Genomic DNA, 72,089 nt, shown 5'->3' on the forward strand with positions numbered 1-72,089 from the left:
GGCTTTTTTCCTGGTGGAGTGACCCAAACCTTCATTCCTGAGAGATCTGGGCCATTTGTAGTCCTGCCTGGATTGGGCTGTTTTAGTTTCCCATTGACTTTAATCACAGCGCATGGTAATACTAACAGACACCCTAATGGATCTCCTGTATTCCATGCATGCTCTTCCTGACCTCCGTTGTGTAGTAGTAGACTGATCTCATCTTGATAGCCCAGGTCAATCACCCCAGGAAACACTGTAACTCCCTTCTTTGCCTGTTGACTTAAAGGTAGGAGGAGCCCAAAGTGTCCAGGTGGCAATCTCATCTTCCAGTTTAAGGAAATCATTGCTGTGTCTCCTGGTGGCAATGTTCCTCCCTTTGAAACTAAGACCTCTAGGCCAGCAGAACGTAATGTTGTGGAAACAGGAAGGAAAAATTTTTCTAGTGGATCACTAGGGGTGATGGTGAGTGGTGCTACTTTCACTTCCACCCCTTGATTCCTGGACCCATGAATCCTGGCTATGGGAGGAAGAGTACCATATATTGGACACTGATTCAGCACATACACTGTCTTCTGGAGAACTTTGCTCCAGCCCTGCCAAGTATTGTCACCTAGTTGGCATTGTAATTGTAAATTCAAAAGGCGATTCAACTGTTCTATCAATCCAGCTGCTTCAGGATGATGGGGAACATGGTAAGACCAATGAATTCCATGAGCATGAGCTCACGGCCACACTTCCTTTTTTTTATTATTATTATACTTTAAGTTTTAGGGTACATGTGCACAACGTGCAGGTTTGTTACATATGTATACATGTGCCGTATTGGTGTTCTGCACCCATTAACTCGTCATTTAGCATTAGGTATATCTCCTGATGCTATCCCTCCCCCCTCCCCCAACCCCACAACCGGCCCCAGTGTGTGATGTTCCCCTTCCTGTGTCCATGTGTTCTCATTGTTCAATTCCCAGCTATGAGTGAGAACATGCGGTGTTTGGTTTTTTGTCCTTGAGCGATAGTTTGCTGAGAATGATGGTTTCCAGCTTCATCCATGTCCCTACAAAGGACATGAATTCCTCCTTTTTTTATGGCTGCATAGTCGTCCATGGTGTATATGTGCCACATTTTCTTAATCCAGTCTGTCATTGTTGGACATTGGGGTTGGTTCCAAGTCTTTGCTATTGTGAATAGTGCCGCAATAAACATACGTCTGCATGTGTCTTTATAGCAGCATGATTTATAATCCTTTGGGTATATACCCAGTAATGGGATGGCTGGGTCAAATGGTATTTCTAGTTCTAGATCCCTGAGGAATCCCCACACTGACTTCTATAATGGTTGAACTAGTTTACAGTCCCATCAACAGTGTAAAAGTGTTCCTATTTCTCCACATCTTCTCCAGCACCTATTGTTTCCTGACTTTTTAATGATCGCCATTCTAACAGGTGTGAGATGGTATCTCATTGTGGTTTTGATTTGCATTTCTCTGATGGCCAGTGATGATGAGCATTTTTTCATGTGTCTTTTGGCTGCATAAATGTCTTCTTTTGAGAAGGGTCTGTTCATATACTTTGCCCACTTTTTAATGGGGTTGTTTGTTTTATTCTTTTAAATTTGTTTGAGTTCATTGTAGATTTTGGATATTAGCCATTTGTCAGATGAGTAGGTTGCAAAAATTTTCTCCCGTTCTGTTGGTTGCCTCTTCACTCTGATGGTAGTTTCTTTTGCTGTGCAGAAGCTCTTTAGGTTAATTAGATCCCATTTGTCGATTTTGGCTTTTATTGCCATTGCTTTTGGTGTTTTAGACACGAAGTCCTTGCCCATGCCTATGTCCTGAATAGTATTGCCTAGTTGGACTTGCAAAGTTCTCATTTTACTGTGATTCTTCTATGAAAATAATGTAGGACTATTTAAAATTTTTCCTTAAACTTTCCACAAGTGTAAAGTAGGTAAAACACCACAAGCAATATTTGCTGAATTATTGCAATGTATTATATGTCTTTTACTTAATATGAGTTATACACTGAGAACTTTTTTTTCACAATAATTCTCCGAGATGAGGATAAAGTGGATGAAAAGTTGGAAGTAAAGATGTATTCACCCTACAAGACTTAATAGTGAGACTGTGCTTAACTCAAGATTGCACTGGCCAAGGGATTAAAGAGGCAGAGGAGAAACTGCTTCCAATGTTGTTTCCCAATAAATCGATAAAACTTGTCAGGTGTTTTCATCCAAGGAGAGAGTAACACTAACCTCTATCTTCATGTATACATTTTTTCCAGGCTTTTGGAGCTTGTCAATGATTCCTAAACTTGGCTTTATATTAGACTCACCCGGAGACCCATTAAAATCCCAATGTCACCAGGCATGGTGGCTCACGCCTGTAATTCAAGCTACATGAGAGGCTGAGGCAGAAGGATCCCTCAAGCCCAAGAATTTGAGGCTGCAGTGAGCTATGATCATGCCACTGTACACTAGCCCAGGTGACAGAGTGAGACCCTGTCCCCTTCTCCCCAAAAATCCTGATGTCCAGGTTATCAAATTAGAATTTTTGAAGGTATGATTGAGGCAGTGCTACTAAAAGCAATGACAAAAAGAAGCAAGCAAGCAAACCACTTGATTCTAACATGGAACAAAGGTTGAGAACCACCAGATAGAAAAAAAAAACAAATTCATTAATACTGATCCTCTATTACCTTTAAATAACCTAGACCTCAAGAGGTCCCAATATACAAAAGCTTTGGCTAGGACCTGAGAATCTATTATAATTAGCATTTTCATTAATCTTAATATCTCACTCATATCATGCACAAAATTCAATGTAAGATGGATCACAGACCTAAATATGAATGCTAAAGCTTCTAGAAGACTACTTTGAGGAACATCATAATGATCTTGGGTGAGATAAAGAATGATTTTTTTCTAGAGCACAAAATGTATTAAACATAAAATAAAAATTGTGTTAATGTTTTTACTATATTAAACTTATATTCATTTATTCAAAAAAAACCTCATTACATATATAAGGAACTCCTACCACAACAGAAAAAAATAACTTAAAAAGGGGGGCAAAATGATTGAATAAATTTTCTTCAAAGATATACGAATAGCCAAAAGGTATATGAAAAGATGTTCAACATCACTAATGATCAGAGAGATACAAATAAAAGCCAAAATATGATATCACTTACCACTCATTAGGAGAGCCATTATGAAACAAAACAAGACATAACAAGTGTTGGCAGTGATGTGGAGAAACTGGAACCCTTGTACGCTCTTGCTGGGGATGTAAATTGGTTCAGCCACTGTGAATTACAGTATGGAGTTTCCTCAAAAAATCTAAAAATGGAACTAATATATGATCCAGCAATCCTACTCTTGCGCATATGTCCAAAAGAATGGAAATCAGGATGTGGTAGAGTTACCTGCATACCCATGTTCTTTGCAGCATTACTCACAAAACAACAAAATTTGAAAACTTAAATGTCCGTCAGCACATAAATGAATAAAACAAATGTGGTGTATAAATACAATGGAATATTTTCAGCTTTAAGAAGGAAGGACATTCTGCCATCTGCAAGAACATGGATGAACCTGGAGGATATCATGCTAAGCGTGATCAGCCAGTCACAGAAGGATAAATTCTGCATGATTTCACATATATGAGCTTTCTAAAATAGTCAAACTCATAGAAATAGAGAATAGAATGGTTAGGTGAAGGAGGAAGAAGGGTTGCTGCTCAACAGGTATAAAGTTTCAGTTGTGTAAGTTGCATAAGTTCTAAAGATTTTCTGTGCAACATCATGCCTATACTTAACAGTACTATATTGTACATTGAAAACCTTACTAAGAGGATAGATCACAAGTTATGTTTTTACCTCAATGAAAAATGAATAGAAATGTCACAGTGAGATAACACATTTGAAATACACAGACCTGACAAAATATTTCTATGGAAAGTAAATAAATCCTACAAATTGTTATGCAGAAGATACATCACTCAATTAGAAGTGGGCAAAAGACTTCAACAGTCAGTTCATAAAAGAAGACAGCCAACTGGGGAATCAGGAAAAGAAAATGTGCTGAACATAGTTGATCATCAGAAAAAATGAAAATAAAAACCTCAATGAGATGTCATTACATATCCAAGAGAACTGGTAAAATTAAAATGGCTAAATACCTGGAGACCGATATGGGAGGACAGCTTGAGCCCAGGAGTTCAAGGCTGCAGTGAGCTATGATTGTGCCACTGCACTCTAGCCTGTGTGATAGAGCAAGACCCCATCTCTTAAGAAAAAAAATTGGGGACTGAATATAGCAAATGTTGAAGAGGTTATGAAACAAAGAAAATCTCATACATTCACGGTGGGAGAGTAAATTTACAGCTATATTTTAAAGAAGTTTGGCAATTCCTTATAAAGTTAAACTGCACACATACCCAATGACATCGTGATTCAATTTATAGGTATATACCAAAAATAAATGAGGGGGTGTATTCACACAATAGAGACCGATATAAAATTATTCATAGCAGGTTTTTTTGTAGGCAAAAACTGGATGTAACATCTATAAAGTGGAGAAGAGATAAACAAATTACGATATTGACTTACAGAGTAATAATACATAGCAATAAAAAATGAAATATTGACACATAAAACAGCATAGATAAATCTCCAAAACATCATATTGAGTAAAATAGGTCAGATACAAAAGCGTAAAATCTATATGACTCCAGACAAATTTGACCAGTGGTTGTTATCGACTGGAATAAAGCACCAGAACATTTTCTGTGGTAGTGAAACTGTTCTTTATCTTGATATGGCTGGTGTGAATATGAGTACAGAAATACATAAAGTTAAGGTATACATCTTAAATTTGTTCATTTTATGAAATATAAATTTAGTCTTGGTAATGCACCTCCAAAATTTTTTATTAAGGCTATAATTAATTTTATATTTTTATTTATAAAAATGAGTGATATATCACATTATATTTGAATATTTTTCTAATAGAAGACCTTGTGGCTTAAAATTAAGTATTCTGTTTAATACTTATCATAAATTTATAATTTAATAAGTGATTTATAACTGCACAATAACATTACAACAATTTTATGTTTAGGTAAAACTGTCTTTATTTTAAATTTAAGTAGTACAGCAACTTTACATGGCTTACCTAAACCACACAATTATTAAGTGATATAATTGGGACACTAATCCGGGGCTGTTTCTAAGTAATATGTTCATTTTTCTTTGACTTGATAACTTGAATACATCTTTTGAAAAAATTATTAATTTTTAAAATTTAATTAGTTAAGATACTCTCAATTTATTGAAGATTATGTGGTTCTTGTAACACTAGATGGGTTAAAGTCATACTTTTGACTTCTATTATTTATGTGACTTTATGTGATCTTGGCCACTCAGCCTTTTTTTGGTAAAAGGGGAATGATAATATCTCTCAAGAGTATTGCAAGATTCAAATGAAATTAAATGTGTTGAAAGCTTCTGTAAGAAATGTACAGAGTGCATAGAAGAATCTCAATTTTTATAAGTTTCTCAATTTTCTCTTTACATTTTCATTCTTATTGTCATCTGTCTCTCACTGATGCTGCTGCTTCTCATGTAGCCCCGTAAGTGCAGACTAATTCTCACCCTCAGCGCTCTAACCACCGCCTCTAGAAGTAGAACAAGTGTCCTCTTGCAGAATACTTTTACTTCCTTCTCCTCAAACCCCTCCAGCTTGGAATCTCATACCATTTGATTATATTGATCACTCTCCCAATTTTTAGTCACTTTCCCTCATTCTTTGAAGTCTTTACAACTGCCATTATTTTGATGTCTCATTTAAATTACTTATCTTCTTTGACATTTGACCTCGTCATTTCCAATGTACTTGCTATCTTCAGTATCTAGCTATTCAATCTCATGATCTCAGCTCAAACCACATTATTACTCCTAATTGCAAATTTTTACAATCTAACTTTTAAGTCTCCTGCCTTCTGAACATTAACTTCTATCTTTCTAGTTCATTCCATTTACAACTTCAAAAATTCTGTGACTCATCCTGGACCTACAATCTCATACAATATACAATAGAGTCTTTACACAATTCTCAATCCAATAATCTCCACACATCCGTTACTTCTCAGCAAACCTACATTCAAAACATTTAAATAATTTTTACTACTGCTGTTATCCACCCAGGCCAAGCCAACATCATGTCTCATCTGAATTTTTATCCCCCTTCCTGCTTCTGCATTAGCCCTCACCTTCAGTCTATTCTCAATACCCAAGCAAGAATATAACATAATATCATAGAGATCATGCCACTCTGCTCACTCACTTTTAAGGACTTCTAATTCCACTCTGAGTCATTATTGTACAGATTATACAGCCCTACTCATGCTCCCCACAAGGCACAACTCTTTGATCACAGCCCTGTTGCTCTTCCCCTTGTGCCTCTGTTCCAGGTTTACTATACCCGACACTTCCTGGTGCTCTTTGGGCAGGCTGGGAATTGTCTCTGTGTTAGCCCATTCGAGCAGCTACAACAAAATACCATAGACTAAGTAGCTTACAAATGACAGAAATTTATTTTTCACAGTTCTGGAAGCTAAGTCCCAGATCAAAGTGCTCACATATTCCATATATGATGAGGCCCTATTTCCTAGTTCATAGACCCATCTTCTTCATATGGTGGAGTCGTCATATGGTGGAAGGGACAAACCAACCCCCTCAGGCATCCTTTATAAAGGCACCAATCTCCTTCATGAAGGCTCTCTATTCATGACATAATCACCTTCCAAAGACCTTAACTTTTAATAGTATCTTACTGTGAATTACATTTCAACGTATGAATTGGAGGGGGGGTTGTCAACGTTCAGACCATAGCACTGTCACATTAGATGCTTTGTACATGGTTTCTCTGACTGAAAACACCTGTCTTCAAATTCCCCCCTGGATTGTTTCCTTACCTCCTGGATTAGTTCCTTCTCATGCCGCTAATAAAAACCTACCCTAGACTGGGTAATTTATAAAGGAAAGAAGTTTAATTGAGTCACAGTTCTGCGCAGCTGGTGAGACCTCAGGAAACTTACAACCATGGTGGAAGGGGAAGCAACACATCCTTCTTGACATGGTGGCAGCAGGGAGAAGTGCCAAGCAAAATGGGGGAAAACCCTGATAAAACCATCAGAGAACATGACAACTCACTCATATCACAAGAACAGCAGCGTGGGGGTAACTGCCCCCATGACTCAATTGTCTCCCACCAGGTTCCTCCCATGACACATGGGGATTACGGGAACTACAATTCAAGCTTTAGATTTAGTGGGGGACCCAGTCAAACCACATCACCTTCTTCAAGTCTTTCACTCAAATGCTACTGTCTCCGTCATGCCTTCCTTATTTCCCTACTTAAAATTATATCTCCTTCTCATGTTCTTTATTTGCTTTGTCTGCTTTACTTTCCTCCATAGCACTGAGCAACACTTAACATATTATATAGTTTAATTTTTTATGTTATTATATATCTCCTTCCAAGAGAACATAAGCTCCAAAAAGGCATATTTTTTTCTTTTCTTTTTTTCATTGCTATATCCACAGGGCCTACAACAGAATGTGGTACAAGGTAGGAGCTTAATTGAATGAATGAATGTTAGTCTTATTACACCTTTTAAGTTTACCTAATTTTCTAATTTTCTACATTTTCCACCTTCCTCCATCCTTTCCACCTTCCTACCTCCTTTGGGATGTGCATACAGAAAGCAGCAACATTAAGGTAAGAAAGTTTAACCTTTGGATTAATATTAAAACCTTGAGACAGTTTTGCTTCTCTGTTGCCTTTAGCAAAACCACATTCTTGCTGGTGTCGGTTATGACACACTGAGAAATCTTCAGAGACCTAAACTTTTTCCACAAGATGACTGGAGAAAAATAAATCACCAAATATGATAAAGATACTTGCATGTTTTGTAAGTGATTAATGACTGCTTTCTCATAACAGTAAAAACTATTTTGTTTTGTATGAGAGGATTTTTCACTCTAACTTTTAAAAAAATCATTACATACAAATATATCATATCAAACCCAAAACCCATTGCTAGTACAACTGGTTCCTGTCTTAATATTAAGTATGAGACAAAAGGCCTTTATCTTCCAGAAAGTTGTTCATAACATGCCAAATACGTGAACACCCAATAGTCAAAGGACATTATCTCTATGATGCAATTTTGAAAGTTGGTAAAATAATTTTTTATCAATTTCATCCTACAAGCACACAGTTTAAACCATTCTTTTAAAGTGGATTTTAGAAGATTGGAATAGGAAGTTTTAGAAGCTAGTCCCTCCACAAAAACTGCCATTATACTGCAAAAAATAAGAATTAACCTTTTTGTAACTCTGGATCCTAATCAGATAAATAACAACCATTAGTAGAGTGCTTGATGCTATTGGTCTTTAGTAAGAAAGTGGCTGCATGCACACACCAGATACCATCACTCATTCTTATTCACAAGAGTCAAAAAGTGAAAACAAACCTGTCTGTGTGGATAAACAAAATGTGGCATGTACATACAAGAGAAGATTATTTAGCCATAAAGAGGGAATGATGTTCGGATACATGTTTACAACATGGATAAACCTTGAAAACATTATGCTAAATAAAATAAGCCAAAGGACAAACAGTATATGATCCTACTTATATGAAAGATCATGAATAGTCAAATTCATGTAGAGGGAATGCAGATTGCATGTTTCCAGGGCATGGAGGCTGGGGCAAGGGGAATGGAGAATTAGTGCCTAGTGGTACAGAACTTCTGTTTGATGTGATACAAAAGTTATGAAAACAGTGTTAATTATACAACATTGTGAATGTATTCAATATCACTGAGTTTTAGAATTGAAAATGATTAAATGGTACCTTTTATGTTATGTATATTTACCACTGGGTAATAAAATTGTATTAATGTAGGTGAGGCAATTTTAACAGTTGTACCACTCTGGAGGAGGGTATTGATAATGAAGGAGGCCATGCATGTGGAGGCAGGACATATTACATATATAATATATATTTATAATATATATATAATTATATATATATTATATATACACATTATGTCAGGGTGTGTGTATATATATATTATATATATATATATATATATAAAAAAATACACCCTGCCTCCACATGCACGTAATATATATATAGTAATATATGGTATATTATCATATATAATATATATATAACTATATATATATGGTAAATCTTTATGTCTTCCTCTTAATTTTTCTGTGAAACCAAAACTGCCCTAAAAAATTCAAGTCCTACAAAAATGAAAGTGAGTTAAAGTACTTTTTCTGGAACAAATAAACTTAGCATAAATAGTTAAAATATTAAGAGTTGTAATTAAGGGAAATTTCAGCTCAATGTGACTTCAACAGTTTAAAAAATGTATTACTGCACATAAGACCATGGAGAGAGGAATTGGGAGACCCAGAATTGATTGGGTCAGAAATTGAAAATGATATTATCAGTGACCCAGGTTTGAATGTCTCTCTTCACAGCATTGACTTCACTAATGGATGTGACCTGGTTGGCAGCAGCAGCTTGGACAACATGCTTGTTTGCAGTGGGTGGTAGAGAGAGGCAGGTTTTGCTTTCCCAGAAACCCTGAAAAAGGTAATCAAACCTAAATTTCCTTAGCCTTCTTCTTCCATGAGCAAATCACTAGCAGATGATTGCTAGCAAGGTGTTACTATTACAATGAACCCCTAAGTGTCAGAGAAAGAGTTAGTTTGGGGTAATATCCTCTCCACCACAATCTTAGTTATTTAAGTCAATTTAACAATATATTGAAATATTTTTCTTAGAAGTTTGAAGTTCCATTAAACAGTAACAATTACAGAAATTATAGGTAGCCTTTAGTTCTACAAGTGACATCTCAAGAGGAAGATGATTCATCAATTTCAAACTTTCCTTGCAAGTAATACTGGATGAAAATTAACTTGGCAAACATAATTAATAATCATGGGTTATTAATTACTTCCGCAAGGTGGGTGTGCTGATTTTAAAAGGCTTGAATAAAACATAAATTTCCTTAATTTGATACTGTAAATGGAATAATTTGGTAACGTAAATGGTAATATTTAAGTGATTTTTGCGTCAGATCTTACAACTTAAAATATTTTTCTAAAATTAGTTTTTGTACCATCTCTCCAGCATGTTCCAGCCTATATCAGTCAGTCCAGGCTTCTATAACTAAATATTATGGACTGAATGGCTTACACAACAGACATTTCTCACAATTGTAGAAGCTGGAAAGTGCAAGATTAAGGTACTAGCAAATTTGTTTCCTGGTGAGGGTCCTCTTCCCAGCTTGCTGTATCCTCATATAGCAGATAGAGAGAGAAGGAGAGAGAGAGAGAGCACTGTATAGACTCTCTTCCTGTTCTTATAAGGACACTAATTCCATTGATGAGGGCCCTATGCTCATGACTTTGTCTAAACCTAATTAATTCTCAAAGGCCTCACTTTCCAATACTGTCCCATTGTGGGGTAGGGCTTTAACATACGAAATTTGAAGGAAAAGGAATATTCAGTCTAGAACAAAGCCCCATAAATTTCAAAAAGCTGTGGGACAGGAGGGAATGGGGATGGTATTCAATGGTACCACATCCAAGCAAGTCTTGTATGGTTAAAACAAATCAATATAATAACATGAAATTTTACACAGAAACCTATCTGATTATAAATTGTATGCTTACCATAATCAACACTGTTATACATTGTTTTAAAAATACTTAATAGTGTTCTTTGTTTAACCAAATAATAGAGGCATTAACTGGTTTCCCAGTGCTGCCAAAAGAAATTGCACAAAATTTGTGGCTTAAAATAGTAAATAAACAAACAAAAAATTCTCTCTCAATTATAGGCGGCCAGAAGACCAAAATCAAGGTGGAGGCAGAGCCATACTTCCTCTGACAGCTCTAGGGAAGAATCCTTTCTTGCCTCTTCTAGCTTCTGGTGGCTCCTGGCACTCCTTGGCTTGTGACAGCGTAACTCTAACCTTTGTCTCTATCTTCACATGACCTTACTTGTGTTTCTGTGTCCCAACTACCCATGACTCATTCTAAATTCAGGATGATCTCACCCTGAGATCTTTAACTTTATTATATCTGTGAAGCTCCTATTTCAAAATAAGGTGACATTTACAGGTACTGGAATGGGAGAGGGTCTAGGACACAGACACACCCTTATGAGGATAATACATGACCCATTACAAGGCACAAAATAATTGCCATAGGCAAACCACTAGTGAGAGCTCACTCCAGTTTGGAATATATTCATGTTTCTATGTAAGAGAAAAATTCGTCCTTGCTTCAGTTCATCTTGGCATCAGTACAAGGGTGGGATTCAGAGACATAAGTGTGGAATACCAGATCCCACCACACTTAAAAAGCTGGCATACTAAGTCGATAAACAATGTAGAGTGTGAAGTTGAGTTGAGAATGCTTATGCCATACAGTTTATGTATCTTATAATAGCCTTAATCACACTTCCAGTAATGTTCTCCACCATTGGATGCTAAAAAAATAAAATTAGTTAAAGAATTAGATAGTATAAAAAATATATATACCTCTTTGAGTGGAAAAATGCTGTCAGCACAGTTTGTTATTTTATTCCATTGTATAAAGACTCACTAGTGCCCTCTTCATAAATGTATTGAAGGTTTGGCTAAATTGTATCAAATTTGTGATTAAATACAAATGTGAATACCATAAAATATTACAAAGGACAATCTGTATACTATGCTATACCAATTTTACAATTTTACAATGACTTACAGATGCCATAAATATTTACTTTAAGGCAGTAAAATAAGTTATAAAATCATACTTAAGAACACCTAAATCCTTGAATAAGTTTAAAATGGTATTATCATTTACATATGAAGTCAGCTGACTATTAAAAGCTTATTTTTCAATAACAGAAATATATGCATTATCTAAAACACATATTCCAATATTTTCAAGAAACAAAATACTGAATTAAATCACCCAGAAAAAGAATCACATACAATCCCACAGCTCTAAAATACAGGAATCCATGATTCTTGAATGCAAACACAACCTACACAGCCTCTCTGTTTCCAAATACATTCACTGAACCTCCCACATCTCCCAGAATACAAAATACAGAAGCCACATAAACTCAAATACACACAGAACCACAAACTATTTTTATCAAATACATGTAACTCCACCTCACAAACTCTGAGAACACACGTATGAGTAGCAACACCAAATTCTGCGAGTATTACATTTCGCAACAGACACAGAGGACCACTAAGTCTTAATATACCCAAAACCCCTCATATACACACTCAAACTACCCATGAATACACACCCCACCCTCCCAGATAAAACTCATACAATACAAAAAAAAAAAAACACACACACAGAAACACCAATAATGCTGTAATATACGTACACAACTTCCATATACCCGTGGGCACACACACACTCACGCAAATATCCCCAATCCCTGAGTGTATAAATCCCCTGAAACACTATCCAATCAATATGCTGCATCTCCGGAATACAACCTCTTCACCTCATCCCCTAAACATGCCCAAACACATGTGCGAACATCCTAGCATTCTCCAAAGAAATACACTTTAAATACGAACAATCCCATATTCTATAAATAGACTTAGATAATTCATCTATCTGCTGATAAATATACACACAAACCAGTATACACACCCGAGATGCACGGAAATATCTCCAGCATATAATTTATAAATACCCATGAAAACACTTCCCAATCCCAAATTATCCCAATCTAGTATGAACCAGCTCCCACATTGCCAAGTACTAACCAATAACCATATCACATACCTCTAATACATATAAATTCAACTCTCTCACTCTCCTGTATAAAAAGAGAACCCCATCTCTCTATCAGACACACACATACTAAATTCCCAGAATATATAAGCCTAATAACCACTTACTGAAAAATACAAGCACATAGCTCCACAAAACATTCATCTAAACTGCCACGCCCTTGAACACACACACAAACTCAATACTCATGTAGTTCTCTACATGCCCTAAATATACCCGCGATTAACTAACATGCCACAAATATGCAAACATGCCACCTCATATCCCCAAATACACATAGAGTTCCACAATGCTGCCTGGCCCAGTTATGACCTTCTTTAATCTGCAATCTCCACACAGACACCACCAACCCACACATGTGAATATATATTAGATTCTCACCAATTAAATACATATCAAATTCCAAACTAAGAATTCATATAAACACATTTTCACACACACAAAACCACCCCCACAAATCTCACACCCTCCAAAATCCAAAATAAATCTTCCTGACATTCTCAAGTACACACTAACCCAACCACCCAAGATACACACGTGTGTGCAGCAAATTTTAGATACATGTGTAGCCTACAATTTACAAATAATATACCACTACTTTTTATTTGTAAATTCCACGTAAGTAAGTGATTCTCACAGAAGCTTTTCTTGACTTTGGCCACTCTTGCATCCACAATCAACTTGTGCTACCAAGTGAATAGACTACGACTAAAGGCCTGTTCTTCCACTTTGCAGCTGCTCATATCAGTGACAAATGAGCATATTAGAACATGCATGCTGGCTGATCATTCTGATCAAGTCAACAAGCTTCACAACTTACTCAGTGAGGTCGTCCGTGAGAACTTCACTGTTTTTTTTTTGTTTGTTTGTTATAGAAAACTGTTTAATGGTTTAGGAATGTGTACACTCTGGCTCTGCCAAGTTTCCATAAAGGCAACTTTTCCATGTTTTAAAAAATAGATTTGGTATAAAGATTTATATATTCATAAATAGGTGACATTAAAAATTACCAAATGCAAATGGAATACTTGCACTGACTGAAGCCCTGTTCGCCCCAAGTCCAGGCCCTGCAGGGGTCAGAGGGTCTCTGCTGGAGGAGGCCCAACTCCAGCAGCCTCTTAGGGAAGAGAAACTGAATTAAATGTGTATTAGGAACCCCTCCAGCTCCTTAAGCCAGCATCACACTGGCCTCACCCAGGCCTCAGCCCACCTCCCTCTGCTTCCCCCCCTCCCCCGCCACCTCCACCATTGCCCTCTTCCCTGCACTCTGGCCCCTGACCCCACCTGCTCCCACTCTTTGGCCATTTATCAACAAAGGAAGAGATGACACTGTTCTCCTTCCGCCCCAGAGCCCAGGCTGCCGGGAGAGCTTGGCCTGCCAAGGGGAGGAAACAAGCCGGCTTTGTTTTGTCTCACACACTTCCCCATCTTCTCTCCCAGCCCAGTTTTAAGGGCTGGAAGGGCAGTGGGGCCCCCTCCCGGTGGGATACAGCAGGGCAGGAGCCCCTGCAACCCCAGGTACAGGTCTTGAGCCCCTGGACACCGGCTTTTGTGCCTGAGAGGGGGTGGGAATGCTTCTCTGTAGGAAATGGCTTCAGTCCAGGATCCAGGGGTAGGGGAACCTCGACCATGGGGTGGGTTGCTCCTGCCAGAGGGTACTAGGGGTAAGGCCCCAGGGTGGAGCCGGTTCTGGGAGCTGTGTCCAGCTAGGCCATCTGTGACCCCAAATGGCATGAATAAAAGGGCAGGTTGGTAAGAGCCAGGGGAGGGCATGGGGCAGGGAGACCAGGTTGGCCCAGACAGGACAGAGGTGCTCCAGGGACGTGGTGCTGGAGTGAAGCCAGGTGGAGCTGTGGAGCCTTTGAAACATCCTGAGGGCCCAGGCCTGCCACGGGGTGACCTGGGCAGAGGAGAAGCCCAGAGGACAGCAAGGTGCCCAAATGAGAGGTCAGGGCTTCTGGGGTGGAGGGACGGGGTGGGGCACAGTGGCAGTGGGGGAAGGAATGTGGAGTCCCAGGTGAGCCTGCTTTTCCAGGCCAAGCCCTTGGAGTGAGGCTGCTCCTGCCTGGGGGGCAAGAAGTGGAAGTGGCTCACAGTCCAAGGTGACAAATGAACCCATCACCGGTCAGCTACCATCCCTGTGAAGGAGCCAGGGTGGAGGGCCCTGTCCATGTCCTCCCTCCCTCCCTAAGCCCTGAGGAAGGTAACAGCCCCACCTGTGAGGCCCCGGCCTGGAAGCAGAGTAGGAGAGCCGGGCTTCTCAGAGGTGGGCAGTGGTTAGTGGTGGGCAGTACTGGTAAGTATGCTTGGGTGGCTGGGACTTGCCCTGGAACTGGGGCTGAAATTCAAACAGGGAGGCCCAGGCCTTTGCTCCCAAGACCCTGTGCATGCTCCCTGTTCCCCCAAAACAGAGGGGCTCTGCAAGGACAGGCTTCATGGGACTTCTCTTCCAGAGTGGGCCTGCAGTGAAAGACCAGCTCAGCCCCTTCTGACCATGTGACCGAAGAAACATCAGCCCCAGCAGAAAGGTTGTGAGGCTGGAGGAAGTCACTGCCCACGGCACATCCAGTCCCAGCGGGGTCTGGGGGCACCCCTCAGTGCCAGGCACTGTCTGCCCTGCAAGCGGAGCCCAGGCACTGCAGTGGAGGCGCAGGGGCAGAGCCCAGACCCCACTCAGCTCCACTCACCCCTGCTACAAGCAAAGCTGCTGAGAAAGGGAGCCAGGCAGCCTTGCCTCTGGCGCCCCTCAATCTGATGCACCCAGACTCCCCTCAATGCAGGTGCCAGCCCCCCAGCTCCTGGCAGCCTTCCTCCCCTGCAGAACCAGGCTCAGCCATTCCACAGGTAGCCTCCCTGCCCAAAAGGAAGCCTGGCAGGTGAGATGCTGGCTGCACCACCAGCATCAAGCCCTGCTTGTCTCAGTCTCAGCAGAGAAACCCCTGTCCAGGCCCCAACCCTGCCTCTTGGGTCACCGTGGCACTGCTGTAAGGCCTGCTCTTGCCCTATGGCCAGGCCTGCCTGGAAAGTGCTTAGTGCAGAGGGCAGGGAGGCATGGGGGAGGCCTCTCACTGGCCCAGGGACTGCACTGAGGCATGCCTGGCCTGGCCCTGGGAGCTAGACCACAACCCGATGCAGCCCTGCTCGTGGGTCCAAGAGCTGCTTACTTCTGGGGGCACCCATGATGAGGGGTCTGCAAGGCAGAGCTGGGCTGACACAGACGGACTGGGATTGGCTAGGGAAGATCACCTGGCCCCTCCAGCCCTAGCCCTGGCTCTCTTGTCACTGTGATACCTCTGAACCACATGCCCAGAGGACAATGCTGCTTCCCACATCCCCCCACCCCACTTTTGCCTTCTAACCTTGGTGCTCAGCTCAGGGTGAGGCAGTTAAGGGTCCAGGGAATAAAATGGGCCAGGCCAAGGACCGCCAGGGCCTTTCCTTTTTTGTCTGGGAGATTCGATTCCATAAACTAGGCTGAGACCCACGCTCAGCTGGCAGGATTTCTGCTTGTGGGGTAAAGCTGGGTGCCTTGCAGTGCCCTCTCATCCTTGAGCCTCAAGGATGCAAGCTTCTACTTGGACCTTAAATGTCCACTTTCCCATCTCATTCCCCCACCCGCCAGACTTCTGAGTGCTGGCACTGAAGGATTAGCTAACTTTACAACCTGAGTGGCAAAACACTGGGCCCCAAGCCAGCAGACAGTCTCTACCTAGCTGTGGGCCGTGACCCCATGCTGTGCTGATGAAAATGAGAAGCTACACGGAAAGTCAGAAAACTCAGAGGTCCTGATAAGGCAGTGAGCCAGACCCCAGGGAGATGTCTGTGAGTGCTGCGGGGGCAGTGAAGGCAGGAAGCAGGTTCCCCACCTGGAAGGGGCTGGGGCTCCCCTGGAGCTGCGCTCAGGCACTGAGTCTGTGGGTCCCATGGCTCTAGCTCTGCTGCTCTGTGCAGAGCCCCAGGATGACCGGGAAGAACCCAGGGCACTGGGCACATCCCTGGAAAGCAGCAACCTGCTGCCACAGGTTAAGCAAACCCATGAGAAGAAACGGTCAGAGCCAGCAGGCATGGGACAGGGAGGACCGCTGGCCCCTCCTACTGTGGCCCACACCGGCGGGTTCAGGCCAGTCTTGGAATGTGAAGATTGTGGAGGGCCAGCTGCTGGCTGGCAGGGTGACCCACCAGGGTATCCTGCTTCCCCTTCCTCAAGGAGAACCTCCATCCCGCAGCCAGGCCACAGGATGCAGAGCTCCAGAGCTTCACCCGGCTGCTGTAGTCGCCGGTGCCCAGGAGGGCTGGCTCTGGAGGGCTGGGCTTGGCAGGCTGGGGACAGCAAGGAGGTGGGGAGACCCCAGTCTGCCAGCCCGGCCCCTGGTCAGCACCTGCAGCCCCACCCTTCTCCGATGTCCTTGCTGTTCAGCTGTATGTGGTCGGGGCTCTTCTCGCTGAACAGGGGGCTCCCGTGCCGCATGATGAGCTCCGTGGCCACCCTCAGGAAGGCCTCCTCCACCTTGCTCGAGTCCTTGGCAGACGTCTCAATGGCACACAGGATTTCATAGTGCTCAGCCAGGCTCTGTGCCTCAGCCAGGGAGACCTCCCGAAGCTCGCTGAGGTCTGACTTGTTCCTGATCAGCAGCTGCACAATGTTGGAGCCCGTGTACTTCCTCACATCCTCAATCCAGTGAGGCACCGACAAGAAGGAGCTCCTCTTGGTGATGTCGTAGGCAAGGATGGCCCCATTGGCACTGCGGTAATAGCTCTGGGTGATGGTGCGGAACCACTTCTGGCCGGCCGTGTCCCAGATCTGCAGCTTGACCCGCTTGCCCTGGATCTCCAGCATCTTCATGGTGAAGTCGACGCCGATGGTGCTTCCCTGGCCCTCCAAGAAGGCGCCGGTCTTGAAGCGCTGCACCATGCACGTCTTGCCCACGCTTGCGTCGCCCACCAGCACCAGCTTGAAGAGGAAATCGTACTGCTCGTCCGGGTCCCCTGGGCCTGGGCCCGGCCCTGCCATGGCCTAGAGGAAGCCGAATGGCCAACGCTCTGGACGCTGGGACCGACCTGAGCTGGTGCAAGCCGCGGCCGAGCTCCGCCCGCTCCAGCCCACGGGCCGCCTGGCTATGTGGAGCCACCGCAACACCTGAACCCCCAGCACTGCCGACCGCCTGCCTCGGCCTCGCCCCACCCCGGCTGGGTCCTGCCCCGGCCCGGCTCGGCCCCGCCCGGACACGGAGCCGCCAAGCCGGGCCCTCCGCAAAGCTCCAGCCGGCCCTCAACTTCACTGTTTTACTAGGACAGGAGCTACTTCTTTGCTGAACTGCATTGTGGTTTCAACTCCTGAGGTTTTCTTCAAGCATTTGCATTGTTCAGAATGTGAGAGGCACGGCCGAGACACATTTTGGGGTTCCCACTGCATTGCTACACCTCCCCCCTCACTTCAGGGCCAGATGAGCAAGGGAAAGGAGCGCGGCCTGGGCATCCCGCAGGGCCCCGCTAGGAAAGCTATGAACGCTCCTGCCTTGAGCGCAGCCACAGACCTGCTCTGGCCACAATGTGGGGTCGCCCGGCGGACACTGGTGACCAGTGGGAGCATGACCAGGAGGTGATTACCTTCTAATCACCCTTGGCTTTATTTTTAGGTAACACGAAGAAGGACACCATGAGAGCGAAGGCCGTTGGGTAACTGCCCTTTGCTCTCACGCTGCGCGTCTCCCTGCCATGAACCGCCGCAACCGGTGCTGGGAGTGGTTGAGGGCCGCCGCCGGTGCTGGAACCTCGCCGCCTCAAGGCTCGTGCGCAGGCGCAGGGGGCTGGCCTGGAGCCCACCCTGGGAGAGCCCCGCTGGAGATGGGGAAATGGAGGAAGGCGGCACCTGGGCGCTTCCTGGGGCCAGACAACGCCCCCTCATTGGAACCTGCATGACCATGCCTCTGAGAAACCAGCGCATCGGCAACGACCACTCCTAATTTTCGGTAATACAAACCTGCAGTCCATGCACTTAGGTAACACCCTTGCTGAAAAGTTTACCTTTGGAGGGTTTATCCTAAAGCAAAGTATCCTCAAATTGAATGTCCTGCATTCCCTTTGGATGGCATTTATTTCATTCCTGCTCATGCGTTTCAAAAAATAGTATGCCCTATTTTCCTACTCAGTCTGGAGGTTCCATTAAAGAACATTTCTGGCAAAGAATTTTAGTCCTGAAAACACACTCCAAAATATACTTTCTTCTGACTCCATTCCCAGAGTTTTTCCTACCACATTCAAATTATTTCTAGAAATGTTTTGGTTGTAGCCTTGATCAATTTCAGTCGATAAAGCAGCAGGGAGTAAGGGAACAATTCCAGGTTCCGCCACCCCTGACTCTGCAACACAGTGCAGCATTCCAGTTGGCAATAAAAAGCTAGTAGAGAAGCAACTCACTGACTTGAGTTTGTAATAGCTTCAGAAGAAGGTTTAATGGTCACATCCTTTCTGCTTGTTTGCAGGATTCCTATCGTCTGTTTCCACGTGATAGCACTGAAGAGCCTTCACCTCTATGCAGGCCCAGGGCCTCAAGTGCAGAGACTGAGAGCTCTGCAGGACACAGCATGGAGCTGCCATTCCTCTACTGTTCCGTGATTGGGTGGAAGAGCATGTGTCCTCTGAACAGGGGATCCAAGCCCTGAGATGTTCTTTCTCAGCAGTCAGTGCGGCCCAGGAGTTTCTGTGGGGATGCTCAGAGAGCAGGGGCTGGAGGACTTTTAGCCACCACCTCCCATGGCCAGTCTTCACAAATTACCTTTGGCTAATTTGATTGTCTCTCCTCCTGGGGTCTAGGACTTCAAATATGTACAGAAGTGATTGCAGAATTAAGACAAGACACTGTTCCACAGTATAGTTTTTGTATCACTGGCTCATTCAAATCCTATATCAAAAAAGACTCATTCAAATCCTATATCAAAGCCATGTGTGAGAATCTTGAGAAAGCATCGGTTGACTGACTTGGCAAGGGAGGAAGCTACCAAGAATTCTGCCCTTCTTCAGTATCTGAGTATGATATTTTGCTTCAACATCCCTCTTAGATGAAGTTATTGATTGAAAATCATTTAAGTTTGCCCTGTGATAAAAGATCAAGTCCTCAGAAAGATCTCCAAAGCGTTTATGGTTTGTTTGGTTTTGTTTTGTTTTGGTAAGTTTACCATGATTTTGCTTGAATTGCTCTCCGTTGATCTTCTCAGCTAAGATCGAGGTAGAGTTGCACAGCGGAAGAGGGCTGCATGTAAGTAGGCAGTTCTGTCTCAGAGGACAAAAGGCCTGGGAGCACCCAGACAGGCAGTCACTGCATGGAGTTCACTCCCCTCCCAGTGGCCACTGTGGAGGCATTTCATAGAAATGCTTGCTGGACCGTTCAGGTTTAGAGTTGGGACAAAACCAAGAACTCATGGGGATATTAGACAGGAGTTAGGAAATGACCTTCTCACACAACTAGGGCAAGGAGGGGAGAACCCTGGGCTTGAGACTTGCAATCCACCACCTGCCCCTGCAGTGTGGCCCCTGTTACATTTTTCTGCAACTCTGCCCTCTTGAGTCCAAATGTCTTCAAAAGGGGCAAATGCTTCATAAGTTCCAACAGAGTGTGTTTCAGTGAATGTTCGCAGTGTGCACCGGTCTGGCTGAAGGTCTCTTCCCTTCCCCAACACCCTCCCATCATGCAAAATTACCCTGCCCAGCAGGGAGTGACATGTGTGTCAGAAATTTTGCTGCTGTGCTCTGAGTACTCCTTATCTCCGTTGACCAGTTTCCTAACACTCCCCATGTCCACAACACAGAACATGGGTGCTCTTTCCTGTCATTTTGACACTAATAAATGGACAGTGATTCTCAGTGTGGAAATGAGAATGAAGTTTTTTTTGAAGACAGGCTACAATAATTCCCATGCAGAGAACCACATGCGATGACACTGGATTCCAAACAGCAAGAATGTATGGTGAAGATGAGGCCAACAGTGAGCTGAGAGAGGCCAGCCAGGATGTGTTTCAGTGAAGATGAGAAACAATCAGATAACACTTGTTTCCTCCAGGAAAGAAAATGTGGTGGCCAGGGAAAAGAGATGGGAAGAAGGCTGGTCATTGCCTGTTCCACTGTGCACAGTTTGAATTTGAAGCCATGAAAAGTATTGCTTGGTTAAATTAAAATCATTCAAAAGATAAAAAATAAACATTTAACACCAGCACAATATGCTGGGAAACAAAATGAAAGGATTTCTGGTCTCGGTGCTGTAGGTCGCATAGCCACTCTTTCCTGGATTGAGGCTTTCCAGCAAAGGAGATGGGAAGTAAGGCTGGCCTGCTGGTGTGGACAGAGATTCCAGCAACATACATGACCTGGGGGCACAAAGATTGCTTCCTAAACAATGATGAGCACACAGCCACCTAATAGCCTGGATCAGCTGAGACCATCCTGATTTCAAACACCCAGTCCCCTTGCCTTCCTAAGAACCCCTGTGTTTCTCAGACTGAAAACGTGTTCTGAATTTTGTTCATGAAGTGCAGCCCTCATTGAAATTCATCAAGAGTGGGAAAGAGGCAAAGTGGGAAGGAGCATGGGTTGATTGGCACAAAAGTAGGTCTGTTGATAAAGAATGGAAGTAAAGAGGACATCAGGTAGAGGTTTTGCTGTGAGTCAAAAGGACAATTTAAAAGTTGCCTAAAGAGGCACACGCCATCTCTGTTGCTGCCGTCCAGTTGGAAAGGAAACTCAGGTTCTTGCCTAATGGCCGAAGCCCCTCACAGAATGTCCCCCACCCCTACCAGCTGCCCACTGCCCCTCCCCCTCTGCAGAATGTCTGGGGTCCTATGTTCTAAACCTATTTACATTCAAATTTTACCTGCTCCACTGGACTCAGGAGCAACTGCTGAGCCAGGTCACTCTCTGGGTCCTACCCTTGACTTTTCTCATTGCGGAAACTGCCAGACAGCGGTTGTCAGTGCCCAGCCTGAGGGGATGGCTTCAAATGGAGGTGAGCCTGTAGGGATGGGGGCATTATCCGAGTCTGCCATGCCTCAACTCCTTGGGAATTCAAATTTGACACTGCCCCTGGGGACAGTTGATAGGGCTGCTGTTAAGGACGGAGGGAGGACTGGATGTCCCCAAGGACACCACACCTGGGGATGGCCATGGCACCCTGAGTCTGTGGTTAGGGAGGACGGCTCCTTAGAGGTGGACCAAGATGCCTGGGGGAATACACCGTGTAGGGGAAAGGATGGAGTGGATGGATTGATCCTTTCTAGAAGGAGACAGGTCACGTCATTGTGTGTTTGTAGGGAGTGGTGGGATCGTGTTGTGTTGGTGGCCCCTGGAGGACGACAGGCAAGCCCAAACCCTGTGCCGTGTCTTCAGGCATCTGGAAGGTGCCCTTCCATAGTGTTCAGAGGGATTTGGACTGGAATTTTCTAGATCTTAGGGAGGAGTGGGGAGAAGTGGTCTCAGCCAGAAAACTGTTGGGTGGGTTGGCTGTGCCAGAGCATGTAGTGACAGCCTCTGGGTGGGTGAGGCTGGGGGCTACTGTAACTGCCACAGCCCAGAGCCTCTCAGCTCCCTCCCCAGACATGGCTTCTCCATCAGTTCAGGTAGCTGTTGGCTTTGATTTAACAGGGGTGGGGGCAGATGGGGAAGTTCAGGCAACACAGGGCCTGGGTTTCCTGAGTTGTTCTGAATTGTTTGCCCTTTTGTGGAAGCTCAGGTCTTCAGACCCATTTCCTCTTGTCTGCTAGCTCATGACCCATCCTCTGCACTTTGTTTTACTGTGGAGATGAAGAATTTGCTCTTATTCCATTTATACTACCTCATGAACAGGGGACAGGTGTGGATTCTTGCTGGTTCTCAGTGGAAGGGTCTGGAAAGGCTGGTTTCCTTTTCAGTAGAGGAAAGAGAGTAGCACACAAATAGGAAGATGATTCTCTTATTATTATTATTCAAGTTAGAATATGTGTCCTGAATGCTGAGGTGCATGTGCTGTATCCCTTATTCCCCTTGACTAGGGACTGCATGAGGTCCTAATGAACAGGGATGAGTTCCGGACAACTTTGCCTCACCTGGCCCGTGGCCCAAGAACCCCTGGTTCTTGGTTGGTCACTATGTTCAGTTATTGGGAGCTCAAAGGAGAAGAAGGACCAGAGATGGGCTCCTTGTCCCACTACCTATTGTAACATGACCAGCAGCTGTGAAAATCCCTAGACACCTCCCCTGATAGCCCTGCTGCTTGCCATTTGCTGGCTGTGTTCTAATCGTGTGTGGCTGTTGCTGGCTATGCAGTGACACTGTCTCAGGGGACTCCACCACTGCCTCTCAGACCTGCTCCCTGGGAACAGAGCTTCCTGAGTGGCAGCTGGGACCATCTAGTACTGAGGAAAGGGTGGCCTGAATCTGACCCCTATTTAGCACTTGCTGTGGGTGGTGCCAGGACAATCACTTCCATGCTGGGTGTGACGAGTTATGGATTATCTTCAGGGTTCCTAGGGTGCTGGCTTGGGAAAGATTTCCATCCAGTGGTTTTCTTTTGTTGTGTTTGAGCTACAAAAGAAAAGGATTTACAAGAGCTTCAGGAAAAGGAAGATTGAAGAGGAGATGGGGCCATAATATTCGGAAGCTTCTGGCTTCCTGTTGGCCTTCTGAGTGCCGAGCCATTGCCCTGGGGTGGGCCCCTCACCTGTTGCTGAGCACGCTGAGGACCACCAAGCCGCTGAGAGACTGATCCCTGACCCACGGCTTGGGAGATGCCTGTGAGGCTGACAGAGTCTGCCAGGGACACCCAAGGCAGACCCTCAGGCAGCAAAGGCTTGGCTGTTGCTTCTTGGGAGACAGTGTTTAGGGAGTCTTGGTGACCGGGGCCAGGCTCTCTAGTGGAGCCACTCTCCTTGGAGGAACAGAGCATCCGATGCACACTCAGGGACACTTGCAAGCTGCAGAGTTTCCCTGTCATAAGCCCTTAGCTGTTGGGACTCCCCTCTGATTCCCCAGTGACTAGTGTGGACCTGGAGACCCCAGCTCATTCACCTCTTTCGTTTGTCTCCACAGCATACCCAGTGCTGGGACCGGGCGTGACCGTGAACCCTGGCACCTCCCTGTCTGTGTTCACGGCTCTGCCCTTCACCATACCCGCTCCCGGCCCATCACACGGGCTGCCCCTTGTGACTGCAGGGGTTCCTCCAGGTGGCCCTCTGGTGCTGTCTGCCTTCCCCAGCACACCTCTGGTGGAAGGACAGGATGGCCGCGGCCCGAGTGGGGCCGGGGCTTCCAACGTCTTTGTCCAGATGGGGACAGAGGTGGGGCCTGTGAAAGCCCCTCAGGTGCAGACCTTGGTCCTAACTCAGGCCCCCCTCGTCTGGCAGGCTCCAGGCACCCTCTGTGGAGGTGTCGTGTGTCCACCTCCCCTACTCCTGGCAGCTGCTCCTGTGGTGCCTGTTATGGCTCCCCAGGTGGTTGGGGGCACCCAGGCCGGTGAGGGAGGCTGGTCCCAGGGCCTTCCTCTTCCACCACCACCACCACCGGCTGCCCAGTTGCCCCCCATCGTGTCCCAAGGGAATGCTGGGCCATGGCAACAAGGGACTCATGGAGAGGGCAGCCTGGCTTCCTCCCAGGCCAAGGCCCCGCCAGATGACTCCTGTAACCCTAAGAGTGTCTATGAGAACTTCCGACTCTGGCAGCACTACAAACCCCTGGCCCGGAGGCACCTTCCCCAGAGTCCTGACACCGAAGCGCTTTCGTGCTTCCTCATGTGAGTGTCCTTGGGGCATTGGAGCTGATCTTGCAGCTCACACGTAAAGAGGCTGCTGGATGGACGGGAGGTCACGCTGTTCAGGGGAGCTTGCAGGGCGGTTGTGAGGGTGATGGGTTGCACTATGGGAAGATACATTTTCAACAATATTAATCTGGCTGTGGCTCAGGACAGACTGTCAGGGGCCTCATCTCAACTGCCCATCACTGTCCCATGAGTCCAGCCAATCCTTACTTTCAATAATTTTCACAACAGTGTTTACAGAAGACCCAGGTCAGAGAGGGTTCCTGGTGTGACGTGAGCTACGGTTTGCGTTTAGGTCTTTGAGTACACACCCCAGTGCCTCCCCTTTAACCCAGTATTGATGGTCAGGAGCACCTCACATGGGGCTGGGGGGAGGAGGTGCAGGGCCCAGCAGGAACCTGGCACGTGCCCGCAGTTCTGCCGAGGTTCAGTTAGCACAGTGGTGGTGGAGCCTGCACAGGGGGATGGTCTTGGGCCCCGCACTGGGGTCGATGCCAGGCAGGTATTTGCATCTTCACCCTCAATCCCTCCTAGAAAAAGGGACAATGATGCTTCATTCAGATGATGGCGAAGAGATGACTTGAGCTCACATATGACATGCATAGCACAGTGCCTGGCACATGCTATGACACATTACATGATAGCAATTATGATTGCTGTCCCCATTACTATCATTATCAGGACTAGGCCATCTAGGAGAGCACGCCCCAAAGCCACGGGCTCCAGTGACAGCTCTGAGTGCACCTCAAGCCCAGCAGCCCAGGGCCATGGACTGTGGTGGCTGTGAGGCAGCAACGTCAGCATCTGGGAGAGTTTGTGGTTTCATTCCCAGTCCCTGCCTCTCTCCACCCTGCGGCGCCTCTGTCACCCTGTGTTTCCCACTGACGAGCAAACGGGAGCTTGAGCACATCCACCGTGCGACACACTGGCCATTCCCCTAGGGAAGTCCCCTGCCTGGGGTGTAGGTGGAAGGTGGCCCCATCTTCATCCCCAAAAATCTCGCTGTTCCTGCACCCTGGAACTGGTTGCATTCCCCCTTGGAGCAGAGTCTGGGTGCACTGGGGACCCTGATTCTTGGAGTGGAGCTGCCCCAGGCTCACAGGCCTTTGCCATGGCTCTTGTGGGAATGTGGAATCTGGACCTGCTGCTTGCAGTGGCATGGACAACACTCTGCTTTGGTTCTGGACATGTGCTCCTGCTCCTCATGCTCCAGGGCCCTGAGGCTACATCCCCAGGGGCTGCCTTGCTCCAGAGTCCCCAGGAAGCCAGTTGAATGCTCAGTCCTGGGGCCCTGGAACCTGCACTTTAACCCTTGCCCCCAGGTCATCCTGTGTGCACACTGTCTCAGTCAGCTCAGGCTCTGCCGTAACAAATCCTGTAGACTGGGTGCTTTATCAAGACACATTCATGTCTCCCAGTTCCAGAGGCCAGAAGTCCCAGATCAAGGTGACAGCAGATTGGGTGTCTGGTCAGGGCCCTCCTCCTGGCTGGAGAGAGCTGTCTCTGGCTGTGTCTCCTCGTGACTGAGAGCAAGAGCCCTGGTGTCTCCTCCTGCCCTTATCAGAGCTTGGATTCCATGACTGGGACCCACGCTCATGACCTGCTCTAACCCTGATTGCCTCCAAATACTGACACACTGGTGCTGAGGGCTTCAGCACAGGAATGTTGGGGACACACATGTTCCACCCATAGTACTGAGTCCACTTCTCAACAGTGAGGACCCGAGGGGCAGTCGGAGAGGCCACTTGGTAGCTTGTGTTGATGTTTGATCTTGGGGGTGTGTCCTGGGGCCTGAGGAGCCCACATGGGGGAGAACAGGACAGGAACAGATGGCAGGACAGGTGTGGGGAGGACAGGGGCCAGGTGTTGGGACCAGGTGGGCTTGGGATGAAGGGTGGGCTTATAGGCTGAGACTGACTGCACTGGTTTGCAGCCCAGTTCTCCGATCCCTGGCCCGGCGGAAGCCCACCATGACCCTGGAGGAGGGACTGTGGCGGGCCATGCGGGAATGGCAGCACACGAGCAACTTTGACCGGATGATATTCTACGAGATAGCAGAAAAGTGAGTCTGGGGTCCTGGGAGCAGGGCCCGCGTGGCAGGGTGAGAGTGAATGACAGAGGTCCGGTGGCCATGGTGGCTTCTCAACGTGGAGTGTGAGGAGGGTGTGGACAAACCCAGGACACTCTGGGCCCCTGGCTCCCTCAGGAAGCTGCTCCTGCCACCTAGAGTGCTCTGGGGTCTCTGTCCTGCCCTATTGGGAAGCACCCCCTGCCTGGCCTGGGGCCATCCCTGCCTTGACACTGGAGGTCATGGCGGGAGCAGCCAGCATCACAGCCCAAAGTGGGTCACCTCCAGCTGTGGGGATGGGGAGAAGGGGCACTAGTGACTGTAGACAAGAGTGGGGTACAGGCTCCTCACAGCAGTGGCCAGAAGTCAGTTTTCTCCCATCCCAGCCTGGCCAGGGAGTTGGGTTGGGGAGACCTGTGCCCGGGACACCATGAGACCCATCTCTGGCCTGACTGCCTTTGCTCCTGGGCAGTCCCCTCCATGAAGACAGACAGACAGACAGCAGCCTCAGGGGAAAGGGGCCCTGTTCTCTGGGCTCAGCTTTTGCTTCCTCCTGACCCGGGGTCTCCCAGGCCTCGTGCCCCTGGGTTATCTTTCGGGGGCCCACAGTCCTAGCCTCAGGACTCCTGCATCTGGGCATCATCCCTGATGCCTTCTGCCATACACCCCACTCCTGGCCAGCTGAAACCTGGAGGAGGGGTCCCCCGGGACCTGCCTGGACCTCATGGCCCTGACTTGAGTCAGGAAGCCCCATTGATGCCATGGGCTCTGCAGGGGCCGAGTGAGGGAGGGTGAGCCCAGAACTCTGGGAGCAGCTTCCTCCTGGGACTGGGGAATGGGACACAGTGAGGGCCTGGAGAGCCCACCCGAGGCACTCCCTCCCATCCCTGCCCTTGGTTGCTGCCTGGTCCTGGGGGGAGGGGACCTGGACCCTCTCAGCAGCCTGGGCCTCCTTCACCGCCAGGTTCCTGGAGTTTGAGGCTGAGGAGGAGATGCAGATTCAGAAATCACAATGGATGAAGGGGCCCCAGTGCCTGCCTCCTCCAGCCACACCGAGGCTTGAACCTCGAGGACCCCCGGCCCCTGAGGTGGTCAAGCAGCCAGGTATGGCTTCCCACATTCCCACAGGAGCCACGGCAAAGACCAAAGGGGCCAAGGGAGGCCAATGTCCCCACACCCCATGCTTCCCTTCAAGAGGGGGATTTGCTCCCTCCAACAGGACAGTTTCTGGGAGCATATGTTGGGTATTGACCTGGTCGAGTTTCCTAGCTACTCTCTCCCCTCTCCTGTCCAAAACTCCACATATGCTCTGCCCAGGAAGCAGGGATGAGTGGGGAGAGTACAGGGCGTATTGGTGGCTCCAAACTTCCTCCCAAGCGATGCTGTCTCAGATGTGCCCCTCCTGCCTCCTTCGGGGGCGCTGTGGTTAAGGTGGACCTGACCCAACTGGGACCCACTTCACATCCCCAAGCCCTGCCCTCCCCTGTGTGGTGCAAGCAGGAGGAGCGGCCCTCACCACGCCCATACTCCTCTCTCTCTGCCTCAGTGTACCTTCCCAGCAAGGCTGGTCCCAAGGCCCCGACTGCCTGCCTGCCACCACCCAGGCCCCAGAGGCCAGTGACCAAGGCCCGCCTGCCACCACCCCGGCCCCACCGACGAGCAGAGACCAAGGCCCGCCTGCCACCACCCAGGCCCCAGAGGCCAGCAGAGACTAAGGTCCCTGAGGAGATCCCCCCAGAAGTGGTGCAGGAGTACATGGACATCATGGAGGAACTGCTAGGGCCTTCCCTCGGGGCCACGGGGGAGCCCGAGAAACAACAGGAAGAGGGCGAAGTGAAGCAGCCACGGGAAGAGGATTGGATGCCCCCAGACCCGGGCCTCCTGAGCTACATTGACAAGCTGTGTTCCCAGAAAGACTTCGTCACCAAGGTGGGCTGGAGTGCTGGGGTCTGCTGGATTCCAGGGGGTGGCACTCCCAGGTCCTTGGAATTAAAGTCTGTTCCTTCGCTACTCAGCAGTGTGTGTATTTCCATGGATTTGAGTGTCTGTGTATGTGATTGTGTGTGTCTGTGTGTTGCTGTGTGTTTGTGTCTGTGGTTTGTTACTGTGTGTCTTTGTGTGTCTGTGCGGGTGTGAGTGTGGAGTGTGTACCTTACCTGTGTCTGTGTCTTTTCCTGTGTCATATGTGGGTCTGTTTGTGTGTCTGTGTGTGGTTTGTGTGTCTCTGTCTGTGTGTGTGTATGCTACCAGGTCTGTGGTCTGTGTCTGTAGCTGGTGGTCACCATGATATGAGACAGCCCCAGGAGGGTGGGGACGGGGCGCTTGCTGCTTCTGCATCTCCTCCAGGTGTTCTTGGCTCCAGGTTACTCCCTGCCCAGGAAGCTCATGCCTTCTTCCTTCTGTTTCCAGGTGGAGGCCGTCATTCACCCCCGATTCCTGGAAGAATTGCTTTCCCCAGATCCACAGATGGATTTCTTGGCCCTAAGCCAGGAGCTGGAGCAGGAGGAAGGACTCACCCTTGCCCAGGTACCCCAGGGGCAGGAGGGACCCGGCACACAAGGCCCACCTGATTGTCTAATCCCCCCCCCGGGGATGCCTGGCTTCTTGGGGAACCACTCTGGAGTGGGAAGATGCAGGTTCAGAGGGAGTAGGATGGACAGGAGCCAGGGAGGGGAGTCAGCATGCAAGCTGCGGTGAGGCCCAACGGGATGCCCGGCAGAGCCACACCCTCTCTCTTTGACATAAAGCCCAGCTGCCTCAGGCTTCCCTGCCTGCCACCCAAGTGCCCTGGTCTCCACCACCCTGGGCCCTGCTCACACCTGGGGCAGTGCCAGTAAGTGCCCCCTTTCCTCCCGCAGCTAGTGGAGAAGCGCCTCCTAACTTTGAAGGAGAAACAGCATATGAGGGCAGCCCCTGGTCATGGCATGGCCCAGTTGGACTCAAGTTCTTCTAAGTTTGCAGCTGGCCAAGGAGCAGAGAGAGACATCCCTGACCCCCAACAAGGGGTTGGCATGGAAACCTGCCCACCCCAGAAGGCTGCCCGGGACCCTCAGGGACGAGGCAGAGCACACACTGGCATGGCCAGGTCCAAAGACTCTGTTGTGCTTTTGGGATGTCAGGATTCCCCTGGGCTGAGGGCTGCCCGGCCAACCTCCCCTCCCCAGGACCACAGACCCACCAGCCCTGGCCTGGGGACCAAGGATGCCTTGGATCTCCCTGGAGGGTCTCCTGTCAGGGAGTCACATGGGCTGGCTCAGGGGTCAAATGAGGAGGAGGAGCTCCCCAGCCTGGCCTTCCTCTTGGGTTCCCAGCACAAGCTTCTGCCCTGGTGGTTACCCCAGAGCCCTGTCCCTGCCTCGGGCCTTCTCAGCCCAGAAAAGTGGGGACCCCAGGGAACTCATCAGTCCCCATCTGCTCAGAGAAGAGGCCTCAGCCTAGCACCCTCTCCTGCCACGAAGTCCAAGAAGCGACCTCTCTTTGGAAGCCCGTCCCCTGCTGAAAAGACACCCCACCCAGGGCCTGGGCTCAGGGTCTCTGGGGAGCAATCCCTGACTTGGGGGCTGGGTGACCCCTCACAGTCTCGAAAGAGAAAGGGTGACCCCTTGGTCTCCAGGAAGGAGAAGCAGCAGCATTGTAGCCAGTAGGGGCTTCTGGGCAGGCTCTCTGGGGCCAATCCCCAAGGATGGGGCTCTGGCATCTGATGCCCCAAAGCAGTGAAAAGCTTCTTCTCCCCCAGTGCTGATCTTGCTGGGCCTTAGCTTTGGAGGGTAGGGGAGGGAGGGGAGGGAGAGGGTGGCTGAACGGGGAGGGCAGGAAGGGAGGGTCTGGGGGGAAGGGGCTGGGGAGTGGGGGTGGGAAGCAGTGCGTTGGGGGCCTCGTGTGTAAATGTGAATAAATGTAGTTGTGTTGGAAAATGCTCTCAGGGCTGCTGCCTCTGTCCTCGGTGCTGTGCTGCTCCGTGGAGGGTGTCTGTGAGGGAGGGCAGAGGAACTGGCAGATGCCAGGCTCTGGGAACCCACAGGGGCCGGCCCCACTCTTTCCTCCTGGCGTAGGGAGCCCCTTCAGATGCTCCAGGGACTGACAGATGCTGAGGAAGCCCTGATCCCTCCCACCACCCACTCACAAGGCCCTGCCTGCTTTAGGGAGGCTTCTTGGGGCCTCCCATCATTATCAGCATCCCTGGAAAGTCCTGGGATTGGAGGGAGCTGGCTGGCTCTTGTTCTGCTTGGTGGGAGCTGAGGAGAAGGCAGCCGCCTGCAACATGAACATGCGGAAAGGAGGCTGCTCCTGCTTAACCCTCATCAGGAAGTGCGTGGGCACTGGGCTGAGAGGAGACATTGAGGTGACTGTCCACACGGGTGTGTTTGGGATACGACGATGGGTGGGGAGCAGGGGAAGTCCCTCTGCCTGTTTCTGGGCAGGAGAGAGTCTTGCCCAACTAGCTGAAGCAGTTGCTTCTTGCTGTGGCCACAGGGACTGGCCTTGGGGACCTCAAGGTCCTGCATGGAGCCCCCCACAGCTATGATTCCCTTCCCATATGAGGACTGAACTCATGTGGAATTGATGTAGACACAGATTTACATTGGTATCTAAAACAGTTGCCTCCCAACACACCATCACCAATGGGAACAAGCATGACCAGTCACCAGGTGCAGGGTGGGTGTGTCTGCTGGTTCCAGGGCCAGGAGGAGCTGGGGCCCAGGCTGAGAGGGGCCGAGGGTCAGCCGCCCTTCTGCCAGGCACAGACCCCAAGGGCAGAGCAGGGGCTGCCTGGGATGTGGCATCGGCTGTCTGGGAAGTGCCCTGGGAGTCGGGGGCTAGGTGTTCACCAAAGGGAGACTTCCAGAGTCTATGAGTGAGATGAGGACTGCATCAGGAGAGGAACCGAGGCTGGGGAGGACACTCTGCTCTTCCCCAGGTTGTCCTGTCCTCCCAATCTCTGCTGAACTCCTCTCACGCCGTGGGCCAACTTCTGCCCCTTTTACCCCTAACCCACCTCTTAGAATCTCAGATCCCAGCATGGACAGGACCCAGCATCCACCCTGGTTCCCTCCTGGCCAACACCTTCTTCTCCACAGTCTGAGTTCTGATTCCTCCCCCAGGGCCCTTATTGGCTCAGGACCCCTGTGACTGCCAGGGCACCTGTCCCAGCACTGCCTGCACGCAGAGCTGTGGTCATGGTGCTGGGGGCTGGCCCAGCAGCAGAGGCTGTTGTGGCAAAGCTGTCCGGTACACGGTGGCCTGACCCCTCAGCCAAGTGACAAAGGGAGCCATGTTTGGGTCCTCTCTGGCCCCATCTGCCCACAGAACACAGCAGTCAGCCGGACAGATGCCCCTCTGCCCCTTCCCTTCTGCTCGATGTGGGCAGGGTCGGAGTCCTGCCATCTTCTGTGGCCTTTGGGAAGGAGAGTTTATCTTGGCAGGGCTTCCCCAGCTCAGTGCACATCAGGCCCTTGGGGAAAATGTGGGGAGTGAAGAGTCACTGGTGGGTGATGTGGACAGCTCCCGTGACTCCTCTACATTCAGGGCCATCCTCAGGAGATAAGGTAGCACTGCCCCTTTGCAGGGTTTAGGAATGTTAAGTGAGCCGTGTTTGAAGGGAACGTGGTCCATACTCTGGTGTGTGTGGGTGCCCAACCGACTTCCTCACCTAAGGGTGAAAGTGACACCTTGGGGCTCCCGCTGGTTACCCCACTGGCTGTTGTGTATCCCACTGTCCCTGTCCTTGTTTTGTCTGAGCCATTCCTAGGAGGCAGAACTTGTGCTTCCTCCAGCTCTGTGTCCCACTTGAGCCCTACAATCTGCCCCTAAATGGGCACAGTGGGGCTGACTGGGGGGCTCTGGTAGACTGAACACATATCCCCCACCCAGTTCCTGTGCTGAAGCCCTAACCCCCAACGTGATGGTATTTGGAGATTGGGCCTTTGGGAGTTATTCAGGGTTAGAAGAGACCATGAGGGTGGGGCCCTAATGATGGGATTAGGGCCCTGGTAAGAAGCAGAGACCCCAGAGCTCTCTCCCTGACACGAGGACACAGTGAGAAGGCAGCCATCTGCAAGCCAGAAAGAGAGCCCTCACCAGACCCTCGCCCACTGGGATGCTAACCTTGGACTTCCAGCCTCCAGACTGTGACAAATACATTTTTTTTAAAATATGCGCCACCACCCCCAAGTCTATGGCACTTTGTCCTAGCAGCCCTATGTGACTAGGACAAGGTGCATAATCTCAAGAACTTCCTTCATGACCGGTATCTGGAAACCGTGCATCAGAGCCACGGGAAAGAAAGGCTCGGCCCTTTGCAACTGTCAGCACACCTCCACCCCAAGTGCAGTGTATCACACATGAACCAGGAGAGCCTGGGACGCAGTGAAAAGGAATCTGTAAATACCCATGATGTCGTCACATCCACGCTTGGGGAAGCCATGCAGCTTGCTCACAGCAGGTGCTGGGGGTGTACTGAGGCTCTTGGTCGGCTTGGCCTCCCTGCTCACGCAGCCAGGTCACTCTCTGGCAGCCAGTGCAGCTGGGGTGGCCACCGGCAGGTTTGCCTCCAGAGACCCCTCCCTTCACCACTGGATGACAGATCCCTGAAGAAGCCACAGCCTCCTGGGAAACTCCATCTGACAATGTGAGCAAAGCTGGCCCCCGTTAGTGAACATGCTGTGCTTTCTGACAGCTACCAGGATGGACTTGATCCAGGTGGCTGCCCTTTTGTAGCTCACTTTGATTCTAACTTCAGCGTCGCATGATGCCCTATGAATGGAATATACAATGTGTGTCTTTCACATCTGTCTTCTTTCACTTAGAATAATATTTCCAAGGTCATCTACATTTTTAGTATGTATCATTACATCAAACCTTTTTGTTGCTGAATAATATTCCATTAATGGATATACTAAAATTTATCCAGTTATCGTTAAGAACATTTGGGTTTTTTTCACTTTTTGGCTATTGTGAATAACACTTCTAAGAATATTTGTGTACAAGGTTTCCTGGGGATGTATGTTTCCATTTCTCATGGCTACATACCTAAGAGTGAAATTGATGGGCCATATGGAAACTCTATGTTTAACCATTTCAGAAGGTGCCAGACTGTTTCCAGTGTACATGAACTATTTTATATACCCACTAGCTGTGTGAGGGTCCCAGCATCTCTCCATATTCTAGCCAACATTTATTATCAACTCTCTTTTTGATAAAGTCATCCTAGTGGTTCTGAAGTTGCATCTCATCGTAGTTTGCATTTGTGTTTCCCTGATGTTGAACCTCTTTCATGTACCTATGTGCCACTTGTATATCTTCTTTGGAGCAATGTGTACTCAACATTTAGTAATTTTTAACTGGTTTGTGTTTTGTCATTGAGTTATAAGAATTCTTTATATATTCCAGATAAAAATGCTTTACAAGATATAATTTGCAGAAATATTCTCCCATTCTATGGGTTGTCCTTTACTTTCTTGATGGTACTCTTTGAAGCACAAAAGTTTTTAACCTTGGATGATGTCCAATTTATCTATTTTTTCTTTTGTTACTTGTGGTTTTGATGTCATGTTTAAGAAACCATTAACTAGTCTTAGGTCATGAAATTTATTCCTATGCTTTTTCCTTTTTAAAAAACCATCTTAAACATTTTCAATTGTACAATTTAGTAATGTTATGTATATTCACATCATTGTGAAATTTAGATCTTTAGAAATTTTTTATCTTTCACAACTGAAATTTTGTACACGTTAAATACTAATTTCCCCCCTACTCCCACCCCCAGCCCTTGGCAACCACTACCTTATGTTTCTGTGATTTTGACTACCTTAAATACTTCATATGAAGGAAAGTATTTGTCCTTTTGTGATGGGCTTATTTCACCTAGCATAATGTTCTTGAGATTGATCCATGTCCTAGCATGTGACATGATTTCCTTCTTTCTGTAGGCTGCTTAGTCTTCCATTGTGTGTATATACCATATTTTATCCTTTGATCCACCAATGGATATTTGGATTGGATCTCTTGGCTACTGTGAATAATGCTGTAATAGGGATTGTATGGAATTTGTAAATTGTTTTAGGTAATATGGACATTTTAACAATATTAAGTCTTCAAATCCATGTGCATGGAGATGTCTTTTCATTTATTTATATACTCTTTGGTTTCTTGTAGCATTGTTGTTTTGTAATTTTTAGTGTCCAAGTTGTTTGCCTCCTTGGTTAAGTTTATTTCTAAGTATTTTGTTCTTTTTCATGCTATTATAAATAAAATTGTGGGTTTTTTGTTTTTGTTTGTTTGTTTGTTTATTTGTTTGTTTTTGTAGTAGAGACAGGATTTCACTATGTTGGCCAGGCTGGTCTCAAACTCCTGGCCTCAAGTGATCCGCCTGCCTCAGCCTCCCAACATGTTGGGATTACAAGTGTAAGCTGCCGCACCTGGTCTGAAATTTTTTTCTTAATTTCCTTTCCATATTGGTCATTGCTAATGTATGGAACTGCAATGGATTTTTGTGTGTTAATTTTGCATTTTGTAACTTTGCAGAAATCATTTATTAGTTCTTACAGGTTTTTTGGTGGAATTTTTAGGGTTTTCTACATATAAAACCATATAATCTGTAAATAGAAATAATTTTACTTCTTCCTTTCCAATTGGAATGCCTTTTATATATCTTTTCCTTGTCTAATTGCTCTGGCCCAGTACTACATTGAATGGAAGTGGCAGGAGTGGGCATCCTTGACTTTCTCCTGTACCTTGAGAAATAGCTTTGTCTTCCACTAGTAAACATAATGTTAGTTGTGGGCATTTCATGTAAGGTCTTTATTATGTGGTAGTATTTTCCTTTTATTCCTAGTTTGTTGAGTGTTTTAAATCATGAAATGGTGTTGAATTTTGTTGAATGCTTTGTCTGAATCTTGTGGTTTCTGTCTTTCATTATATTAATGTGGTGTATGACTTGATTGATTTTTGTATCTTGACTCATCCTTGCATTCCAAGTATAAATCCAACTTGGTCATGATATATAATCTTTTTTTCTTTGAGACGGAGTCTCACTGTGTCACCCAGGCTGCAGTGCAGTGGTGCAATCTCAGCTCACTGCAACCTCTGCCTCCTAGGTTCAAGTGATTCTCCTGCCTCAACCTCCTGAGTAACTGGGATTACAGGCACCTGCCACAACGCCTGGCTAATTTTTGTATTTTTAGTAGAGACGGGGTTTCAGCATCTTGGCCAGGCTGGTCTTGAATTCCTGACCTCGTGATCCACCCGCCTTGGCCTCTCAAAATGCTGGGATTACAGGCATGAGCCACCGCGCCCAGCCTACAATCCTTTTAATGTGCTGTTTAATTCTGTTCACTAAAATTTTTTTAGGATTTTTGCATCAATATTCACCTGATACATTGGTCTTTGGTTTTCTTTTCTTGTGGCTTTGGTTGTGGAATCAAGGTGATTTTGGCCTCATATGAGTTTGAGAGCATTTCCTTTCTTTAATTCTTTGGAAGAATTGAATTGATTCTTTGGTAGAATTTCCCAGGGCTGGGTTTTTCTTTTTGGGAGGTTTTTGATTACTGCTTCAATCTACTTACTAGTTATAGGTCTGTTCCAATTTGTAAAATTTATTTGTGATTCAGTCTTGGTAGGTTGTATGTTTCTACAAATTTATCCATTTCTTCTAGGTTATTCAATATGTTGGCATTTAAGTATTAGTGGTATTCTCTCATAATTCTGATAATTCTTTTTGTTTCTGTGGCATCAGTTGTAATGTCCCTTCTTTCATTTTTAATTTGAGTTATCTTAGTTTTCTTTCTTTTTTTCGCAAGTAGTCCAGTTAAGGGTTTGTAATTTTGTTGATATTTTAAAACATCTAATTCTTGATTTTGTTGATTTTTTCTATTGCTTTTCTATTCTCTATTTTGTTTATCTATCTGATCTTTATTATTTCCTTCCTTCTGCTAATTTTTGGTTTAGTTTGTTCTTTTTCTAATTCCTTGAGGTGTTAGGTTATTGATTTCAGCTCTTTCTTCAAGCTTATGGTGCTATAATAAAATACTATAGACTGAGTGGTTTAAGCAACAGATGTTTACTTCTTTCAGTTCTGGAGCTGGAGGGTAGGAAGTCCAAGATTCAGGTGCTAGTAGACTCTGTGTTCATAAACTCCTCTTTCATATTTTCTGTGCTACATTCTAACTGACTTTTTACATTTATCAATCATCCATGTCATCGATTTCCTCTTTAGACACAGTAGACACAGCAGATTATCTGTGTCTAATCTACTCTTTTGCCCACTCACTTTGATATGCATAAGTGTGATGCCTGCATGTTCAATTTATCACACATTATTAAGAATATTCATTTTTAATGATTGAAATTTCATAACTTTAATAATTTTTACTACTTCATCAAGAACATTTGTTTTTAATGAAGTGCATTTATTAGGAACAACACTCTGAATACTCACAAGCATCTTGCACAGTTAACCCTAGGCCAGGGGACACTTGGCAACCACACAGTATAAGGATACCAGGACAGAGTCCATGGAGGCCAAGGCGGGCCGATCACCTGAGGTCAGGCGTTCAAGACCAGCCTGGCCAGCATGGCAAAACCCCATCTCTACTAAAAATACAAAAATCAGCCAGGCGTGGTGGCACGTGCCTGTGATCCCAGCTACTTGGGAGGCTGAGGTGGGGAGAATTGCTTGAACCCAGGAGGCAGAGGTTGTAGTGAGCCGAGATCACTCCACTGCACTCCAGGCTGGGAGACAGAGTGAGACTCTGTCTCAAAAAAAAAAAAAAGAAAGAAAGAGAGAGAGAGAAAGACAAAGGAAAGAAAGAAAGAGAGAGAGAGAAAGAAAGAAAGAAAGAAAGAAAGAAAGAAAAAGAAAGAAAGAAAGAAGAAAGAAGAAAGAAAAAGAAAAGAAAAGAAAGAAAGAAAGAAAGAAATGATTGGACTCAAAAGTTATGCTGCAAATTAACCGGCACTGTAATCCCTATTCAAAATCATTCTGTGGCATAAGCTACAATGAGGCAAACTGTTGACACCTATCAAGCCTCAGGGGGCCCCCTGAGTCCCACCTCAGGGGAGAACCTTGCTAGGGTGTATCCGATGGCCTATGTGGTATCTGTGCTCCCGGAAACAGGTGGAGGCTTTGGGATGAGTGTAATGCCGGGAGGGTGGTCTTGAGCACTCGTAGCCTCAGCTGGAGTAGAAAGCACAGAGTGAATCTTATTTTTCCACATTTGCCTCCTTTGATGCTGTATATCTGTGATGGTTAGTAGTAGATGTCAATTTGACTGGATTGAGGGATGCCTGGATGGCTAGTGAAGCATTGTTCCTGGTTGTGTCTGTGAAGGTGTTTCCAGAGGAGATTGACATGTGAGTCAGTGAATGGAGAGAGGAAGATCCCTGCTCAATGTGGGTGGCACCATACAATCAGCTGGGGTACATGGCTAGGACAAAGCAGGTAGAAGAAAGGGGATATTCAGTGCTCCCTCTCTCTTTCTCTTTCTCTCCCTCTCTCTTTCTCTACCCTTCCCACCCCACCCCCGCACCCCACCCTGTCTCTTCATTCCAGAACAGGATGCCTTTTTCTCCTTCTGCCCTTGGACATCAGACTCCAGGTTCTTTGGCTTTTGGACACTAGGACTTGTACCAGCAGCCTCCTGGGGGCTCTCAGTCCTTTGGCCTCAGACTGGGGGCTGCCCTGTGGCTTCCCTGGTTCTGAGGCTTTCAAACTATTGAGCCATGCTACTGGCTCCCCTGGGTGCCACGCTGTCATTCTCCAGCTCATGGGACTTTGCCTTTGTGATCATGTGAGCTAATTCCCCTTATATATCCTATTGGTTCTGTCCCTCTGGTGAACCCTAATACAGTGTCTCCCAGTTCCATTTAGCATGATTACAGGGACGGGAAAATATGTTAGGGGCTGGAAGATGGTTCTCTGGAAGGAGGTATCAGGCAGGGTCCTGAAGGCAAGACCCTCCAGGCTCTGTCATGGCAAATTTGCTGACCAGTACAGGGTGTTCTTGTCCAGGAGTCCATGGACCCTCAGGCAATCTAGCAAAATTTGGAGTCCATGATGGGCTTGGAAATTTCAATGAAGATTTGGGGGTATCCTAACCCCAGCTATTTAAGAGCCTCTGCTTTAGATGGTGTGAGGGACCCAACAACCATATTCTACATAGCTGTCCTGGGCATGCTTGGTCTTCCCAGCCATGAGTTTTTTGTGGTGTGGTCTCAGAGCTCACCTCACTCTACCCTGAGACTCTTGTACAGTGAAGTGCAAGGATGTGGCCAGGCCAATTGTCAGCAGTCAGCTCCTGGCCTGCCTAACTCAATATAGAGCATGCGTCCACTGTGTGCTACTCTGCTGCCCAGAGTCATCGTGCTCATGAGCCAGATATAAACGCTGAGTCTGGAGCCTGTGTGCCCGAGAGGCCCTGTCCTGTCATTTGGCCCAGGGAGCATCACACAGGGCACTCTTCTCCTCAGTCTCTCTCGCATCTCTCTGGCAGACAGGTGGTCATGATCGTCAGTGCTGTGGGGCCCTATTATTCCAGAGCAAATGCTGGAGCCAGACTGACCCTGTGGAAATGCACAAGGACATGGGCTGTGGTGATGGGCGCCCTCAGTCAGGCACCAGCTGTCCCACGTTCCTGGCTTCCACCTCTGGGGCAGCTCCCTGACATTCTCTGAAGTCTGTCCACTTCCTTTTCTGTTACAGTTGCCCTCATCAGAGGGAGCAGTGGGCTTTGGCCTGTTTACCTAAGCCCTCATGTGTGTGCTGCAGCCTGGCTTGGGACACACTTGGTCTCCATGTGAAGACCGAGATTGCGGCTTTCTGCGCTTGGAGCCCAAAAGGACAGGTGGGGCCTGAGAGACGGATGCTCCTGTCCCAGGACAAGGAAATCCCCCCAGGAGAGCTGCTCATGGCCCCCTTTAACTCCCAACTCCCATGGAGGGGCTGACAGGGGCTCCCTGCAGGCTGAGGATCTGAGCACAGGGACACCTGGGGCCCCACATACCAGCCCCATGAGAAATAGGGCGAAAGAGCCTCATTCCCCCTGTGAGTGGCTGGTCACCCACACTTCAGGGCCTCATCCCGTGCTAATCTGCAGCTGACATGCTGAGTCTTCCTTGGGCTTCATCCCCTGGAGTCGTCCCCTTCTCTTGGCTCCTGTGCTGGTGGCCCTGCCTTCTCCCCCAGACACGCAAGGACTCTCCAGGCCATACCTCAGTGACAGCAGCTTTGCCATCCCACTGGCCTCAATCCCAGAAAAACTTCAAGAGAGCAAGGCCCAAGATTTTAAAAGAGCTAAGACTGATGTTACAGAAAATGGACTGTGAGATGAGGAATTTTCACAAGTGTTCTCCAATTTATCCAGAGAATGAAACAGAAATTGTGGAATTGAAAGTTGCAAAAAACAACACTAAGAAATAGTGGTTTAAGCAGATGATGCTTTCATGGATTCAGGGAAATGACTGCTATCCACAGAGTGTGCAGAGGCAGTGCCTGGTCCTGGTGGGTAGCATGGCTGTGGCTCATCCAAGAGAATGAGACAGGGCTGGGCAAGCCTTATATGTGGAATTCACCAGAGTGAAGCTTGGCCAGTGATGCCAGGGAAGGACCACGATGGTGAGGTGTTGACTACCCATCTCTGCCACCATCAACCCTGATTCAACGCATTTGCTGGAGAACCAGAGCAGACTGACAGTGAGATTTTGGGCCCCGGGGCCAGTCATCCCTACAAAATGAAATATTTCTCCAAGAACAGGACAAGGAATCACCGTTTTCCCAAACCACAGACCATATCTTAATAGAACAACTTTTTAAAAGGTTTTTATTTTATTTTAAAATTCCAGGATACATGTGCAGAATGTGCAGGTTCATTGCATAGGTATACATGGGCCATGGTGGTTTCTTGCACCTATCAACCCATCATCTAGGTTTTAAGCCCTGCCTGCATTAGGTATTTGTCCTAATGCTCTCCCTCCCCTTGCCCCTGACCCCCCGACAGGCCCCGGTGTGTGATGTTCCCCTCCCTGTGTCTATGTCTTCTCACTGAATAGAACAACTTTTAAAAATGTGCAGCTGGAGCAGCCTTGAAGGGAATTGGTAAGCAGTGAGTGGAGAGTGATGTGTTTCAGGGAGGATTTGGACTGTCTGGCTTGCAGGTGACCCTCTTTTCCCACAGAAGCAGTCTGTCAGTAACTCATCAGGAAGCCCAGGTAGTCTTCCTCAGGCACTTCCATCATTCCTGGGATGGCAGGGATAAAAAGGGACTGGAAGAGATGGGGCAGAGAAAAGCCCTCACTGACAGCACAGAGCCTCACCTCTCCACACAGTCTCTGTCTCCTCCTCTGCCCACACGGTGACTCCCAGCCTCTAAGATTCCTGCTTTCAGCAATGCCCCTGACAGCACACCAATTATCTGAGGAGTTCTCAAACACCAACTCTTCACTGCCCATTAGCACAATGAAGAAACTGAGGAAAATGTATATGTCCCTGAATGTTGCTAATGGTCTTAGGGCAAACTGCTGCTTATTCTGCATTATGTACTTCTTAGTTAATTGGGGTTAGGATGTCATTTCTAATGAAATGATGTTAATAGGGTTTGTAAAATGAATGATGTGCAACCCCATGAAAAACTCTATGCTTTTTGAAGGAGAAAAGGAAGCAAGGAGGAGTGATAAAAATTTTGATTGTTGAAGTGGCATGGGGGCAGGTTGAACTTGTCCAAGACTGCTTCCCTGCAGGCCAGCCTCCTTCAATGCTTCATGAATGCTCTCCATGTCTGGGCGTAAGGTCATCAAGGCTGAGTTCTAGTAGAAGAGACATTCTAGAGGTCTCGAATGTCTTATACAAACACACTTAGAGACACCTGTTCTAGTAGTCCACCATTATGCCTTCACTCCTTAGGTCTTGTAGTGAAATCATATTCATTCATTCTACAAGTATCTACTCAAGACGTGATATTTGTCAGGTGAGTGATGAGCACAATGGTTGATAGGCAGAGACAAATGATAATCAAAAAATGAATAATAAATGGTAATGAAGGCTGGGCACGGTGGCTTATGCTTGTAATCCCAGCACTTTGGGAGGTGGAGGCAGGTGGATCACCTGAGGTCAGGAGTTCGGGACCAGTCTGGCCAACATGGTGAAACCCTGTCTTTACTAAACATACAAAAATTAGCCGGGCATGGTAGCCTCTGCTGAGCTCTCTTTTGTGTTTTAATGTAAGATTAGGGAGCTCTTGGGCCTTTGGGGATTCTCAGCCAAACCAGGTCTCACCTCCCCTCTCTGCACGGGCGGACAGATAATCTGCTGCTGCACTCAGGACACACAGAGCTCACCCCTGCTCACTCAGGCTCATCTCCTAGGATGCCTCCTAGGCAGGCAGAAGTCAAGGCTGGCTTGCCACACTCACATTCTGGGACCAGGGACCTGCACCTGCCCTTGCTACACTCAACTGTCTCTCAGGCTGTCACCACTGCCCTCAGAAGAGCTCACACTGCTGGGGTGCCCAACTGTTTCTCAGGCTCTTGCCCAGTGGTGGCAAGAGAGTTTCCCCTACTTACCTGCCCACTGGGAACAAAACTTTATTTACTTTTTATTGAGGTAAAACAGATTTAACATAAACTACCATTTTAATCATTTTTGAGTACAGGGTTTATTGGCGTTAAGTTTATTCACATTGTTTTCTCACCATCATTGCCAATCCATCTCAAGAACTTTCTCATCATCCCAATATCAGACTCTGAACCCATTAAACACCCAGCTCCCTGCTCCCCTTTTTCCAAGTCCCTTAATTTGAAGTGCAATGAGGAGACTATTTTTGAAATTAGAACGTTCACTTTTTGTTGACTTTCTCCATGAAAACCTTCCCTTGATTTAGTCAGAAGTCCCTACACCCTGGTTTCTGGGACAGATTCCTCCCAGGCCTCAGGAGACTGTGCCCCATCTGCTGATGATGCCATAACGGGACCCCAACAGGAAAACCAGGATGTCTAATGTGCAAGGGCAGGGTTTTCAGGGGACAGGAGGGGGTTTCCCGAGAATTCTGGAAGCATTTCTGGAACTAGAGCCTTGTGTGGGAAGTGTGGCATTTTCCTATCAGCGAAGCATTGATAGAAAAAATGGGGAGACATTTTCTGAGGGGGTATCACAGGCAGGGGAGAAGAGAGGCAGAGAAGCACTGGCTGCACTTATACTCAGGCCATTGAGTAGCAGAAACAGTCCAGAGTGTGTGGTGCCACTTTCCCATTGGGATGTTGTGCCTTTTCTTACCAATTTTCGAGAACTTTTGGAACATTATGGATAATATGAAGGATAATAATCCCTGCCCCAGTTCCAGGCTGCTCCCTGTGGCCAGAGAAGGTGGCCTTGAAGGTGTTGGGTAAAGACCACCTGCCCAGCTCTCCAGGCTTGCTAATGTGGGGGGAGGAGATGCAGCCCAAGGATCCCGAAGCTCTTGCATCAAGTAGCTATTGTCCACCCAGAGCTGCCGGCCATGGTCCAGTGAAAGAAAACTGTCAGGACCACCACTGCTGCTGCCACCAACCCCTCCCTGGCAATAGAGGTGGAATAGAAATGACCTGCCCCCACCTGCTAAGCTTCCCTGCCTATCTCCTGAGGGATTCCTGGGCAACATGGATAAGAACATAAGTAGAACATCAGAATCCAGGAGACTAAAACAGCTGCTTGGGAAGATAAAGAAGACATGGCAGGGCAGGCACAGTGGCTCACACCCATAATCACAGCACTTTGGGAAGCTGAGGTGGGCAGATCATGAGGTCGAGAGATCGAGACCATCCTGGCCAACACAGTGAAACCCCGTCTCTACTGAAAATACAAAAATTAGCCAGGCATGGTGGCTTATGCCTGTAGTCCCAGCTACTCAGGAGGCTGAGGCAGGAGAATGGTTTGAATTCAGGAGGTGGAGGTTGCAGTGAATGGAGATCACACCACTGCTCTCCAGCCTGGCAACAAAGCGAGATTCCTTCTCAAAAAAGAAGAAGACATGGCAAACTGCAGTGCCACCCAGCCTGCCCCTGCTGTCTCCATACCTGCTGAGACTCCCTGCCCCGGCCACCTCTGACTTGGCCCACGTGGCTGCTGGGCTCCTCATCCTGCCTGTCCCTCCACCTTCACCCACACGAAGAATTGAGTAAAAATTGATATCCATAATTCCTAACTCTCACCTGGGTCTTCCTGCTGATCTTGCCCCCATTTTGGGGGTTCCACCTAATGAGAAAGGAGGCTGCCCTCATTCAGTTGCAGCTTCAGCACCTCTGACCTCTCACCCCTGCCCCATACCTCCTAGCCCTGCATCTTTCTCCTTCCAGCTTCCCTTCAGAAGGGAGCCTCCTACACCCGTATGTGTGTTTTCCTCTCCTCCTCTTTCCTCCCCAACTCCTCTTCCATCACCTTCCACTGGAATCTCTGCTATCACCCATCAGCAGATGAATTCCACAGCAGCCATTTATTTCCACCATCACAGCAAGGGCATCTGCCCACCTGACCTTGCAGCCTCCTTGAGCCCTCAGCTCTTTGTTACGGACACGACTCCCACTACCAACGCTGTGGTTTTCAAATCTTCACCAAGCTCCAGAGTGAGCACCCTCTTAATTCCCCAAATTCAGCACACAGTAGAGGCACCCTGGAAAGACATCGGCCTACGTCTGCCTGGCTACATTCATATTCTCCAGGCCCACCCCTCAGCCCACACTTGGGGCCCCCTGATGGGCAGCAATGAAAAGCCTCTGTGCCCAGGGCCCCTGTTTTTCTGAGCCTTCCCATCAGGGCTCCTCCAGGCACCTCCAGTTTAGGGAGCAGCACCTCTGCAACACCCTCCTCCAGAACAGATAGTGTGATGGGGGATGGCACCACAACTGCTGCAACTGAACACAATTAGGGTCCCCATTCAGAAAGAGCACCCAAGGCCCACCTGGTACACATGCAGGTGGTATGATGGGGAACAAATAAGAAGCAAGTCTCCCTCCACATATGGTCCCCATGAATGGACATTGCTCCTGGAGGAAGGGGCTCAGTCCGTTGAAGTTAAATTTAAGCTGCTCTCTCCTTATACAAGCCAGAGGCCCCAAACCTCAAAGTGTGTGTGTGTGTGTGTGTGTGTGTGTGTGTGTGTGTGTGTGTGTGTTGGAGGACGTGGGGCTGATGAGCCCAGTCAGAACCACAGTGTATTCGAGGCACTCCCCTGTGGACAGAAGAAGCAGCCAATATGTGTCATCATCAGCTGTGCCTTCCCTGGCTTGGCTGTTCATCTGGCTGACCAAAGCCCCCAGCCAGGTCTCTATTCTTTGAACTGGCAGGATGCCTGCTGCTATTTCCAGGTGCCCCTCTTCCCCTTGCCTGTTTACTTTGATGGGCTCTTTTCTCTCCTGATTGTTCATTAAAACCTTATTTTTGTTGCTCTGCCTCTGCTCATGCGTCTATATATTTTATAATATATATCTTATGTATTGTAATTTTTTATTAGATATTACATATATTAATTATATGTAACCTTAAAAGTAGATATAAATAATTTAGGCATATAGATATCTTGCAACCATAAAACCTAAAGAAACTTGCAGATCAACAAATGTAGGGACCTAATCAAATTCAAATGACAATTTTAATATAATGGAACAAAGGCAGAACAGTCACTCCCCTCCGCCGTGCAGAAGTGGTGCCCCCTGCCCCCATGCAGACTCTCCTGAGATCCGCCTGTTGGTGGCATGCTTTGCAGCTTTGCAGTAACTGGATGCTTCCACCACTTGTCACTATGTAAGTTACACAGAGGCTTCCTTTGTACACCCTATAATGAAGCCTTTTGGCCTTCACTTGGTGAGAACACAATATTTCATATTAACTCCCTGAGCATTTTTTTTTAATATTTCTCTACACAAAGAAAATGTCATTCCCTGGCACCAAAGAAATGTTAAACAGATAAAAATATGGAAGCTCTCTGTTAAGTCGATCATGCAAATGAACCAAAATATGTTGATCTTGATCAGTTACTCCACATCTCCAGCAATATGACCCTGTAGGCACCTGATCTTCTCCGTTAACATTTTATTTTCAAAATCAGGCTTCAGGCCAAAACTGGCTATGGTTTGCTGACCCTTGTTCTAGTAGAAGAGACGTTCAACAACTAATTACACAAATAACAACCACTAAGTGCTATCAAGTAAAAGTACTCAATGCTCAAAACCCTCTAAGAGTAGAGACTGAACCTATGCAGGGAGATCAGATTGCCCTGAGGGAGTGGGTCTTAGATTAAATGTAGTTAATTAGTCAGGCGAAGGCAAGACTACTCCAGATGGAAGAAACCATCTGGGGAAAGGGTTGGGGCAGAAGACAGCCTGGCAAACCCAGTTTGAAAGAGGTTTATGGAGCGGGAGCAGGAAGAGTGAGGGCCAGCAGCTGTGAGCTTAGGCTGAAAACAGCAGGGAGGCCAGCCCCTCTGAGGTCCTGTGGATCTTGTGAGGGAATTAGGTCCCTATTTAAACACAGAGACTGTGGCACGAGAAGTAAAATGCTCAAGGCTGCACAGCCTGCACAAGATGGAGTTGGAAGCCTCCTCTGTTCACCTCGAGACCCAACTTCTGTATTCTCTTTGTGTTCATTTTAGTTCTAGGCTTACCCAGTGTCTTTACAAGTTTCCCTCCATGCAATTCCAAAATCTTCCAACAAAATGAAAAGGAAAGGAAATTTTGTCTGCACCTAGGCTATCCTACAGTGGAGGAACTAGAGGACTGGAGCCAGCTGTGTTCATGCATCTCCTTTCCTCTCTGATGCCCACTTATATGGAGTCTTAGCAAAGCTTTCTCTGTCCTCGATGTCAAAGGAGCCTTCAGAATATCACCTGGGCTCCTCCTCCTGTGTTACCATGCCCTCTGGTCTCGCCCTGCCCGCCTCTGCACTCTGTCCTCACTGCCTCACTTTCACGCTCCCCTTGGGGACACTTGTACAGCTTGCTGCCCCGTGAATGCTCCACATCCCCTTTTCAGTTCCACGTTGCTCGTCTGCTGGAAGAGCACATGCCTCACCCGGCCCCTTTGTCTGGACACCTTCTTTTTTTTAAGAATCAACCCACAAATGGCTCCTGATGCTTCCAGGTCTGCAGGAAGCCATCCCCGGCCCCTTTCTCACCCAGCCTGAGTGCTGTGCTCCCCTGCAGTGTCCACACAGTTCCCAGTGTGAATGACTGACATCCCAAACTACTGTTCACGTCGGCCTCCTGCACTGCACCCTGAGCTTGTGAGCTCTGTGACAGCAAAGGGCTTATGTGAAGGGCGTTTGGCACTTTCCACATGAAGGTTAACCCATTTACCTTGTCAATTCCATTTGTTCCCACCTCTTAGGTACCTGCATATTTCTATCCTTCAGATTTCCTAGCACTGGGCCTTATAGCAGCATTTCTTAAAATGAGGTCCCCAGTCCAACAGCATCAGCATCACATGGGAATTTGCTAGAAATGCAACTTCTGGAGCCCTCCTTGGACCTCTGGGATCTAAAACTCTGGGGGTAGGTGCAGCGATCTGTGCTTTCATAACCCCTCCAGCTGACACTGAGGCTGGCTAATGTTTGAGAACCATGGCCTCCCAGGAAGTCATAGCTCATGAAATTGTTGATTCCCTGAGGACAGTACCTGGTTATTTTCAATCTTGAAAAGAAAAAGAGTAACTGAGGAAATGACAAAGAAAACTTTTACTTTAGAAAAAGAATTTTCTGACTTGATATTTCAAATATGTGACTTCCAGAGAAGGCCTAACTTTGTACATTTAAAACAAAGTTGATTCTGTCTGGCTCAGTCTACCCCAGGTGTGGTTTTGCTGAAGGGCAGGTGTTTGGAAGAGATAACATTACCAGGTGCCCTCCATTGCCCAGATTCTCTCAGAAGACCTTAGTGCCTGGCCACATGGACCTTTCTGTAGGGCTTCTGTGTAGGACAACTTGGTCACTTAACCTCTCTGTCTCTTAGATGACACACCAAAGTGAGTCAGGATCTTCCTCTGTCACTTGCCTCTCATCTTGGTTGCTTAGCCTCTCTGTCTCTTAGATGACTCACCAAAGTGACTCATTCTACCAGTGTTTGTCTGTATGACCAGTAAGTCATCCAAGAGACAGAGAGGCTAAGAGACCAAGATGGAAGTTGTTGTGTCCTTTACATTCTGTTCTCAAAAGCGACCTACCATCACTTCTGCCATATTCCATTAGTCATATAGACAAACCCTGGTGGAATGGAAGGCAGAATTTCACAAGAATGAGAATACCATCTTTGAGACTAATTTCTATAGGTTCCAAGTGTGGCAAGCCAGGTCTCACTAATACAGATCTCCATAACAACTGTTTCAGCACTGACTAAGTGGTTAAGATAAATATTAAAAGCTGAAAGAGCCACTGCTCTTATACAAAGCCTGGGAGGTAACGAAAGCCCAGCAAGAGTTTTTCCTAGGCCTTTCCTGGGCATTGAAGCATGAGAAGATAGCAAAGGAAATCTTAACAGGACCCATTTAGGATTAAACAAGTTTTATTGGGGGTCTGAAGAAACTCCCTAGGCCTCCACAAACAAGTTTATTGGTGGTCTGAAGGAACTCCCCAAATCTCCATGATTTAGCAGGAGAAAAGATAAGGGTAATCACCCCAGCATGTGGACCCATTTAGATTAAGTAAATTTACCAAGGCTCCAGAGGAAGGTGTTCAGGACTCAGATCTTAGTTACAGATTAAAAGAAGTTAATTACTTATGTCTTTAATTGAATGCACACTTGCATGTAGACATATAGCTTAGGAGGCAGATAAGCTCTGGAAAACTTTGTACTTTTGAGTTGGTCTGGTGATAATTTCCAGGTCTTCTCCCTGTAACCAGCTACAGAAATAAACTCCCTTCTCTTCCAGTTCATCTGCATTTTGTTATTGGGCTGTGAAAATGAGCAGCCTGACCCTCAGTTTGGTCTGGGAACACAAGCACACTTTGATAAGAAAGTATCTCTGAGAATTCATTTGCTTGTGACCTGTAGACCATAGTTTGAGGTGGGGAAAAAAGGTCTACAGGGCATACGAGTTTAGTAAAAAGTGTATAATTCATTTATCTATCCATAAATCAACAAATATATATGATTTTCTGAAATTATTCATAGGAATTGTTGTTTATCATTGGGATATAGAGTCTTTGAACTCCAGCTGAACAAGCTCCTGAGAGTCTGTCAAAGGGATGACACTGAGGTTGATATAAACTCCTACCTGGAAACGTTGAATCATCCTTAACAAGGAAAGCAATGACTTGATAACTGCCTGAAAGAATGATAACTTTTAAGCCAGAATTTATGAGTGTTGCCAATAAGAGGGCTGCTAGTCATCAGAAAGTGTAGCCACTCATACAGAAGGCCTCCTAGAGAAGGTAAAGTAGAAAAGAACCCAATGAGCTTTGCTGAAGTAATGGCTGCCAGATAAGGCACAGCTCCCCAGCATTTGCCAACTAATGAAACACACACTGGTTAAAGAGAAGGAAGAAACTTCCCCAGTTGGCAAGAAAGGGGTTTCCAGAGCAATTGCAAAAACACCCACTATGTCTGTGGTAATGAATAGAGGGGGGAATTTAGCCCATCCGTTAAAAGCTGGCTTGTCAGAGACAGGGAGCTGGCAGCCTCCCCAAGTCTCTAGAGCAGAATTTAAGTTCAAGATTTTGTATTTCACTTGGTTTAAACCTGTATGCTGGCAGTTGGTGATCCCTTCAAACCTTTCATGTAAAGCATTGATAACAGGGATTAGACGCTCTAGTCTAACGGAGAGATGCAGGGAACGAGTCTTTAGCTTCTGCCAAAAAGACACCTGCTCAAAAGTATATAACTTTTCAATGTAAACAGGCTGGTAAGTATGTTCCAGTAGTACATACTTCAACTGATAAAAACCCCCTCAACTACATGCATATCAACACCAAATTAATGACAAGAAAACAATCGTCAATAGTTTTAGAATTTTTATTTCAGCTTCAGGCTTACTACAGAATATGCAAGCAACCAGGATGCTGGAGATTTTTTCCAACACCCCCAATCTCAGGCCCTGAAAGACACAGGGCCCTGGTAACATAGTACAGAAAAATGGGGGCAATCCCCAGAAGACCAAGTCTGCAGTAGTTTCAGATAACTCTTCACATTACCTTAGGGTGGTTGTTGAGGACTTAACTGAAACAACAATGGGCCCATGCTGAGATTGAAGGATTAGCAAATAAAAGAATCTTAAAACCTCTAGTTGAGGGGATCAAAGCCTTTTCCTTTGAAGAACTAATAATAGATTTTGAGATTTATTTAAGCTAAAGCTAGTTAATATGTGATTAAATGGGAGAATATATACCAAATTCAAGGGTAGTAGAAAAATTTATATTTGCCCCATGAGTACAGAGGCTTCATCCTGAGAGTCCCAGCTAGTGCCAGGGAAAGGAAGGAAGCTAAGAACATGTATAAATCTGTAGTACAGCAATGAAGACAGAAAATGTAAGCTTCTTTGAAATATGTGATGGATGACTAAATATCAGAGGTTAATAAATATTTTCCCAAATCATGTACTATTCAAACGGCAAGGTTATATTGGGCAAATTTAAAATAAACTTCATGGCCTGGTACAGTGGCTTATACCTGTAATCCCAGCATTTTGGGAGGCCAAGGTGGGGGATCACTTGAGCCCAGGAGTTCGAGACCAACCTGGGCAACATTGCAAACCTCATCGCTACAAAAAAACACAAAAAATTAGCTGGGTATGGTGGCACATCCCTGTAGTCACAGCTACTTGGGAGTCTGAAGTGGGAGGATCCCTTGAGCCATGGAGGTTGAGGCTGCAGTGAGCTGTGATTATGTCAATGCACTCTAGCGTGGGCAACAGAGGGAGACCCTGTCTCAATAAATAAAAAATAAAATAAAATAAACTTACAATGAGGGATCAGAAAATGGTGTAAAGCATGCATTGTTCAGAGATTCGAAAGTGTATGATTAAATAGTTCTTAATTTTGGGCCACAAATTGCGTAGGTGAAAAACAGACCTTTCACACTATCATAAGTGTTATCAGCTGAGTGACAACAATAGTTAATACACCATGTTGTAAAATTTCACTGGTGGTAATGATTCTCCATCTTCCTCACCAACCAAGGAGATCTTCCATATGGTATTCTAAAGTAGTTGCCTTTGGTCACCTTTTTAGTGCTTTGATTTTTCATACGAATTTCTCATATCTGAAATTATGGTGACAAATTAAGTTTGAAAGTTTTCAAGGCTGTCCCTACCCCTGGACTTCTGATAATATTCTTTTTTCCATTATCTCTAAAAACAGAAACTCAAAAATATACCAACTTACAACTGAAAGGAAGCTTGATGTCATAATTCACAACTATGCTTCACATCATTAAATCCCATTCCTCTCATCTGCTCATCCATTTGTTATCCAACCGGGTATCATGTTGGGGAGCCTGGTTTCCAAAAAAAGGTAATTTTATCTTTAGAAATTTCATACACTTTGGCAAAATTAATTTTCTTAAAACTCTTCAACACTGGTTTTTTTTCTTGAAATCATATATAAGATGAACTTTCATATATTTCATTTTAATGTTAGCAATCACATTTTCATTGCATCTTCATTTTTCCAAACTTAACATTTGTAATTCCTTCAATTAATAGATTTTTAACTATTTTCTAAATCTGATTAATCTACTCATGTGTTGCAAGCTTTCTGTTTTAATCTTAATGTTTAAACACTCAGAACAGAAGGCAGATTTTCCAGGTAGAAACTGGCAACCATTGATTAGAGAGGGATTCTTACTTCCCTAATTGAAATAACCTACTTCTGAGTTTATAAGTTTTGCTGACACCATACAAGGCATATTGTCTTACAAATCCCCTAAATCTGTCTTTAAAATGAGCTCTTCCTCACCTGCTTAATGTTTGTGCTTTTTTAGCAGCATGTGTTTTTTAACACATGTGCATGTGTTACCAGGATATTTTCTGATATACCCATTACTCAAATATTTCAAAACTTTTTTTTATTCTTGATTCTGTCTTCCATTCTGTCATCTGTTCTTCCTACTTTTCTGCCTCATAAATGTGATGAGTATCCATTCTCTATTGGGCTTTACTGAAATGTTGCCTAGGGCTTGGAGGCTTTCAGCATTGATCTTTAATCTAACTATATTTCTCTAATGAACTAAACATACTAGTATCTTGTTTATTGAATCCTCTCAACTGTCTGTGAGAAACACATTATTATTTCATTTTTACAGGAGAGAAAATAGAGTTAGAAGAGTGATATGTCTGTTCACAACAGTGATGTGGTGAAGCCAGCTGCTATGGGATCATGCCAGCCGGTTGTCCACGTTTCTTCTCAATTCTGCATACAGTGATATCTCTTTGATAGCTTGAAATTGGCCATGATAGAATTTATACAGTAAGAACAGAAAACACTTAAAGCTCCCCCCCACCACAAAGAGCCCATTGTTAGACATTTAGCAGCCCATCACTGGTCCAAGGACACACTGTTGGTAAGAAACAAAACCAGGTCTTGATGTCTTCCTTCATAGTTCAATATTCAGGCCCTTTCCAATATATTATACAATATTTCTGAAATCAGATTTTTAAGTAAAGGACAGAAACAATCAATATTGTGGGAAGCTGGGTTTGCCGAGGTACTACTAAAATAGAAAATTTGGAAGAACAAAGGTAGAGAAAGCCACTAGATTTAAAAATCTCACCCATTTCATACCTTGCTCTTTTTGAAAAAATTGAAGGACCACTATATTGATAGTCATTTTCTATTCATCATCAACTATTAGTCTTGAAATACTTTTCTATTTCTTTATTAACCAGATTTTTATAAAATATATTTTATTAACATTAATATGTTAATATTAAACATATTTCCATACACTTGTGCTCATTGAATATCAATTTATTTTGTAAAACCAACACTGAATGCAAATAGTTCTTCTTTGTTTCTCTTTGGTTAATTCAGATCTAAATTAAATTTGTCATCCTCCAAAAAGTAACAAAGATTTACCCAGTGGAAAATAAAGCAGAAAATTCTTAGAATCAATTGGCATGGTATGAAAAGCATTGACACTGAGTCTTTTGGACAAGATGTTCTCCATGGTATGTCTTATAGAAGTGAAAATGTGTCATGAGACGCTACAAAGAGGTGTTTTACATGCTGGGAAGAAATTCTGACAAGTAAAACTTTTTTAGGGTAATCATAGCTCTAATTTTCTAACTCAACAACAGAGAGTCTAAAATTTGTAAAGCCTGGGGAGAGAGGGACTAAAAAATACAACTCTTTTTTCTTGTTGTCTTAAAAAATATATATCTTCCAGGGGAAAAAAGTAGTTTTCACCTTTGAATGCCTATGTCCTCCTTCCTCCCCCAGCTCTTTTCTGTGCTGTGGAGTTATTCTCCATTTGACAGATATCACCATATGACAATACTGTTTTTGTAGCAACGTGCAATCTTTCTATTTATGGAGAGGCCCAGTAGGCACAATTTTGGACTTGTTATTAAAGGAAAGCTAAAGTCCCCCAAAGATTTTCAAGACATTTCAAGCCAAAATGTGGTATTTTAAAGCATTCCCAGTTCCCATAATTGAATGCATGTGGCATAGCAAGAGAAAGAACATTTCAGCAAATAAAATAATTAATACAAATTAATACAATTTATTCTGGACAGTCTCACAGGATATGTATAAATTTTATGCATAATTTTATAGACAATAAAACTGTTCAAATGATTTAAAACTCAGCTTTAAGACCAATGACCCAAGAAAGAGTAAAACAGGGAAGGCATTTGAAAGGGAAGAAAGCATCCCATTAATATTCATCTTGTATTTAAATTGGGCACAGTTTTCATCATTGGGAATATGTGCCCTACTGTTATAGTTTCTTGGGATGCTTGATTAAATCATTAGTAAAACTCTGTCAGACTTCCACATGAAATAGAAATAATCCTCTCTTCAAAACAAGTTCTTAAATATTGAATGCACATTGCATATATGCTATCAATAGTGCACAAAATCTTTAATTATGATTATGATTATCTCAAAAATATTGGAAGATGAGTAAACTAGTTATGCTCATCACATGCAGAATCACCTTCTCTGATCATTTAAGTTTGGATATAACTTATCACACAGCAACGTTTTAAAGTTAGAATTTTTAAAAGTGAAAGGAAGTAAACATCCAATTTTGACAACAACAATATACAGATTTATATGACTCACCTGAGTGTTTAAAATAGAATTTATTTTTAAAAGAGGTTTTCATTATAATGGTCTTTTTTCATCAACTTTCTATATCAAAACTGGTTGATTTATGCACATGTGTCCTCAAATGTAGACATCAGTACTAGTCTTTATAAGAAAGTTTTACATTAGTGTTTGTTAGCATGACAACCATATGCCACTAAGTTAAGAATAAATGAAAAATCATAGCATTTTAAAACTGACAAAAATATTGATATGATATTGTATAATATTATATTGAAATAATAGTTCCTACACTTTTTAATCTCATTTCACATTTTTGTACAAACCTGTAACTTACTATCATTATGGGAAATTCTTTAGGGTTGAGGCCGGGGGAACTGTAAACCAAATTTTTCATCTTAGAACTCTGTTATAAAGGAATAATCTAAACCATATATTTCTGGGAGTGGTAGGGTGAGCAGAGATGCAAGTAAAAATATGCTGGTGCAAACAATTCTTTCTACTCTCTGTATCAACCAGCCTTACTTTGCCTTAGTGGAAAAACGAACAGAGAAATCTGTTTGTGTACATCTGTAGGTTTTTAAAGTCACTGCCAACCCAATTCAACTCAACTGCTGTTCTTTGCAAGCAATGCTTAAAAGTGGAAAAGGCAAAGAACCTTGAATCTGTTAATAATGTTTTTGTTTTAAAAAGACCCTGGCCAACTGCTTGTCAGCAGCAAAAATTAGAAACCTCTAGGATCATATGAGTTTTCAAATATGCAAGCTTAAATTCACATTTTTTTTTAAAAAAAGAAGATCACTTGGTATCAAAAGGATGCAAGTTTTTAGGTTTTGATGACTTGTTTGTAGTTTTTCTTTACTGTTTGTTTGTTTGTTTGTTTTTCTCTATTTGGTTGGTTGGTTCCATAGGTTTTTGTTTGTTTGTTTGTTTTCTAGCTTGTTTTTCATTTAAGCCTTTTCCTCTTCAATACTTATTTATTCTGAAATACTATTTAAATTTAAACACAGTAATAAATATTACTACCCATCTTTTTACTCCCTAAATATATACAAGAACAAGAAAGAAAAAACTAGAAGGAAGAAAATGGAAAACCATTCTCACTGGAATCTAAAGCCACTGAATTATTTTTATCTGAAGATTAATGAAGAGGACACTAACTCGGTACAGGTAGTTTAGCTGCAAATGACAAGAGAGGTTTCTAATCTTTGAGGGAGCAGGGTTTCCAAGTTAACATCAGAAAATCTTGTTTTCTCCTCTGTTCTTCCATTGACTTGTCTGATCTTGAGAGAATAATTTATTCTCTATGGGCCTCAGTTTGCTAAGCTACAAAATAAAGGGAGCATATAATTGCTAAAGTCTTTCAGCTCTCAAATTCAGTGGTTTTTTTTTTATATTTTATTATATACGAGTTGCTGAGAGCATGTAAAGATGAGTCCAATGTTGTTTGTAGGCCCCAGGATCTCCTCACCATCTTCCAAGGGAGATGTATCAGATACACATAAATATGTAGACCTTTATTTTGGTGTGAGCATATCTTTAAATATGAATAAATAGTTACCAAGGGACACGACTGGCTTAGATTCATTCTGTTAATTTTTTTTTTTTTTTTTGCCCTTTTAGGAAGCACTGAGAAGGTTTATGGTAAATGATAAGTGTGCTACTTCTTTAAAACAGAAATGTATAGCCACTCACTCTCACCATGGTTATTGATTGGCCATTTGTTTGGAAAATGATGAGAAAGATTGCCTGTGAGTGGATGAGAAACAAGTGATAAGATCCTTTTAACATTTTAAAGAAAGGAGCCCTGAAGCAGCATAGAAGAACTCTGAATGTGCAGTCACTTTCCTAAGGAGTATACTTTATTGGGTTAAATAAGTTAATGACTCTCAGCTCCTGCTTCCATAAATACAAGCATCATTCATGAGTAATACCAGAAATATTTCTCTCATCTAGTGTGTCACCTAATTTTTTATTTTCAAATCTATTTTGATTTCTAATTAATCAAATAGCATTATTATCATAAAAGCAACACAGACTCAAAAGACACTTAGGAAACAAATACATAAAGTGAAAAATAAAGATCACTATATCTCACCATCTAGTAATTCCTCAACTCTTTACTGCATTTTGTCTCAATATTATATTCTATGTATATATTTTTCTAAAATTGGCACTACTCAGTATATATAGTTTTGAATACTTTTTCACTTTAAACTTTATCATATACATTTTTCTTACAATATCAGCAAACATGTATAATTGTTGTATAACATTGTGTAACGTATATGTGTAGTACCATGTCTGTGCCAGTTCTCCTCTTTTTGGATAAATAAGTTGTTTCACATTTGGGGATTTTACCAATGCACTGGACAATAATCAATAAAGTTTCTGGCAAAAATGAAAACAAAAACTATTTTTCTTGCAAAAGTGCAATCAAGACATTCAAAGAAGTTCAAAATCTCTTTCTGAGGACAGAAACCAAAATAAAGAGAGAAAGTGATCATCAGAACCTGGGAGTAGTAGTTTCGAGGAAATGACAAAATATGCGAGTCAGAATGACAATGAACAAATGAAGCTCCTTAAACAAAATGGTAACCTGTGGGAGGAGAAAGCAGTGGGCACACGCTGCTAAGGATGGGACAAGATGACGGCTTTTGAAGAACTTCAGCATGTCCCAAATGACCATCCCTACCCCCTTCCTTCTAAATCAAATACCACTTGGGTTTAGGCCTGGCCTGGGAAAGTCTGTATTCTTCATTTAATCTCATGGCTTTACAATAAGCCCCTAATGCCTGAAGGTAAACTTGCAACTGTTCCTTAAAAGAGCCTAAGTTATATACGCTGCTAACATAAAACTTGAGTATGTATTCTTGCCAAATATGAGGTTGTATCCTTTGGATGTTTCTGAAAGTAGAATATACTGGTCAAATCATAAGAATACGCTTAAGGCTCTTGCAAAATGCTAAACTACCCTCCAGAAATAATTCACTAGTATGTACTATGTACAACAGTGTATGAAGAGACAGTTTTATCATCATTTTATATAATAATTTAAAACATATTTGCCAACTTGAAAGTCTCAAAATAGCCTCACTGTAATATTGTTATAATTTTTTTTTTTTTTTGCTTTCAACAGAGGCTAAGCCTTTTTAATGTTTACTGGCTATTTGCCTTTCTTTTGCTGTGAAATCTTACTTGCTACTTGTCCAGACTCAATTATCACTTATTCTTAACTAGTGATAGAATTATTTTCCTTTGACAGAATCAACCAGATCATATTTGAAACTTAAAGTGTTTGTTCTTGAGGATTGTCATATTTATGATAGATTTATTTTCTCTCTTTGCTTTTATCTGAATAGTTTTGGGGATAGAGAAAAGCATGAATCAGTCTGTTATCATGGATTTGATCCCCAAGTGAACTAATTAGTGTCTTTAGTTCTGTGGACACTTAATGCACTTATTTTCAGGTCAGTTCATTATAACAGTACCAGGGGAGGCAGGGAGGATGATTTAATGCAAATTCTTCTTCACAGATAAAAGAGAAGAAGCAGAGCATTTCTAGCTGGTGTAAAGGTGAGGGTCCTAGAGCCCTGCTTGGTCTCCCCTTTGCTTTCCTCCATATTTGCCTCTATGGGGTCTGTGAAATCTTAAGTTTTCAAGAATCACAATATAAAAACCAATATGAAGTTACACTATTTATAAAAGATGCTCTCTCTCTCTCTCTCTATATATATGTATATGTGAGGCTCTGAAATATAAAGACAGGTAGTAATACCTGTTCAACACTCACTATATTATTGCTGCTTTGATCAGAGAGAAAAATATATAAGAAAGTTCTTTGCAAACTAAAAGAAAGACTCACATATACAAAGAATATTTCAGAAAAAAAACCAGTAATATTCATAATGTTCTTTTCATTCTGGTGCAGTTTGGGTAAAAAGGAAAAGGCAATGAGAATCAACAACCATTACCTAAACTGCCTAATGTAAGTATGACATAGGGCCACTTTCCAATTTGACTATGTGCACTCATTCTGTGCTGTTTTACATCATAGGAAAGAGAATCAAGTATTCTTTAAAAAAAAAAATGCCAATTTTCTCCATCACTAAAATGCAAGCTTATTGGCTAAGTAATTTATTTACATTGATGGAATAGCTACATAGCTATGCTCAAAATGACTTCCAACCTTAAGAGATCATGGATTTTGAATATGATGTGATAAGTGACTCTTTTTAAGAAGCAGGCAAGCCCTAGCAAAATAACAAAGTATTGTCCCTTCAACAACTCCTTATTCTCTGTTGTTTCTCTCTCCTTTCCTCAACTCCCTCCCCATTTCTGTGCCTTTTGGGTTTTTGAGCCTCTGCTATGGTGTACAGTCAGGTATGGTTTCAAGGGCAAGACCTGAAAATACAGTTCTTTCTTAACTTCTATATACACATCTAAGTCCTAACTTCCTCTCTTGAGAATATAGAAAATAGTACTTAGCTAGCTCAACTCAAAAACTGGATCAATTTGCTAATCAAAAAACATCATAAAAATTATTGTGTCATCTTATCTTAAAGGTATTATTCCTTTATTCATTTATGTAATAAACATTTATTGATTCTCTTTCATATTAGATAAGTCAAATAAAATGAGGTGAGAGAGACTGACAAAGAACAGTATGTGCCAGCCTCAGAAACAGAGATCAAAATTTGCTTTCAAATTAAAGTGGTTCTGGGTAGTGACTTCGGCTTCTAGTCATGATGGAGTAACCAAGGATTTACTGTCCTACCTTCAACCATTAAGAACTAGATGGGCTGGGCGCGGTGGCTCACACCTGTAACCTAGCACTTTGGGAGGCCGAGGCAGGTGCATCACGAGGTCAGGAGATCAAGACCATCCTGGCTAACACAGTGAAACCCTGTCTCTACTAAAAAAAAAAAAAAAAAAAAAAAAAATCACAAAAATTAGCTGGGTGTGGTGGTGGGCGCCTGTAGTCCCAGCTACACGGGAGGCTGAGGCAGGAGAATGGCGTGAACCCATGAGGTGGAGCTTGCAGTGAGCCGAGATCACACCAGAGCACTCCAGCCTGGGTGACAGAGTGAGACTCTGTCTCAAAAAAAAAATAAAAGAACTAGAAAAATATACAAAACAGGCATTTTTAGTTACTTGTCAATAGACATCACAGGACAGGGATCATGAGAGAGGAGACAAAATGAGGTGAGATCAGGCCTACAAGTGCCTTAGCTCACTGCCTGGAGAGAGTTTCCAGGTGACAGTACCTGTAGGGACAAGTTAAATTTACCAGGAAATCTCCTTGAGTTGAGGAGTCAGACTATAAAGTTTTGGGAGGGCAAGGTGGCTAAAAATAGAGAGTGCTATAAGGCAACAATCTGCTCAGATGAACAAAACTCGATCTTCAGAGGGTCCCCCACATCTCCAGCTGAATACCGAACTGCATGTATACACGAGGAAACTATTGAGGCTGGAGAATCACCAGACAGGAGCAGCTGAAAAAATCACTGGAGTTCATACAGGGTGGGGAATAGTGATATCCCCAGCCACAGTAGTGAGACTTCCTAACACATGAAGAGTGTACAGTCTTCAGTAGAGTGAGGTTAAATAAGGCTGTCTTATCCTTCCTAAAAAAGCTTACAAACAAGACTCAAAAGGCCCAAAATTAGCTGCATCACATAACAAAACTCTAAATAATAAAAGGATTAAAAGAAAAATCCAGCACCCAAAGACATAAAATTTATGTCTGGCATCCACTCAGAAGTTAACAGAAGCAGAAAAATGTGACACAAAAGCAGGAGACATCCCAGTTAATAGAAATAGCACAGATTATAGAATTAAACAAATATTTAAAATATTTGTTTTATATTATAAATATATGACACATGTTCTAGGAGACAGAAGATGGCATAAGCACAATGACGAAAAACGGAAGATATTTTTTAAAACTGCCAAACTGAACTCCTAGCGATGGAAAATATATCTTAGATTTAAAAATACGATGGATGAGAATAACATCAGATTAAACATCACAGTAAAAAAAAAAATAGTGAACTTGAAGACCTGGTAATAGAAACTATCCAAGTGAAATGCACAGAGAAAAAAATATTTAAAGTAATTCATTGTGGCTGCAGCAAAAACAGTAAGAGGAAGTAGTGATATAGGAGAAATGGAGAAGTAGACGCCAGCCCATAAAGGAGCTACTAAGACCTACTCATGAGGTTATAGTTATGTGTTTAGCTAAAGACAATTTTCAAGAAGGATTTCCAGTCAGCATGAAGAGTAGTGAGGAAAGGTATATTTGGGTAAAGTGGTTCTTTATAGCTCTTCAAAAATTACATTTTAAAACTTTTAAATTCTCACCAAAAGTGAAATAATAAGTAAATCATGGGATATTCACACAATGAAATATAGTAACAAGAATCAAAACTCTATAGTTACATGCATATGAATGGACTTATCAATATAATGTTGAGCAAAAGAAGCCAGGTACAAAACAGAACAAACTATGCAATCTCATATTGAATAAAAGCAGAAAGGATACTTTCGTGGTGTTGAAACTGAGAATAGAGATACCATTGGTGGTAATGTAATAAAGAGAGTACAAAGAAAATTTCTGGGGTTAACCTACACTCTTGTGATATATGACAGCACTGTATGTATATTACTCTGCAACTGCATGTTTTTGAAGTATACCATTAAGAAGGTGACTATGAGTTAGCCTAATTATGCACAACTATGAGTAAGAGAAAAGGAGAGGAGCAAATATATAATTCAAAAATCAGAAAATGTTTAGACTGTCATGGCAGTGTTGACAGCAGTGGTAATATTTGTTTTGTTTTGTTTTATACCAATCAGAATATGTAAATTGCAGAAAGCTGAGCTGTAGAAATTGCACAAGGACTACCTCTCTCAGTCCCTAATGCCACAGGCCAGGCAGTTTCCTGAGGCATATTCTCTAGGGCTCTGGTGGGCTCTGTTTTCACTCACTCTGTTGATAGAATTCTCAGACCGCAGGACACAAAGAAGCTTCAAGTGAATGATAACTTTGGCAAGTGCTTCATCTCTTATTCCTTCTTTTCCCATTTTGCTTACAGTCAGGCATAACCTAAAGGTATGTGAACTTTCTTTTACAGAGCATTTACTGTGTGTCATAGAGCACAGTCCCTTGATATGAGAGAGGAACAACTAACTTATTAATTAGCATTTAAAGGAAACTTTTGACAGTTATTTGAAACTTGATTGTAAATGCTATTGAATTATGGCTATTTTCCCTTATCTTTCTAGCAAGAAACTTCATAGTATATATGTGTGTGTGTGTATATATGTGTGTGTATATATATACTATGTATATGTGTATATACATATATGTATATAATGTATATATGTATGTATATGTATATGTGTATGTATATACATATATGTATATAATGTATATATGTATGTATATACATATATGTATATATGTATGCATGTATATATACATATATGTATATACACATATATGTATATAATGTATATATGTATATACACATATATATAAAATATATACGTATATATGTATATACACATATATATAATATATATACGTATATACGTATATACACATATGTATATACGTATATACACATATGTATATACGTATATACACATATGTATATACGTATATACACATATGTATATACGTATATACACATATGTATATACGTATATACACATATGTATATAATGTATATACGTATATACACACATACAGGTATATAATGTATATACGTATATACACACATACAGGTATATAATGTATATACGTATATACACACATACAGGTATATAATGTATATACGTATATACACACATACAGGTATATAATGTATATACGTATATACACACATACAGGTATATAATGTATATACGTATATACACACATACGTATATAATGTATATACGTATATACACACATACGTATATAATGTATATACGTATATACACACATATACGTATATAATGTATATACGTATATACACACATATACGTATATACACACATATACGTATATAATGTATATACGTATATACATACGTATATAATGTATATACGTATATACATATGTATATAATGTATATACGTATATACATATGTATATAATGTATATACGTATATACATATGTATATAATGTATATACGTATATACATATGTATATAATGTATATACGTATATACATATGTATATAATGTATATACGTATATACATACACATATGTATATAATGTATATACGTATATACATACACATATGTATATAATGTATATATGTATATACACATATGTATATAATGTATATATCTATATACACACATGTATATAATGTATATATCTATATACACACATGTATATAATGTATATATGTATATACACACATATGTATATAATCTATATATGTATATACACACATATGTATATAATGTATATATGTATGTATGTATATAATGTGTATATGTGTATATGTATATAATGTGTATATGTATATATGTATACAATGTGTATATGTATATATGTATATAATGTGTGTATACATGTATATAATGTGTACATGTATATATGTATATAATGTGTATATGTATATATGTATATAATGTGTATACATGTATATATGTATATAATGTGTATGTGTATATAAGGTGTATATATGTATATAATGTGTATATATACATACATGTATATAATGTGTATATGTATATGTATATAATGTGTATATGTGTATATATGTATATAATGTGTATATGTGTATATACACATATGTGTATAATGTGTATATGTGTATATACACATATGTGTATAATGTGTATATGTGTATATACACATATGTGTATAATGTGTATATGTGTATATATACATATATGTATATAGTGTGTATACGTGTATATATACGTATATGTATATAGTGTGTATATGTGTATATATATGTATATAATGTGTATAATTTGTGTGTGTATGTGTGTGTGTGTATATATATATATATAAAAATGTTTGGGGTTAAATTCGAGCAATGTAGCAATTGCAGTTTCCCCACTGTTAGAAATGATACTTTTTTTCCTTTATGTTTTGTATCCTCAGTAGATTATTCTCCCAGGATACACTGATAATTATTATAATCACCCAATATAAAGAATAACCAAAAACATAATGACACACATAAATAGTGGTTAATTATATGTAAGAAGATGATGGTTAGGTCCTTCATAAATGATATAGATAGGCAGATGATAAATTCGATAGACAGATAGATACATAGATAGATAGACACATATATATACATAGATAGATATCTAGATAGTTAATTCTCTATTTACCAAATAAATGGGAACAGGAAGCAACTCTGGTTGTTGTCCAGATAAGAATGGTTAATTTATTTTTATTTCACATAAATATTCCAAAAGTGGTGTTTTAATACATCTTGTGACCAAATGCTTGTTTTCTTTAAATGGTGAGGCTTTACCCATAATGGTGATGCAAACATCACCAATAAAAGACAGATTCTGCTCACACATGGTAAGTCAAACTCCACAAATGGATCAAAGTTATTAGAATTCTTTCAATGTCTATCTTCTTATATAGTTTAGATGGTGTGGATGGTGCAAACATTCAGCCAACTTGTTGCCATGAAAAAAAGTATATATTTGAATTTATGCCCATTAAAAATAATAATAAAGGTCACAATATTACTTTACCTTATATTTAACTTGCAAAGGATATACATGTTGGTGTCACATTAATACCATATCCTTCTCCAAGTGCCTATTGGCACAGAATGTATGGGCTATTGACGCTTTATTGAAAATCTGTGCTCTGAATTCCTTTTAGAAGCTTATTTCCCAGATGTTTATTGGAGGCATCTTCAAGACTTACAACCTAATTTTCTCCTATTGTTTGTTATATATATTGTCCAAGGCCCAGCCTCAGTTTCCCTTTTTCTCTTTCCTGTAAGAAACATTCCATAGCTGAGAGTTGTAAACCCACAGATACCACTCACTCTACTAAATTCATAGCCCCTCCAAATTTTAGAGCTAGCAAAAATCAAGAACTTAACAAAATGCTGATCTAAAGAAGCATTGGCTTCTCCATTACTTTGACTTCTTATCATATGTCTTAAATGAATGTGTTTAGATTTCATAGTCTCATCTGCTATCCCTAATAAGCTGTAATCTTCTTTATATCTGTGTTACAATAGGAGCATTCATGGTGTGTGTGTGTGTGTGTGTTTGTGTGTGCCCATTTGTCTGTGATCACCATGGGAAAAATAAAATTTATAAAAGAAAACATTTGAAAACTCTTCCAGAAACTTATATTTAGTGGGAGCCTGCAAAAATCTCCCCCAACACCCAAGAACTCTATTGGTTCTTACCCCTTTCAAGAGGGCTAAAAAGGGGAAGAGAATTACCATTCCTGATATACAGGTGTAAAAATATGGAAAATGTATTTACAAAGTTCGCATGGCCCAAAACTGCAAACTTGGCTAATACTATATGAACAAGCCTATACAATTGGTAAGAGAAAATAGTAAAGGGTACATTTAACTTGGTCTTAAAAATATGTAACTATTTATAGTATGTTTATGACATCTCATTATTAGGCTTGATAATTCTAATTGCCTTTCTGGGCCCCCTTAGATACTTCCTATAGTTTATCATATAATTTCCCCTTTTAAATAGCCAAGGTGCTATGGGAAGCTTCTCTACAAATGCAGTTAAATATTTGCTTGCACCCCAAAACACTATCCTGCAAAGAAGGATATCCAACAGCTCCAGAATCCACAATTTTCTGGGTAAAAGCATATCATATATAGAAGAGAATAACAAGGAAAGTAGGAAACCTAGTCTCTTTCAATTCTGACTTTTCAGACTAGGGTAATTTGGGAGAGAGTGAAACAACATGATACATCACTGAAACTCATCTTGTCTCCGTTTCTCACAAATTAAAACCATAACAAGTCAAAAGGTTATTAAAACTTCAAAATATTCTAAGGTGGTATGAAGTTAAAAAGGGTATTTTTCTTTGCCCCTGCTCCTGCTGGTACAGAGCCACCTTAAAGACTTCCTGCATGGGAATATTTGTCAATCTGAGCACAATTAGAGGGTGAGAATCTATTCTTGTCTCCAGGAAGAGAGATGTTAAACTTTCAGCTGTATTTCTGGAAATTGCACGGGCCTGGAATTACAGAATTGTATGCTGTAGGGGCTTTAAATGCCAAGCTGGTTTGCCCCTCAAGTCACTTGCCAAATTGTAAAGCTGTGCATGGCAAGACATTAAAGAGCTAAGCTGGAAATTTCTTGACACCTATACTCTAGAAAATCAGATGAACCGTGGTTGACTGAATCTTACCCACCTGCAGTTCAGCCTTAACCCAGGCCAGTTCATAGTCTGATTAAGGTGAGCAGATCCTCACCCTAGCTGCCTAGCAAAGGAAAAGGAAAATCTTCTCTGATGGTAAATAAGTAATGGCCAAGTATTTTACAATACTATTTTTTGTTGTTGTTGTTAATCAATGCTCAGATTCAGGAAGTTCCGCAAACCCCAACAAGAATAAGCCCAAAGAAAATCAAACCATCAAACCTAAATACCTCACACATAAATTGCTGAAAACTGAATAAAATCTAAAACACAACCAGAGTAAAAGGATACATGATTTTCAGAGGAGTACAATAAAACTGACAGTTGATCTCTTAATGAAAATATTGGAATTCAGAAGACAGACAGCATCTTTAAAATGTTCACTTTCACTTCACTTTTATGTGCTGTGTTAATTTTTAAGATTTTTTTATTCCTTATCTCCAAACCTTCCTTTCTATACTCAATTGTGTGCTACTAGGGCTGGGAGTCTAGAAAGTACGTTTCAGCTTTGCCAGCTAAGTTTCTGTTAGGTTCTTCCAGTAGGAAGCACTCAATGAAGAGTGCAAGGCCAAAGGACAAAGCCTGTTCCTTTCTTTTTGGCTGCTGCTATGGCCACCATACCGCAGCAACAGGTCTCCCCGTTAGTGATAGTTCATTTCAGCCTCCAGTTTCTCCATGCTCTTCCAGGATCAGCCTTATTATGCCCCCAAAAGAGGGGTGGCACACCCTCCTAAGAGGTCTGAGTGCCAGCTTTGCAGAGTCATTTCTCCAAGCTTCTCAATGCTAAACCTCCCAATCTCTTCAATACATGTGCTACAAATATACAGATCCACACATATGCAAGCACCCTGACTATTCACAAAAAGACTTTTGTAGCAATAATTTTTTCAAAGTGACCATCTAGACATAGTAAGGCACTTTGGTCACAATTTTGATAATTGGCAAGCATTTTTAAACAAAAAAGTAAAAATGATCTATCTGCATACTTTTTTAGAATGTGTAGTCATGAATAAAACTGTAATATAAAAGTTAAGGAATGTAAAAGTACCTGTTTAGGAAGCAAAATTCAACACAAAAATCTCAATAAATGGTGGTGATCTCTGGCAAGCAAAACTATAAATAATATTTTTCACATATTTTTAGTTCGTAATGCTACAATCATGAAAACAATGCACATTTTAAACTATTTTAATAATGTTATTAATGTAAAATCAATCAATATATGAGCAGCTTTAAAATAAATGAACACCCTATCTAGACACCTTCACTATTTTTAATTCCTTAGTTATCTTGCTTTGTTTCTCTATTAGTCTATTCTCATGCTCCTAATAAAGACATATTCAAGACTGGGTGCCCAATGAAAGAGGAAGCCCCTTCTAGTTTTATAACTAACAGATCACAGGAGAACTAACTTACTATTATGAGAATAGAATGGGGGAAACTGACCCATGACTCAATTATCTCCAACTGGTCCCTCCTATGAAATGCAGGGATTGTAGGAAATACAAAATGGGATTTGTGTGGGGACACAGCCAAACCATATCATTCTGCTTCTGGCCCCTCCCCAGATCTCATGTCCTCACAATTCAGAACACAATCATGCCCTTCCAACAGTCCCCCAAAGTCTTAACTCATTCTAGCATTAACTCAAAAGTACCTGTCCAAGGTCTAATCTGAGGCAAGGCAAGTCCCTTCCACCTATGAGCCTGCAAAATCAAAAGCAAATTAGTTACTTCCCAGATAGAGTGGGGGTACAGGCATTGGGAATATGCACCCATTCCAAATAATAGAAATTGGCTAAAACAAAGGGGCTACAGTCCCCATGCAAGTCCAAAATCCAATAGGGCAGTCATTAAACCTTAAAGCTCCAAAACAATCTCCTTTGACTCCATGTCTCACATCCAGATTATGCTGATGCAAGAGGTGAGTTCCTATGGTCTTGGGCAGCTCTACCCCTGTGGCTTTGTAGGGCACAGCCCACCCCACCTCTTGGCTGCCTTTACGGTCTTGCATTGAGTGTCTGCAGCTTTTCCAGGTGCATGGTGCAAGCTGTCGGTGGATCTAACATTCTGGCATCTGGAGGATGGTGGCCCTCTTCTTACAGCTACATGAGGCAGTGCCCCATTGGGGACTCTGTATTGGGGCTCTGACCCCACCTTTCCATTCTACACTCAGATAACTGCTCTAAAAGACATTCTCCAAGAGGGCTCCACCCCTGAAGGCAACTTCTACCTGCAATCCAGCCATTTTCATACATCCTCTGAAATCCAGACAGAGATTCCCAAACCTCAGTTCTTGACTTATGTGCACCCACAGGTTCAACACTACATGGAAGCTGCCAAGGCTTAGGGCTTGCACCCTCTGGAGCCATGGCCTGAGCTGTACCTTGGCCCCCTTTAGCCACAGCTGGAGTGGCTGGAATGCAGGGCAGCAAGTCCCTAGGCTGCACACAGCAGGGGAATCCTGGGCCCAGCCCATGAAATAATTTTTCCCTCCTAGGCCTCTGGGCCAGTCAACAAGGAGGAGCTCCCAACAAGGTCTCTGACATGCCCTGAAGACATTTTCCCCGTTACCTTGGTGATTAACATTTGGTTCCTTGTTACTCATGCAAATTGCTGCAGCAGGCTCAAATTTCTCCCCAGAAAATGAGTTTTCTTTTCTATTGCGTTGTCAGACTGCAAATTTTCAAAACTTTTATGATCTGCTTCCTCTTGAACACTTTGCTGCTTAGTAATTTCTTCCACCAGATACCCTAAATCATGTCTCTCATGTTCAAAGTTTCATGGTCTCTAGGGCAGGGGCAAAATGATAACAGTCTCTTTGCTAAAGCATAACAATGGTCACCTTTGCTCCAGTTCCCAACAAGTTCCTCATCTCCATCTGAGACCGCCTCAGCTTGGACTTTATTGTCCATATCACCATAAGGATTTTGGTCAAAGCCATTCAACAAGTGTGATATGATTTGGCTGTGTCCCCACCCAAATCTCATTTTAAATTGTAATTCCCATAATTCCCATGTGTCATGGGAGGAAGTTGGTGGGAAGTAATTGAATCACGGGGGCAGTTACCTCCATGCTGTTCTCATAACAGTGGGTGAGTTCTCATGAGATCTGATGGCTTTATAAGGGGCTCTTCCCTTTTTACTCATTCTTCTTCTCCTTGCTGTTGCCATGTGAACAAGGACATGTTTGCTTCCCCTTCTGCCATGATTGTAAGTTTCCTGAGGCCTTTTTAGCCATGCTTAACTGTTAGTCGATTAAACCTCTTTCCTTTATAAATTACCCAGTCTTGGGTACGTCTTCATAGCAGTATGAAAATGGACTAATACAAAGTCTCTAGGAAGTTCACAACTTTCCCATATCTTCCTGTTCTTCTGAGTCCTCCAAACTGTTCCAACCTCTGCCTGTTACTCAGTTCCAAAGTCGCTTCCACATTTTCAGGTGTCTTTAGAGCAGTGCCCCGCTACCCGGTACCAAATGACTATATTAGTCTGTCCTCACACTGCTAATAAAGATATACCTGAGCCAGCGCATGCAGTGGCTCATGCCTGTAATCCCAGAACTTTGGGAGGCCAAGACAGGCAGATCAGGAGGTCATGAGATCGAGACCATCCTGGCCAATATGGCAAAACCCCGTCTCTACTAAAAATACAAAAATTAGCTGGGCATGGTGGCACATGCCTGTAATCCCAGCTATCAGGAGGCTGAGGCAGGAGAATCGCTTGGACCAGGAAGTCAGAGGTTGCAGAGAGCTGAGATTGCGCCACTGTACTCCAGCCTGGCAACAGAGAAAGACTCCGTCAAAAAAAAAAAAAGACATACCTGAGACTGGGTAATCTGTAGAGAAAAGAGTTTTAATTGACTCACAGTTCAGCATGGCTGGGGAGGCCTCAGGAAACTTAAAATCATGGTGATAGGGAAAGCAAACACGTCCTTCTTCACATGGCAGCAGGAAGGAGAAAAATGAGTGCCCATTTAAAGGGGAAACCCCTTATAAAGCTATCAGATCTTGTGAGAACTAATTCACTATCATGAGAACAGGATAAGGAAAACTGCTCCCATGATTCAATTATCTCCACCTGGTCCCTCCCATGAGATGTGGGGATTATGGGGACTACAAGATGAAATTTGGATGGGGACACAGCAAAACCATATCAGTTTCCTAGAGAACGAATTCATTTTTCATTTTTGGACAGAAGCTTTATACACAAGGCTACATTTATTACTTATGCACCAATATGCCTACACTTATTATTTATAGCCCTTATCCATATGGTTGTTTCAATAATTTTAATGTCACTATTTTTCAGTAGTTTGAGCCTTTGTTCCTCTTGTTTCCCTGATTGGCTAAAAGCACAGGTGTCCTTATTAGAAAATATTTGCCTATTGACAATTAAGATTTGATGATAGGTTTTGCTAGTAAAATATCTCCTTTATCATTTGTGATTACAAATTATTATTCATAGTATCTGTCAAGATTTCCATTATCATCTTACTAATATAGTATTCGGTTTGATAAAAATTGGGAGAACAGAGAGAGTGTTTCTAAGGAGGAGAAGGAGAAGAAAAAGTGGTGACTGCTCTGGTCAGTTGGTTCTGCTATTTTTCCTCTACCAGTTTTTAACTCCTCATTCCACTAAACTTGCTTCTATAAAATGATTCCATAGAATCACACACATCAAGATATACGTGACTGCCATGACCTAACTTATTCTTTTTCTCAAAGTTACAAATTTCCCTACAATACAAAATTGATTTGCTAAAAACTTCAGAATTTGTGTATTGATTCTATTGACCTGTTTATCATATCCTATTTATTTAAGCCTGATGTAATACTATTATTAAATAATTTATTATTAAATAATTATATTTGGGTGGGTATTGTTCAGAATTTGAGATGATTTTTCAGCTTCAACATCTAATTTTCATGATGCTTTTCCTGGTTCCTCTGCATGATGTGGTCTGGGTATAAGACAAATAGTTTACATGACCTCATGGCATTGGGGGAAGGGGAAAGCCACCTGATGTGCACAAGTTAGTAACCTTTCAATGACAACTGGCTCCACTTCTGTGCATTCTTATGGTTCAAACTGCCACTGTTTGCAGATAATAGAAATCATTGTGTGGTCTTTCTCTGGCCTTTGGCGTTTGCCAGTACTGTACACTTCTGCCTTGTCTTCCATCATGTCTTCTCTCTTAAAATAGCCCACCTCAGCCTTTGCATTGCATTATCTCACTTTCACTACTACTTTCTCCACAGCAAGCACACTCATTAGCCACACAAGAATTGGCTGGAATTTTAAACTTGAACCCTGTAGTCCCGGAATGCAATTCCATGCTCTTCACTAAATGGAATCAGCCACTGTCAGTACTGGATTGCTCTGCACACTTATCTTTCCTTATAGCTCAAGATGGAAGAAGGCTAGTGCCCTTCACATCTTTACTTCATAATATACCTTCTCATTCCAGGTGGGAATTAGCCACATTTGCGTATCTAATGTCTTCTACTCCTTTTCTTTATCCCTTAATCCCCTGTGTGCAAGGGTTCAACTTCTTTCATTTCCTTCCTTTTGGTCTTTTCCCTAACTTCTTCTACATGTGCCATAGAGAAAAACATGTTGTCTAACATCCAAACCAGCCAGGTACCATGGTTCATGCCTGTAATCCCAACCATTTGGGAATCTGAGGCAGGCAAATGACTTGAGGCCAGTTTGAGACTGACCTGGCCAACATGGTAAAAACCCAACTCTACTAAAAATATAAAAAAAAACAGCTGGGCATGGTGGTGCAGGCCCGTAATCCAGCTACTCAGGAGGCTGTGGCACAATAATCGCTTGAACCTGAGAGGCGGAGGTTACAGTGAGCTGAGATTGCACCACTGCACTCCAGCCTGGGTGTGATGGTTAATACTGAATATCAACTTGATTGCATTGAAAGATGCAAACAATTGTTTCTCAGTGTGTCTGTAAGTGTGTTGCCAAAGAAGATTAACATTTAAGTCAGTGGATTGGGAAGGGCAGACCCACCTTCAATCTGGGTGGGCACAATCTGGTCAGTAGCCAGTCCTTCCAGAATAAAAGCAGGCAGAAGAATGTGGAGAGATTAGAATGGTTTAGCCTCCAAGCCTACATCATTCTCTCTTGCTGGATGCTTTCTGCCCTCGAACATCGGACTTCAAGTTGTTCAGCTTTGGGACTTGGACAGCTTCCTTGCTCATCAGGCTCGCAGATAGCCTATTGTGGGACTTCACCTTGTGATCATGTAAGCTAATACTCCTTAATGAACTCCCCTTTGTATATACATATATCCTATTATTTCTATCCCTCTAGAGAACCCTGACTAATAAACTGGGTGACAGATCCAGACCCTGTTTCAAAAAAGAAAAAGAAAATCCAAACTGGCTGTTGATATGCTAAAGGAGATCACATCAAATCTGACATTGAATGTCAGAAAATGAAGACGAAATATTTATCTTTCCATCCCCTCTGTCACATTCTGAATCTTATTCCTGAGGCAGAGGGCTGCTTTCGTCCAACTATAAATATGCTATGTGCAAAAGTGCAAAAGAAAAATATACATTAGCATTTTGTCAAAATATTACCACCACCATCCCCAATATGCATATCTCTTTTCCTAATGACTACATAGGATAGATTTGGAGGAAGTTTCTAATTGAAGGGAAAGGTAAGAACCATTTCCTATATTTCCAAAGTAATTTTCCAAAACTAACAGAATTTTTACCGTGTAGAAATATAAAA

The 72,089-nt window shown here is 43.5% G+C and overlaps 2 protein-coding genes and 1 long non-coding RNA gene across 3 annotated transcripts; 2 read left to right on the forward strand and 1 right to left on the reverse strand.

Annotated features, from left to right (window-relative positions):
* The first annotated feature begins 7,834 nt into the window (after positions 1–7,834).
* LOC129045134 (uncharacterized) lies at positions 7,835–11,770 on the forward strand. Its single transcript, XR_008504891.2, has 3 exons — positions 7,835–7,954; positions 9,543–9,657; positions 10,910–11,770. It is a non-coding gene; the product is annotated as an uncharacterized LOC129045134 (long non-coding RNA).
* Positions 11,771–13,482: 1,712 nt separating this feature from the next.
* LOC129045135 (ras-related protein Rab-43-like) lies at positions 13,483–17,906 on the reverse strand. Its single transcript, XM_054503446.1, has one exon. It carries the CDS (start codon positions 17,896–17,898, stop codon positions 17,260–17,262), a length of 639 nt encoding a protein of 212 aa, XP_054359421.1. The 5' UTR covers positions 17,899–17,906; the 3' UTR covers positions 13,483–17,259.
* A 3,664-nt stretch (positions 17,907–21,570) lies between these two features.
* LOC129006165 (NUT family member 2D-like) lies at positions 21,571–30,635 on the forward strand. The gene is given in 8 exon segments (XM_054435557.1): positions 21,571–21,723; positions 21,725–21,882; positions 23,940–24,639; positions 26,597–26,725; positions 27,696–27,835; positions 28,278–28,660; positions 29,141–29,257; positions 29,590–30,635. Coding segments are annotated over 8 exon segments (2,418 nt in total). The 5' UTR covers positions 21,571–21,718; the 3' UTR covers positions 30,376–30,635.
* Positions 30,636–72,089: the final 41,454 nt, after the last annotated feature.

Source organism: Pongo pygmaeus, chromosome 8, assembly GCF_028885625.2.
Source record: "Pongo pygmaeus isolate AG05252 chromosome 8, NHGRI_mPonPyg2-v2.0_pri, whole genome shotgun sequence".
In the NCBI taxonomy this organism is placed as follows: Eukaryota; Metazoa; Chordata; class Mammalia; order Primates; family Hominidae; genus Pongo; species Pongo pygmaeus.

Excerpts from the sequence above, each read along its gene's own strand:
- LOC129045135 (XM_054503446.1), bottom strand. The coding sequence starts at position 17,898 with ATGGCAGGGCCGGGCCCAGGCCCAGGGGACCCGGACGAGCAGTACGAT.